Genomic DNA, 72,089 nt, shown 5'->3' with positions numbered 1-72,089 from the left:
AAGGTACACCATCAATCTGCAAATACATACATCCACTGAGCCTGTCTGCAGTATGAACTCTAGGCATGAAAAATGGGAATTTAATCTTCTCATTGTTTTATGTTTATGATCTTTGTCAGAAATGGTTATGCAAAACAGGATGATATGTAGCTTACTCTGCAGAGGTCACCTAGCAATTAATACTGCATACTATTAACCACACAGGTTTCTGGAGACGTATGAAGAATTAGTTTGTAGGTAGTTAAACTAATTTAATTATTCTACAGAAGTAACAGCTTCTATCATGTATCATATATCAAACAGTCTGTCAAATCAACCATCATTTTTCAAATAAATGTAATACATACTTAAAATACACACAATACATTTGGAGCACTACTACTTGTGGCACTAGTATTCTGTTTGCCCTAATTTAAAATTTGTCAATCTGTTTATAAACCAATACTTGTTTTGAAACAAAGGTTTAGTTAACACTTGCTAAATGGCTACTTTTAAGATGTATCTCCACAAAGCTTCAAAGTTTTATTTGTCACATACAGGTCATGCATGGTATAACTAGCAGTGAAATGCTTCATATGTATGCATACATACACCCATATGTGCATGCATGTCAGTGGCGGCTGCTGGTCTTTCAAAGAGGGGAAGCTCACTGTCGGCTTACATCATAAAATTTGTCAATTTATTTATACATAAATTCTGCCCTCCGTTCCTTTTCAAGAAGTGATCCTATCAAAGAAATGGGTTGCAGTTTGTCTTTCGACTTCACTCGCAAAATCCGCGATGGGACTGAAGCTCCCAGTGATTAAGTGACGGTGTACATCTCAAAATAGCTGTCAATCAAAACGGGATTCAGCCTTTCGACTGATCCTCCAATCATCTTGCAGAAGCTCAGCGTCCAGACCCGCCCACAGCTCCATTTACCCCCAGAGACGCTCAGCGTCCGGGGGCGGGACAAAATCGTGGCATTTAACCAATGACCGGCAAGTTTCGAAGCAATGAAAAAAACCATTCCATGCAGTCCCATTGAAGTGAATAGATGCTCAGCTTCTACGGGCAAATGCATTGACGCTACGGGAGTTAACAAAATCGAGTCAGTCGATTTGTGATAAGTAGCTGATTCTGAACGAACTCGTCTTCAAGATGAACGTGTTCTAACGCCTTTGTAGTCAATGAAATGTTAACACAACTGTACATATTTGACCATTTAATTTTTGACATTTTAGGGGAAGCTGAGCTTCCCTTGCAGTCTTAGAGAAATCGCCACTGATGCATGTGCTGATCTACACGTGCACTTACATACGCTTATACACACATATATACTGTATATACACATCAATACATACACATATACATATGTGTATACACATGTCCACATGTCCACAAGTCTGTATTTGTACTGTAAGTGGGTGCTCCTACTCACTATTCTGGTCATTTTTAAGTTACAGCTCTACCACCTTGTTATAAAAAAATTTATGTACTGCCCAACAGTGATCTAGGGGCAGTTTTTGGAGTTGTCAGCAAATGTTTTTGTAAAATATACATATACATATAATATACAAATATACATATACATAAAACATATACATAACATTAAAACCACCTCCTTGTTTCTACACTCACTGTCCAATTTATCAGCTCCACTTACCATATAGAAGCACTTTGTAGCTCTACAATTACTGACTGTAGTCCATCTATTTCTATACATACCTTTTTAGCCTGCTTTCACCCTGTTCTTCAATGGCTTTTTGGATACAAGCTTCTGCTAAATGCCGAAAATTTAAATGTTAATTTTGACATTTAAAGCATGTGGTAGACGCTTTTATCCAAAGCAACGCACAATTAGGGTTAAATACAGTTTGAGCAATTGAGGCTTAAGGGCCTTGCTCAGGAGCCCAACAGTGACAATTTGGCAGTGATGGGGCTTAAGCCTATAACCTTTTATTTACCAGTCCAGTACACTAACATATACAGTACAGGCCAAAAGTTTGGACACACCTTCTTATTCAATGCGTTTTCTGTATTTTCATGACTATTTACATTGTAGATTCTCACTGAAGGCATCAAAACTATGAATGAACACATGTGGAGTTATGTACTTAACAAAAAAAGGTGAAATAACTGAAAACATGTTTTATATTCTAGTTTCTTCAAAATAGCCACCCTTTGCTCTGATTACTGCTTTGCACACTCTTGGCATTCTCTCAATGAGCTTCAAGAGGTAGTCACCTGAAATAGTTTTCCAACAGTCTTGAAGGAGTTCCCAGAGGTGTTTAGCACTTGTTGGCCCCTTTGCCTTCACTCTGCGGTCCAGCTCACCCCAAACCATCTCGATTGGGTTCAGGTCCGGTGACTGTGGAGGCCAAGTCATCTGCCGCAGCACTCCATCACTCTCCTTCTTGGTCAAATAGCCCTTACACAGCCTGGAGGTGTGTTTGGGGTCATTGTCCTGTTGAAAAATAAATGATGGTCCAACTAAACGCAAACCAGATGGGATGGCATGTCGCTGCAGGATGCTGTGGTAGCCATGCTGGTTCAGTGTGCCTTCAATTTTGGTGACTCGGATGAACTTGTCCTGAGAAGCAGAGGTGACTCTTGGTCTTCCTTTCCTGGGTCGGTCCTCGTGTGTGCCAGTTTCGCTGTAGCGCTTGATGGTTTTTGTGACTCCACTTGGGGACACATTTAAAGTTTTTGCAATTTTCTGGACTGACTGACCTTCATTTCTTAAAGTAATGATGGCCACTCGTTTTTCTTTAGTTAGCTGATTGGTTCTTGCCATAATATGAATTTTAACAGTTGTCCAATAGGGCTGTCGGCTGTGTAGTAACCTGTCTTCTGCACAACACAACTGATGGTCCCAACCCCATTGATAAAGCAAGAAATTCCACTAATTAACCCTGATAAGGCACACCTGAAAACCATTTCAGGTGACTACCTCTTGAAGCTCATTGAGAGAATGCCAAGAGTGTGCAAAGCAGTAATCAGAGCAAAGGGTGGCTATTTTGAAGAAACTAGAATATAAAACATGTTTTCAGTTATTTCACCTTTTTTTGTTAAGTACATAACTCCACATGTGTTCATTCATAGTTTTGATGCCTTCAGTGAGAATCTACAATGTAAATAGTCATGAAAATACAGAAAACGCATTGAATGAGAAGGTGTGTCCAAACTTTTGGCCTGTACTGTACATAAGTCTTGGTAAACAGAAACATGAGCTTAAAAGAGAGAGATTTGTCTAAATCATCTATCATTTTAAAAGCAGTGTTTACAATTATAATAAACAGGCGACCCAAGTAGGGATTAGAGATCTGTTACAAAGTCCAGATTCATTTTCTTCTAGAACATTTTTGTTGTAATTGTCTTTAATCCTTTCAAACTTTTTTGTATGTCAGAATTTATGTAGTAGATATAGATTAACTTTTAAAAGTTTGCTTATTCTTTAGAGACTTCTTTAAATAACAAGTGTATACAATACCCTTTGGATAATGGGGTTCTTTATGGTGTATACACTTTTATTTAAGCAGCCATAAAATGTAAACGGAAATATTCCAGTTCCTCCTCACGGCACTTGTTTTATCTTCAGCACTTAGCTTTTGGCCTATCTGAAAAAAAAAACTCTTACTACTCTTTTGTAGTAAGCATTCTTCTGTCCCATTATCAATGAATTTTAATTGTGAGACAAATTTTTCTATTCAGTGACTATCACATGTCCATTGTAAACATTAATAGCATTTACTATGCACGCTACATGTCATTGTCAACTAAGCACAGCTATGAATGATAAGCACATACAGTTTGTCATCAGTGCAGATTTGTGCACAGCAGTTATTGTGCCAAGGGGACAGGGACATCCAGTGAGAATGACTAAATATACTAACGTGTGAGACTATGTAGAAGCATTTGAATATCAGCAACAGAACCCAATTAAGCAAGCCATCTGTGCCAGAATATCATGCATAGTTTAGCATTTCCAAGAAAAAAAACAACATTATAAGCACCCCATTTAATGATGAGTAAAGCAGCTAAGAAGTTAATTAGTTACAAGAAAATAAAGACATTTATAACGAAATGTTTGTTTTTAGCTAAACAACAGTGTCACAATTACTAGCATCTCTGGAGAATACTGGAGAATATAGAGCATTTGTAGATAATTTAAAATTACGCATCAATACAGAATCAGTCCAGATCCTTTCTGTTTTAATGTCCTTTATTGTGAACACTTTGCATGGGTGGCTTGATAAAAGAAATTGACATTTAATTCCAGTATTTAGTTGAATCCATTCTTCCATCTGCCCATGTAATGTTTTGGTGCCATTGGCAGCCACACAACCCCAAAGAAAATGAGTTCCACTCTTTATGCTTAAGCGTTATGCTATTTGCCGCTCAGGTGGTGCAGCGGTAAAAACACAAGCTAGCACACCAGAGCTGGTATCTTGAATACATCGTATCGAATCTCAGCTCTGCCATCCGGCTGGGCTGAGCAGCCACATGAACAGCGATTGGCCTGTTGTTCACATAGAGGTTGGTATTAAGCCGGATAGGGACTCCTCATGACTGATGCAAGAGCTATGCTACTTATTAAATGCTGTTTCTTTTTTTCCAAATATACATTTGGTTATTGCAGCTGAAATGCTGTGGTGGACTAAGGTATCAGACTCCCATATTTTGAAGACATCATTATAATTGTACATAATTTTAACCCCACCTTTTCCGAAAGTGCCTTTAATTCTAAAACTGACTGTAGACGTAGTTACTAGTAATAATAGACAGGTATTATAAGGCTAAAAACAATTCCTCTATTTGTATAGTGTGACTGATAATTTATGTAAATGTAAGTGTTGTATAAAAGTGTTCTGTTTTACTGTCTGTGAGCACACTCACTTAAACACTTGTTCAGTCAACAGTTTCTGTGCTTCGTCAGGAGAATTTTAAACACTTTGTTGACGGTATCCTGTCCTTGTATAGAGTCTGTGTGAAAATGGAAAATGTAGCTCTCTATAAAAGCTTCACAAACCAAACATTTTTATGATAGCTGGTTGAAATGCTCAATAATTCTTTTATTCTCCTTTTTTTCCTCCTTTTTTATGGATCACTGTGTTCAATCTCCTGCTGTGTACTCATCCTCTCCTTGTCATTTATTTATTCTTCACATGTCTGTCTTATTACTGATTTAATCCAGTAGATATTCTTGTCAGTTTGATGGAGCACAACCTCAGTCTAGTGAGATAATCAGACATGAAGAGAAGTCAGCAATATCAGCATAATGTGAATTGTTGTGTGACGATTAGAAACAACAAGCCATTAATACACTGTCTACATTTACTTTTACATCTTTGTTTACTTACAAGCACAGCATAGTGGTAAAGCAATGAGTGCTTTTGATGAACAGTTCTAGTGAGCTAAATTCACATTTCCACTGTTGAGTGTTGTTTGAGGTTTTCCTGTTTATATGTGCATGCTTTCCTAAAACAAACTGAAAAACATAAAACGTCATTTGTAGAGTGACCAACAAACTGTCTTTTGGGGCGTGAGTGTGTTACCAGAGAGTATTACCACCATCACATTTCTGTTTCTCTGATATTCTTTTCTAATTTATTCACAGTTGATGTTTTCATGTTTCTCTGAACACTTAGCTAATTACAAAGGTGTAAGAAATAGCAAAGTGCAAAAACATGCTGCATTATTACTATTACATCTCCAAGTAACATAAAAGAACACATAACATAAGCGGACCTGTTTTTAGTGGTTCTTGGCTTTCATAAAACCATGCAGACAATTTAGATTTTCTTTCTGATCTTGGTTTCTGACAATGGATATGGATATATGGTATTTTTTTAATGAGCACAGCCAAACTAACCCTTATTATACAGATTAAGGCTGGCACCGGTATCGGTCCGATATTGGCCCAAATCACTAGATCAGATATCAAAAGGAAAAAAAACGTGTAATCCGATCCGATACTGTTGCTTAATGTAATTAACACTTAATGTAAATAACACTTAATCTAAATAAGGCCATTGTTTGTGTGTAAAGCAAATAACACATGAAGATACGTTCCAACAGAGTGCTGTTTATTGCCAGCTTACTCGGCAACTGCCATAACTTGATGACATCATTAACATGTGCCACTGATCTACAACTCATCCGCAACAGCCATTCAAAAATTAAAACACACTCTACTTAAACTTTTAGCATTTTAAAAAATCATCTACTACTGCCACATCTAAAAACACTGTTTAAACACAATACAAATTTTATAAATGATAAATCGCTCACCTGAGATAAAGAAAACCTTGTCCCCTATCTTGAACCTTCTTGAATCTTATCTCTTGGAGATATCTCACATCCTCAACGATTAATCCATTAGTGTTATGAAATAAAAGAAACTACACCGTTTCCCGTTTAGCCACAGATGTCCTCTTCAAAATCCAGCAGGGTTTAATAATCTAAAAACATGACAGAACTTTAACGGAAAATCTCAACTCTGCATCAATTCTAATTGGTCCATCGCGTTTGATTGACATCCACATCTTCCAATTGTAGACACTTTTGGTAAACAAGCCAGAAATGCTGCTAAATGTTCTGTGTGTAAAAGTAAAAATAAAAACAGCAGTTTTGCATAAGTGTGATGTTTGTAGGTTCTGTATTTATTCCTTTAGAATAAATAGCATCGTTATTTAGATAGCTACTTTAACCATGGTGCATTGAGACGTATTATTACGGCTTAGTTGTTTGAGAGGAGAAATGATGTATCAGATTGGTATCGGTATCGGCAGATACTCAATTTGCAGTATCGTTATCGGTATCGGACATGAAAAAAAGTGGTATAGAGCCAGCCCTAATACAGATGTGGCCAAAAACATTGGCAGCCTTGCATTATATATATATATATACAGTGTATCACAAAAGTGAGTACACACCTCACATTTCTGCAAATATTTCATTATATCTTTTCATGGGACAACACTATAGACATGAAACTTGGATATAACTTAGAGTAGTCAGTGTACAGCTTGTATAGCAGTGTAGATTTACTGTCTTCTGAAAATAACTCAACACACAGCCATTAATGTCTAAATAGCTGGCAACATAAGTGAGTACACCCCACAGTGAACATGTCCAAATTGTGCCCAAATGTGTCGTTGTCCCTCCCTGGTGTCATGTGTCAAGGTCCCAGGTGTAAATGGGGAGCAGGGCTGTTAAATTTGGTGTTTTGGGTACAATTCTCTCATACTGGCCACTGGATATTCAACATGGCACCTCATGGCAAAGAACTCTCTGAGGATGTGAGAAATAGAATTGTTGCTCTCCACAAAGATGGCCTGGGCTATAAGAAGATTGCTAACACCCTGAAACTGAGCTACAGCATGGTGGCCAAGGTCATACAGCGGTTTTCCAGGACAGGTTCCACTCGGAACAGGCTTCGCCAGGGTCGACCAAAGAAGTTGAGTCCACGTTTTCGGCGTCATATCCAGAGGTTGGCTTTAAAAAAAAATAGACACATGAGTGCTGCCAGCATTGCTGCAGAGGTTGAAGACGTGGGAGGTCAGCCTGTCAGTGCTCAGACCATACGCCGCACACTGCATCAACTCGGTCTGCATGGTCGTCACCCCAGAAGGAAGCTGACGCACAAGAAAGCCAGCAAACAGTTTGCTGAAGACAAGCAGTCCAAGAACATGGATTACTGGAATGCCCTGTGGTCTGACGAGACCAAGATAAACTTGTTTGGCTCAGATGGTGTCCAGCATGTGTGGCGGCGCCCTGGTGAGAAGTACCAAGACAACTGTATCTTGCCTACAGTCAAGCATGGTGGTGGTAGCATCATGGTCTTGGGCTGCATGAGTGTTGCTGGCACTGGGGAGCTGCAGTTCATTGAGGGAAACATGAATTCCAACATGTACTGTGACATTCTGAAACAGAGCATGATCCCCTCCCTTTGAAAACTGGGCCTAATGGCAGTTTTCAAACAGGATAACGACCCCAAACACAACCTCCAAGATGACAACTGCCTTGCTGAGGAAGCTGAAGGTAAAGGTGATGGACTAAACCCAATTGAGCACCTGTGGCGCATCCTCAAGTGGGAGGTGGAGGAGTTCAAGGTGTCTAACATCCACCAGCTCCGTGATGTCATCATGGAGGAGTGGAAGACGATTCCAGTAGAAACCTGTGCAGCTCTGGTGAATTTCATGCCCAGGAGGGTTAAGGCAGTGCTGGATAATAATGGTGGTCACACAAAATATTGACACTTTGGGCACAATTTGGACATGTTCACTGTGGGGTGTACTCACTTATGTTGCCAGCTATTTAGACATTAATGGCTGTGTGTTGAGTTATTTTCAGAAGACAGTAAATCTACACTGCTATACACGTTGTACACTGACTACTCTAAGTTATATCCAAGTTTTATTTCTATACTGTTGTCCCATGAAAAGATATAATAAAATATTTGCAGAAATGTGAGGGGTGTACTCACTTTTGTGATACACTGTATATGTATATATATACAGGTCCTTCTCAAAAAATTAGCATATTGTGATAAAGTTCATTATTTTCCATAATGTAATGATAAAAATTAAACTTTCATATATTTTAGATTCATTGCACACCAACTGAAATATTTCAGGTCTTTTATTGTTTTAATACTGATGATTTTGGCATACAGCTCATGAAAACCCAAAATTCCTATCTCAAAAAATTAGCATATTTCATCCGACCAATAAAAGAAAAGTGTTTTTAATACAAAAAAAGTCAACCTTCAAATAATTATGTTCAGTTATGCACTCAATACTTGGTCGGGAATCCTTTTGCAGAAATGACTGCTTCAATGCGGCGTGGCATGGAGGCAATCAGCCTGTGGCACTGCTGAGGTGTTATGGAGGCCCAGGATGCTTCGATAGCGGCCTTAAGCTCATCCAGAGTGTTGGGTCTTGTGTCTCTCAACTTTCTCTTCACAATATCCCACAGATTCTCTATGGGGTTCAGGTCAGGAGAGTTGGCAGGCCAATTGAGCACAGTAATACCATGGTCAGTAAACCATTCACCAGTGGTTTTGGCACTGTAAGCAGGTGCCAGGTCGTGCTGAAAAATGAAATCTTCATCTCCATAAAGCTTTTCAGCAGATGGAAGCATGAAGTGCTCCAAAATCTCCTGATAGCTAGCTGCATTGACCCTGCCCTTGATAAAACACAGTGGACCAACACCAGCAGCTGACATGGCACCCCAGACCATCACTGACTGTGGGTACTTGACACTGGACTTCAGGCATTTTGGCATTTCCTTCTCCCCAGTCTTCCTCCAGACTCTGGCACCTTGATTTCCGAAAACAGTACTTTGGACCACTGAGCAACAGTCCAGTGCTGCTTCTCTGTAGCCCAGGTCAGGCGCTTCTGCCGCTGTTTCTGGTTCAAAAGTGGCTTGACCTGGGGAATGCGGCACCTGTAGCCCATTTCCTGCACACGCCTGTGCACGGTGGCTCTGGATGTTTCTACTCCAGACTCAGTCCACTGCTTCCGCAGGTCCCCCAAGGTCTGGAATCGGCCCTTCTCCACAATCTTCCTCAGGGTCCGGTCACCTCTTCTCGTTGTGCAGCGTTTTCTGCCACACTTTTTCCTTCCCACAGACTTCCCACTGAGGTGCCTTGATACAGCACTCTGGGAACAGCCTATTCGTTCAGAAATTTCTTTCTGTGTCTTACCCTCTTGCTTGAGGGTGTCAATGATGGCCTTCTGGACAGCAGTCAGGTCGGCAGTCTTACCCATGATTGCAGTTTTGAGTAATGAACCAGGCTGGGAGTTTTTAAAAGCCTCAGGAATCTTTTGCAGGTGTTTAGAGTTAATTCGTTGATTCAGATGATTAGGTTAATAGCTCGTTTAGAGAACCTTTTCATGATATGCTAATTTTTTGAGATAGGAATTTTGGGTTTTCATGAGCTGTATGCCAAAATCATCAGTATTAAAACAATAAAAGACCTGAAATATTTCAGTTGGTGTGCAATGAATCTAAAATATATGAAAGTTTAATTTTTATCATTACATTATGGAAAATAATGAACTTTATCACAATATGCTAATTTTTTGAGAAGGACCTGTATACAGTGTATCACAAAAGTGAGTACACCCCTCACATTTCTGCAAATATTTTATTATATCTTTTCATGGGACAACACTATAGAAATAAAACTTGGATATAACTTAGAGTAGTCAGTGTACAGCTTGTATAGCAGTGTAGATTTACTGTCTTCTGAAAATAACTCAACACACAGCCATTAATGTCTAAATGGCTGGCAACATAAGTGAGTACACCCCACAGTGAACATGTCCAAATTGTGCCCAAAGTGTCAATATTTTGTGTGACCACCATTATTATCCAGCACTGCCTTAACCCTCCTGGGCATGGAATTCACCAGAGCTGCACAGGTTGCTACTGGAATCCTCTTCCACTCCTCCATGATGACATCACGGAGCTGATTGATGTTAGACACCTTGAACTCCTCCACCTTCCACTTGAGGATGCGCCACAGGTGCTCAATTGGGTTTAGTCCATCACCTTTAGCTTCAGCTTCCTCAGCAAGGCAGTTGTCATCTTGTAGGTTGTGTTTGGGGTCGTGATCCTGTTGGAAAACTGCCATGAGGCCCAGTTTTCGAAGGGAGGGGATCATGCTCTGTTTCAGAATGTCACAGTACATGTTGGAATTCATGTTTCCCTCAATGAACTGCAGCTCCCCAGTGCCAGCAACACTCATGCAGCCCAAGACCATGATGCTACCACCACCATGCTTGACTGTAGGCAAGATACAGTTGTCTTGGTACTTCTCACCAGGGCGCCGCCACACATGCTGGACACCATCTGAGCCAAACAAGTTTATCTTGGTCTCGTCAGACCACAGGGCATTCCAGTGATCCATGTTCTTGGACTGCTTGTCTTCAGCAAACTGTTTGCTGGCTTTCTTGTGCGTCAGCTTCCTTCTGGGATGACGACCATGCAGACCGAGTTGATGCAGTGTGCGGCGTATGGTCTGAGCACTGACAGGCTGACCTCCCACGTCTTCAACCTCTGCAGCAATGCTGGCAGCACTCGTGTGTCTATTTTTTAAAGCCAACCTCTGGATAAGATGCCGAACACGTGGACTCAACTTCTTTGGTCGACCCTGGCGAAGCCTGTTCCGAGTGGAATCTGTCCTGGAAAACCACTGTATGACCTTGGCCACCATGCTGTAGCTCAGTTTCAGGGTGTTAGCAATCTTCTTATAGCCCAGGCCATCTTTGTGGAGAGCAACAATTCTATTTCTCACATCCTCAGAGAGTTCTTTGCCATGAGGTGCCATGTTGAATATCCAGTGGCCAGTATGAGAGAATTGTACCCAAAACACCAAATTTAACAGCCCTGCTCCTTATTTACACCTGGGACCTTGACACATGACACCAGGGAGGGACAACGACACATTTGGGCACAATTTGGACATGTTCACTGTGGGGTGTACTCACTTATGTTGCCAGCTATTTAGACATTAATGCCTGTGTGTTGAGTTATTTTCAGAAGACAGTAAATCTACACTGCTATACAAGCTGTACACTGACTACTTATATATAAGTTATATCCAAGTTTCATGTCTATAGTGTTGTCCCATGAAAAGATATAATGAAATATTTGCAGAAATGTGAGGGGTGTACTCACTTTTGTGATACACTGTATATATAATCCTGTATGCAGCCAGTTTACAAAGATGAAATTACTCATCCTGCTGTTTATGCCACTGTGAGTATCACATTGAATGTGACAAACAGAAGGAAATGTGAATGGTGGTCTGACAAGATAAAAAAAAAGGTAATAGCCAAACATGCTCAGTGGTTAAAATACCATTTCTAAATAGTTTGATGTTATTGTAACCATGATTCCAAATATTATTAAGCATTGTAGCATGGGGTAGCAAGTGAAAATTTGGACTAATATTTAGCCCAACAGATGTTTGAATGGTGAAGAAACCAAAAGCAAGACAAAAAAGGTGAGCTTGAACAGAAAGAACTTGCTAAAGAAAAGTGGATAATGAAGCACTTGATTACACCAATCTGGAGTAACATTATGACCACCTTCCTAATACTGTGTTGGTCCCTCTTTTGCTGCCAAAACAGCCCTGACCCATCGACACATGGACTCCACTAGACTCATTGAATGTGTGCTGTGGTGTCTGGCACCAAGATGTTAGCAGCAGATCCTTTAACTCCTGTAAGTTGTGAGGAGTTGTGAGGGCCTCCATGGATTGGACTTGTTTGTCCAGCACATCCCACAGATGGTTGATTGGATTGAGATCTGGGGAATTTGGAGGCCAAGTCAACACCTCAAACTTGTTGTTGTGCTCCTCAAACCATTCCTGAACCATTTTTGCTTTGTGGCAGGGCGCATTATCCTGCTGAACGAGGCTACAGCCATCAGGGAATACCGTTTCCATGAAAGGGTGTACATGGTGTGCAACAATGCTTAGGTAGGTGGTACGTGTCAAAGTACCTTTCTATCAGAACCAGCATTAACTTCTTCAGCAATTTGAGCTACAGTAGCTTGTCTGTTGGATCGGACCACACGGGCCAGCCTTCGCTTCCCACGTGCATCAATGAGCCTTGGCCGCTCATGACCCTGTCGCCAGTTTACTGATTATTGATTGGAGCCAACATCAGTGCTTGACGTCACAAATACTCTCTTTTTTAAATGAGCACAAATCCCCACAGACACACTCCGAACCCTGTGATGTCTAACAGGCTCAAAGTCCTCACAGGTGTCCACATACAGTACTTTTAGACATATAGTGTACTGTACTGTATATCAGGGGAGCATTAGGGATGTTGGACAGTTCCATATTATTTCAAGCATCAGTATACACCGATCAGCCATAACATTAAAACAACCTCCTTGTTTCTACACATATTGTCCAATTTATCGGCTTCACTTACCATATAGTAGTACTGTAGTCCATCTGTTTCTCTACATGCTTTGACCCCCACAGGACCACCACAGAGCAGGTATTATTTGGGTGGTGGGTCATTCTCAGCACTGCAGTGACAATGACATGGTGGTGGTGTGTTAGTGTGTGTTGTGCTGGTATGAGTGGATAAGACACAGCAGCACTGATGAAGTTTTTAAACACCTCACTGACTGTCACTGCTGGACTGAGAATAGTCCACCAACCAAAAATATCCAGCCAACAGCGCCCCGTGGGCAGCGTCCTGTGACCACTGATGAAGGTCTGGAAGATGACCAACTCAAACAGCAGCAATAGATGAGTGATCGTCTCTGACTTTACATCTACAAGGTGGACCAACTAGGTAGGAGTGTCTAATACAGTGGACAGTGAGTGGACAGTGCTGCTGTGTCTGATCCACTCATACCAGCACAACACACACTAACACACCACCACCAAGTCATTGTTACTGCAGTGCTGAGAATCATCCACCACCTAAATAATACCTGCTCTGTGGTGGTCCTGTGGGGAGTCCTGACCATTGAAGAACAGGTGAAATTAGGCTAATACAGTATGCAGAGAAACAGATGGACTACAGTCAGTAATTGTAGAACTACGAAGTGCTCCTATATGGTAAGTGGTGCTGATATAATGGACAGTGAGTGTAGAAACAAGGAGGTGGTTTTAATGTTATGGCTGATCAGTGTATATTAGGACATATATAGTACTAAGCAATTATAAATCTTATAGAAGCTATTTTGAAATGTAAAAATAACAAAACAATAATAATGACATTGTGAAAATGCAATAATGCAGCCTCTCCCCCATTATTATTAGGAAAGCAGAATGAAGATGTCCTTGTTCAATGGTGTAGGTCATGGTCTTATTTTCCTAGACTGAGAATTACATTATTGTAGCAAAGCTGGTGAAAACATGGCCCTGAGGAGGCCAAAATAATTAGTTTAAATATGGTCTCCCTCCCCTGAACTGTCAGCAGTTTACCATTTATAACATGTTGTTCGCCAGAGAATGCCATGGCCTGTCACATTCTTTTGTTCAGATAATAAATAACATGGAAGAAGCTCTGGATAAATATTCTATTAAGCTAAAAAAAAAATTGCATTTCAGCAAGTGTCACTACACCCATAATAGTACTTTAATACTGACATTAACAACTCCTTTCATTTATTGTTCAGCTCCTGTCACACAATTGAGGTAAAAAATGTAGATACACTTGTAAAGGACATCTCAACACACTTTATTAGGTACACTACAGCACTGCAATGACACTGTTGGTGGTGACATGGTAGTGTGTGTTGTTTTGGCATGAGTGTATCAAGTGCAGCAGTGTTGTGTCTTTGCAGTGGTCCACACCCGAACATCATCTGGTTAGTAGAGGTCCCATTCACTTGATAAATAGAGTACAGGTGGGAACGTGTACAGGGCTTGTACTGTATGGTAAGTGTAGCTAATGAAATAATTAATGAATGTTTGTCCCAAACACAGTTTGATACATACAGTTTGAACCAGTGACTTTCTGATCATTAGGTCAGTACCTTACCTTAACCACTACAGTGCCACTGCCCCTGCCTATTGACCACTCTGACTGGATCCATTACCACTCTGCGTGTCAGAATTTTTTGCAATTTTTTAGTACAATTTTTTAGTATTTAACTAGGGTCAAGGTCAGGATTTTGGAAGGTTATTGCAAAAGCTAAAATTGTAGTGTCACGAATCCAGCCTTTGTGTGCTTGCAGACCTCATGTGCACATGCCACGCCCACCTCTCCGGGACCACATGTTTGAAATGTTTGTTTTCATTGTCAAGCCAACACCCGCTCATCAGGATTGGTCTCCTGCTGATTATTCACAGCTGCACCTCAGTAGTAGAAGTAGATTGCCCATGGCATATAAGAGTGCAGCTGTGGATCAGTTAGGGGAGACTATTTGGATCTGATTTGCTTTCGATTTTGGCATTGGCAGTTGCGTTTGCTGTGGGTTTGCTCCTGTCCCTGTCAGCTTTAGCATTAGTTAGCTTTAGCATTGTCTATGTGTGTTTAGATTAGCGTTAGCTTAGGTCTTGTGTTACTTTGTCTTGTTTAAACCTGCCTTGTGTTTTGTTATTATTAAACTTGATTAACCATCTCTGCATGTGTGTATCCGCCCCTCTTGTCCTGTCCTAGGTCAAATACGTTACATTTTAGTCAAAATGTTAAAAGTTGTGATTAAAAAATTGTTCATCTTCCTTCTTCGTTATACCATCCTCTGTTGCACTGCATCAGATCCACTGGCAAACAAATAGGCCCAGACCATAATATTTTTACCACTATGCTAAACAAAAGGTACATTGTTTTGGAATTTGAATGCCTCACCTTTTTTCATGCATACGTGTCTGGCTTTTATGGCAAAAGTCATTCTTTGTTCCGAAATTGATTATTGTTGAATGAAGAAGTCTGTTTTGATTATTAAGCCATAATGAAAAGAACAGTGAAATCATTTAAATCCATGTTCCTTTTAAGTGGGTGTAAATGTTTGACCTTAACTGAATCTAATGACACCAAGATCCAAAATGTTTTCTAAAAACAGGTTTCACAGTACAACGTTTGATTTTTATGTTTTTTTCCTCAACTCTGAACATTACACAACCAGGTTTACCTAGAGATAAAGTAATATTGGACAAAGCAAGGGGTAAAATAGAAAAAATACAAAGACAGGGGAGAGAAAGAGAAAAGAGAGAGATCAACCTTTAAGTTCTTTATCTTCTCACTGCAGTGGCCCAGCTGATGGTTTTCTTCTGTGTTGGTCTCATTATCCACTCTAACCTTTAACCTTATTTTCTATGTCTCAAACATACATTGTGTCACTTTCACTTGCTTTCTGACAGCCTTTCTGACCTTGGTGTAGCTTTAAAATGTCAGGATGGCTGGGTTGTGATTTTACTGGCTTGATTATAGAGCATACAATAAGACCATGAGACAAGAGAAATGGCACAATTCTTTGGGTTGCCATTGTTAGTGCATTTTGGGAAACTGACAATCTCACTTGGAAAGCTGATATCACACTTGAACAAACTGTATTGTTATAGGCCTCTCATAGATTTACAAGATGCTGTTTTCTTTTTGGGCTACTATGTATTTAAGGCAAAACACAATAATATATTCAATAAAGTGGTAGTCACATAAGATAAATTGAAACCAGTGTTAAAACTATTGCAAAATTGTTACAAATCAGTAGAAGGAGAAATTCTGCAGATTCTTGGGCTTCTCTGTCACTCCATGGGACATGCCTCAGTTTGGTTTGGTTTGGTTTGTAAAAGCCTTAAAAAAAACTCATTAAATATTTATCTGCAGCTTCATGTGTGGTATGGGGGGGGTCTCTCTTTTTCTCAAATCTTTTCACCCAACTTTCTCCCCTAGTCTAGTCGTATCCAATTACCCTGATTGCGTTACGCTTCACCTCTACCGATACAACTCTCCACTGCTGATCAAGGAGCTTCGCAACTGACGCCCCCCTCAGACACGTGTGCAGTACCGATGGGTGCATCTTTTCACCTGCACGAGGCGAGTTCATATGCGGATCAGCCTTGTGTATGGAGAGCCACACACTGATCAGCATTAGACATTACTCTGCGCAGGCGCCATCAATCAGCCAGCAGAGGTCATAATTGCACCAGTTATGAGGAACCATGGTCCGGCTTGTCCCACCCTGTGAACAACAGCCAATCGTTGTTCATGTAGTCGCCCAGCCCAGCCGGATGGCAGAGTTGAGATTCAATACGATGTATTCGAAATCCCAGCCCTGGTGTACTAGCGTATTTTACCGCTGCACCACCTGAGCGAGGGTCCTGAACCTTGGGTTATTTTTTTTGTTATATGTCTGTAAACATTTATTGACAAGTTAATATAGTGCTGCTAGCCCAGTACCAATAGGATCCAATTTTGAATGTCAGTTCAGTTGTGCTATCAACCAGCTAACCTACATTCCTTCTGTAATTGCGGCATGATTCTCCAAAAGCGATATTGCTGTCTGTGTAAACCTTTCTCTGGCAGGTGAAAAGAAGCGGTTGGCAACTTTGTGTCAGGTACAACCTTAGCAGCTGTATTAGGTACAACCCTCCTAGGTCAAGGTAGGGGTCTCCAGCAGTGTTATAAATGTATTTATATAATATCAGCCCTATTTAAATGTGGTGGATGAGTAATGGGTGTATGTGTTAATAGGAAGCCAATGAGCTGTAGTGAATATGTAAATAATTTTTGTTTTTAACTGCAGAGCTATTACTCTTTTCTAAATGTCTATATTAAACAGGCAAATCATTCACCGTATGTAATTTCTTCTATACTGTGTGTGACATTCTATGAAATATAAATGAATCACTAGAGAACAACAGAGATAAGAGCAATCAATCTACTAAGATAATGCTACATTTTCACCCACACTGATTATGCAAAGGACATAATTAAAAAATTGTGCTGTATTTCACTTTCAACCACACATAGTTCATCACTGTTAAGCAGTACACATAGATTCTGGCCACTCTCTTATTCTCTATCACCACAGCCTAATTGTTCCTAACGAAGAAGTCGTGGTGCAGATGCAGGCTCTGATTAGGTGGATGCACCTGCTGACATTTCTCTGTGTGTGTGTGTCTCTGTCTCTCTGCTGTCCTTAATTGTTCATTTCATTATTCATTTGTTCTCCAAATTGCTCCTCTAAGAAGTGCTAATCCATAATGAAAGCTAGCTGAGTATCTGAAATTACAATCGAATGAAATTATTTAAGTGCTCTGAGAAGTACCTAATGTAGAATTACTGCTGATAACATGAAAACACTTCCTTGGTCCACTGAAAAACTATTGACATGATGTTAAAGGCCAATCAATATGACCTCAATTGTGTATGACGCAGGGGCTAGTTGTTCTATTGTTGCAGGTTCAGCCTATATGTGTCCCTGACGCACTTATATTGTGTGACTTGACTTATATTGTGTTGCATGCTTTTAGTGACCAAGAAAAAACAATAAAGTGGAGCATTTAATGGGAGAACCACATGATTAAACATTTTAAGCCTAAATGACTATAGTATTTTGAAGTCACTATGCAGACTAAATGGACAAAATAGACTGGACTGAGAAAGAATTATTGGGTATGCTAAAATGACATCCATCTGTTCAAGACAATAATATAAGCAAGGAGATAATAATTACAATTTAACCATACATGTATTTTTTATTAATCTATCAGTCAAACAAATATCAGAAGTCTCATTTCAGGGTGTTGAGACATGTTATAAAAGGTACTGTTTAAATGTTTTCTAAGGTGGAGTACACTGAAACCAAACTGACAACACTCTTTCTACCAGGAGATGAAAGAGCTCAAGTTTAATTGCAAAGACAATGCCTTGAGCTAATTGTGGAATAGTCAGATTCTAATGGTTAAGCACTGAGTGAAGCTACGACAAAAACAATAAAACAATCAGGCTTCCAAAATATGACCTTGAGAACATTACAGTATTTAAGGAAAAACATCAGGAACTGATTTCAGATGTTAGACATAATTGCCAATGAAACTGAATGACCAAAAATATGAGCAAAAAAAGAGATGAGAGGCCAAAATCAAGAAAAATAAGGATCTTTCACAGAGAACTTCATGGAAGGACAAGAACCAGTACTACAACATCAGAAGATATGTGAAATCTGGAATACATTTTAGCTTTAAATAAGTATGATGAAGAATGTCCAAGGATAGATCAAGACTGAACAAAAAGCAAACAAAAATTGAAGGAATACAATCAAGACATCAGTTGCCAAACTTTTTAAGCCTAAATGATAGTATTTTGAATTCAGTGTGCAGACTAAATGGAGAAAATAGACTGAACTGAGAAAGAATTATTATGCATGCTTGTTCAAGACAATGATATAAGCAAGGAGATAATAATTACAATTGAACCATACATGTATCTTGTATTAATCTATCAGTCAACAAATATCAGAAGTCTTATTTTAGGAGTGTAGTTTTTAAATGTTTTGTAATATGGTTTGGTGCTCTGTTGAGGCGAGAATGCTTCTGTGTATCAGGGAGACAGAGACCTATTCTGCCTGGAGTTTCATCTACTGTTGCAATCCCCAGGGCACAAAAGTCTTAGCAGAGGTGTCAGATTAAACCTACTACCTATACTGGGCAGCAGCAATATAGGACAATGTCCGAGACGAATGTCAGCAAAGGTGACAACAGCAACAACATTAATTTAACTTCATGGAAGAAGGCAAGGGGAAACCACTTCTGCACTATATCAAAATCACAATCAGAACCTGAAATGTGGAATGTTGGAGCATGGCAAGCTGAACGCTTTGAAGATGGAACTTGATTATCTACACAAAAACATCCTTGAAATCAACGAACTACAATAGACAGGATTAGGATACTTTTAATCAAGAGAACACACTGTCTAAATAAGAAGGTTGACTAGTACAATGAAGACTGTTTGATCTTATATCATGTGGATGGCAGGGCACGTGTGCATGTATAATCATATTTAGAATATAATTTCTGCAACACCCTTAAAAATGTTGGAGTAGAGACATGTTTATTACTGTGTTAAGTCTTATTTTCTATTTATTTAGAATCATTTGGGAGCTGAGGATACTAACTGTTGCAGTTTTACAAGTGGATTGTTTGCCCACTTTTGCTTGATACAAGATTAGCTGCTCAACAGTATGTTTCTTCTCTACAGTGTGACATGCATATTTAATAGGAGAAAGATCTGGCCTGCAGGCAGGCCAGTCAAGCAAGAGCACTTTGAGTCTACGAAGCCCCTCTGTTGTAGTGCATGTAGAATAATGCCTGATATTGTGATGCTAACACCATGATGGCAAAATATGTCTCTCTAAAATCCCAATATATGCCGCTGCATCAAGGGTACCTTCACACGTATGAAAGTCATGCTGTGAGTATGGATGCAGCTCTATACCATGACAGCACCTTTCGCTGACAAGAGTGTGGATGCTTCTTTTTGTCTTTGGCATTTAGAACACAAACTTCATGAGAGGATTGTCAGTCATTTAAAAAAAATATATATTTCTTAAAGGAAGTTTGCTAATAAATAAAGTTTTTCACCGTCTACCATACACAATACTGTGAAAACATTCAGGAAATCCAGAAAAATTCGTGCAGGGCAAGTTTGGAAAGCCTTGTTGAAAGTTTGTGATCTTCAAACCCTCAGACGACGTGGCATGAGAAACCATCATGCTACTCTGTTAAAATTGAGCTCATGGAAAAACATGGGCTCAAGAGAACGTTGTAAAATCATTGTTACTTAATACAGTCTACTGTGGCATCAAAAAGTGCAACCTGAAACTCTGTTACACAAAGAGAATGCCGTACCTCAATTCTATACAGTTCTCTTGGCCAAAGCTCTTCTAAGATGGACTGAAAGACAGTTGAAAATTGCTTGTTTTGGGGAAAAATAAACAAAGTGTTCTCAATGCTAAAGATAAAAAGGACCATCCTGTCAGTGAAAGGTGCAAAAGCCAATATTTACCATGGGATGGCAGTGCATCAGTGTGACAGCATGGGTGACTTGCATATCTGGTACCATTGATTTTGGGATTTTAAGAACCTTGTCTTGATCATTTCAACAAGACAATGTCAGGCCTCATTCTGCACACGCTACAACAGTGTAGCTTTTTAGATGCAGAGTGTGTGTACTTGACTGACCTGCCTGCAGTCCAGATCTGTCTCCTATTAAAAATTAATTGCACATCATGGACAGGAGAATCAGACAACAGCAAACACTGACTGTTAAACAGCTGAAGTCTTGTATCAAGCAAGAATGGAGAAAAACTCCACTTGTAAAACTGCAACAATTAGTGTAATCAGTTCCCAAACCATTAAAAAGTCTAATTAACAGGAAATATTAACTTTTGTAACAGACAGGGCGCTGTGTCCTGGTGTCCCGAATAGATGTCTCTGAAAGACAGATTAGATTTTGGTTGTGGTACATACAGGATGTCAGGATGTCATGATATTGCTCAGTTCTCTTATGTTATACTGTTTGTACTGAATTCTCTTTCAACAAAAGTAAAGACAATCTGTACTTGAGTCGTCATGTGGGTCTTGTGTCTTTGTCAAACTAGAGCTTTTTTTTTTTTGCATAGTGCCTTTCTGTCCACATCTTGACAGACATTGCAGTGTCTTTACTCCTGTTAAGCCCTGAATCTTGCAAGAACCTTCAGTTCATTCCACTGATGCTACATTCAGACCATAATGGGCTTGATAACAGGCTGATAAGCTGAATCAGGTGTGTTAGACCACTGAAAACACTAAATTGCAAAGGGATGTAGCAAGCCCCAGGATTGAAATTAGAAACAGATAATCATTGTTGTGGTATGACAGCGCTCTACATTTTAAAATGTCACTGAATATTTATACATTATTAAAAGCTTCTTTTAAATCAGATATGATTACTGGTGATTTAATAACCCCGAAAAACTGTTTTATGATGTTTCTGCTCATTAAGGTTTTTAATTGGTTAAAGCATTTGTGAACCAACTGGTGGGTTTCACACAATGGGTTTATCGGACCTGATTCACTACAAAACAGGCAGATGGGGGCAGATTGGCTGCTCTAATTTGCAGACATCCCAAATTGCAAAAACTCATTTCCGGGAGGTACCCGGACCACGCCCCCTTTTTAAAAAATTTTTTTAAAAAGGTAAAAAAAGCTCTTGCACACATCAAAGGATATGGGTGATAACAGAACTTTTAGAAGCTGCTTACTGAGCTACTTAGCTAACTGTTCGCGTCACAACCACATTAATTTAACGGATTTATGTTCCCTACGTAGTGCGCTAAGTTGTATATCAGATAACGGATTCATGTTACCTACATAGTGCATACTAGATAGTATTTTAGATACGAATTCATGTTCCCTACTTAGTGCACTAGACAGTATATTGTAGCGTCAGTGGGAGGAGCCGGCAAGGGCTACACCCAGAAAGCCTTGCGGCCGTGGTATCCAAGCTTACCGTCAGCGTGTATCCCAGTGTGGGAGACTGGGTGGCTGCGGTGAAAGCTGGATAGCTAGCTTATGTGTTTGTCTGTTGTATGAATGTATTTGTGTATGAATGAGTGTATGTCCTAAACCACTGAATGAACTGCCAAGGGCAGCTCACTCGCGGCCCCTACGCTCGCCTTCCTGCTCGCCGGCGCCACAATATTAAACATGTTCCCTACACAGTGCGCTAGATTGTATATCAGATACGGGATTTAATACGCGATCGGGAAAAAAGTGTGTGTGTATGTTTGGACGCTTGTTCTAGATTCCGGGAGATTTTATCGGACTTGCGGGCATCAGGGAGCCGCTATGTATATGCGGGAGACTCCCGGAACTTCCGGGAGACTTGGGATGTCTGAATTTGCCATCAGGTGTAAGTCAGTAAGACAGTAAGACAGTGTTTGCTGCTCTGCAATGGATTGGCAGTGGCCAGTGGTTCTGTGGGTGGTGCCAGATTTTTTTAAGGCTATGACTATGACCAAAGTGGCTAGTGAAATATAATAAATATAATATAATAAATATAATATAATATAATATAATATAATAAATATAATATAATATAATATAATATAATATAATATAATATAATTAATATAATATAATTAATATAATATAATTAATATAATATAATATAATATAATATAATATAATTAATATAATATAATTAATATAATATAATATAATTAATATAATATAATTAATATAATATAATATAATATAATATAATATGGAGGCATAATGGTGTGGGTACTGCACAACATGTATCCTGGTTGCCTGGTTAAATCCTTGGTCTCCGCCAATGACGAGTTTGGTATGTTCTACTTGTCTATGTCTACCTGTGTTTTTTCCTCTGGACACGCAAAAGGTAAAATTAGCTGCTCTGAATTGCTTCTAGGTGTGAGTGAATAATGTCCTGTGATGGACTTGCACCTTGTCCAAAGGTTAATAAAGTCGTGCCAGACCCACCACAACCCTGACCTCTGTTTTATAATTAGAGAGGAGGAAGATTATCAGTGTTGCAGTACAGTTTATTTAACATATCCAAAACTACTTAAGCAAGAATAAGAAAGTATTTTGTAAAAAATCCCTCACATGATACTCATGAGATAAAAAACATATACTCTAAAAAAAAAAAAAATACAATTTGTGTATTAACATGAATTCTATTTTACAGGATGTGCAATAGCATATCCTGCTTGATAGCTAGGTGTCATGCATAATGTTAACAGTTGTTAATAAGTGTTATCATAGAGAGGGACCGTCACTTAAAATGTGTAGTATTTGAATACATTAGACAAGTGCAAACATTAACAGTAGCACTACACTGTAGTCATCACCTAAACCACAGAGGGAAAATTCTAATTTAGGTTGTAAAGTTTCTATTGAATTAACATTTGCTCTGCCTCCTTTAGTATTTTCCCCATTCACTTTATTTAAAAGCTGATTTTAAGATTTTAAATCAGTTTGTACATCTCGTGGGGGAAAAACTGTTGGATCCAGCAAAACATACTCTCCACACACACACTAGTTTATTTCCATATTTTACCATTGGTTGTCCCTCGAAATCAATAGGTGCAATGCAGCAACACACCACAGACAAGATGGCAATCCCTAGTCAGTCATGTCTGTATGTAGAAAATATTAGAAAAGTATTTGCCCCTTCCAGATTTATTCTATTTTTTCATATTTGTCACACGTTTCAGAATAATAAATTACTTTTAACATTAGACAAAGATAACCTCAGTAAATACAAAAAAATTTAACCAAATCTTAGTGACAGTTGGGTTAAATTTTACTTGTTACATGCAGACATGATTACAAGCCAAAGTTTTGAATTGAATCCCATTGAGATGCTGTGGCAAGACCTTTAACAGGCAGTTCATGCATGAAAACCCTCCAGTGTAGCTGAATTTATTCATTTATTTATTAGGATTTTAATGTCATGTTTTACTTCGGTTACATTCACGACAGAAATGATAGTTACTGGTTACACAAGATTCATCAGTTTAATGTTAAACACAGTCATTGACAATTTTGTATCTCCAATTTACCTCACTTGCAGGTCTTTGGACTGTGGGAGGAAACTGGAGCTCCTGAAGGAAACCCACGCAGACACAGGGAGAACATGCAAACTCCACACAGAAAGAACTCTCCACCTGTGAATTGAACCCAGGACCTTCTTGCTGTGAGATGACAGTGCTACCCACTGAGCCACCATGCCACTCCGTGTAGCTGAATTCTGCAGAGTGGGTCAAAATCTATCCACAGCAATGTAAAAGTAAGTTATCAACTTAGATTGGCTAAGTGGCACAACCAGTTAAAAGGAAAAGGAGGCACGTATTACTTTTTCACATGGGTGATATAGATTTTTAATAAATTATAATATTCAATTATAAATTCAATAAATGTAATGATAATTTAAAAGCGACATCTTGTGTTTACTATGTCTTTATCTTACATTAAAATTATTTGGAAGATCTGAAAAATTAAAATGTTAAAATGAGCAAAAATAGAAGAAATGTTTCAAGCTAGGGCCCACATATTTCTGTAAGAACTGACCTAGTTACTACACATACAACATTACTGTTATGTCAAAAGTGGACCAATACTCCCAACTGAGAGCTGAAAATCCAGTTTAGAAACTGTCTATTTTAAAGATTTTAGTGCCCTCTGGAGGGGTAGTTTAGGAGGAAAAGAGCAACAATGTGGAATGAAAGATCTCTAAATAAATATCACATTTTGCCCCAGCACACTAAACTAGTAAAACCTAAGCCTTCATGGGGCAGTCATGCTTACAATAATTTAAATATAAAAATGTTTTATTTACTTAATGGTTGGTCTTTGTTCATAATTGTAAGGGAGCTATAACACCAAGAAGAACTGTGTAAATACAAATGCATAGGATAATACATATGAACAGGGTTATTTACCTATTGGCGATTTGTGCTATTTGAATAAAAGCAACCAGCTGTTGTCGGCTGATTATTATTATTATCATTCCATGTCATATTGTCAGCTGCAAAACTCTTTATATCACCCATGTATGTACTTGAACTTTACTTCAAATTGTACAACCCCAAATCAAAAAAAGTTAGGACAGTATGGACAACGCAATTTTAAAAAAGAAAAAACGTTGTGTTTCTTACATTTACTTTGACTTTTATTTCATTGCAGATAAAACAAAGATATTTTGTGTGGTCAATTTCATTTTATTTGTTAATATACACCCATTCTTGCATTTCATGCCTGCAACATAATGCCCACATTCCAGGGGCAATTTAGGGCTGGTAATTAGGGAAAAAATCTAAATAATGATGTAATTTCAAACAGGTAATATCAACAGGTAATTGTATTCATGATTTCAAAGTAAAAAGTCAAAGTTTGCTTTATTGTCAGTACTGCAATATGTACAGGACATACAGAGGATTGAAATTACGTTACTCTCAGACCCATGGTGCAACAATAAACACTGAATAAACACTAAACCTAAAATATATGAAAAATATAAGAATTAAATAAACCCACTAAAACGCAAAAATATATTTACACTGAAACTTAAAATATGAAAAATATAGGTCGCGATATTAACAACCGAGACAGTAAAGTGACATAATGCAGATTAAAGTCTTTGGGTTTGACCAGTGCAACTATAAACAGCAGTGCAAATTGGATGAGCTTATAGACAGGTTAACAAAAGCAGTATCCACAAAGAGCTAAGTCAAGAACCATCATTCATTAACAGCTGATATAACCACATGGACAAGGGATTACTTTGGCAAACCTTTGTCAAGCACTAAAACACGAAGTGCCACTTAAAACTTAACTGTGCAAAAAATAAGTCTTATAATAACCATGTCCAGAAGCGCTGTCAAATTCTCTGTATTTGAAAGCATCTGTAATGGACCATTGCACAGTGGAAACGTGTATTGTGGTCAGATGAATCAGTATTCCAGATCTTTTTTTGAAAGAAATGGATGCTGTGTGCATCTGAGCAAAGACAAAAAGGACCATCCAGACTATTATCAGCAACAAGGGGGCTGTGTCAGTGCTCTTGGCAAAGGTAGTTCTTCTGTGATGGCAGAATTGATGCAGATCATTGAAATTACATTGAGATCTTAGAGCAACATATGCTGCCATCAAGATGACAAATTTTTTCCAGGGACATCCATGCATTGTCCAACAAGACAATGCAAAATCTACAGCGTACAGTCCTGACCTGTTCCCAATAGAGAATGTGCAGAGAATTTTGAAATATAAATGCATGAACGACAGTACCCAGTACCAATTGCACATCTTAAGACTTGTTTGCAGGAAGATTGGGACAAAATAATACCTAAAACACTTCATCGCTTGGTATCCTCCGGGCCAAAACGTCTTTTAAGTGTGGTAAAAAGGAATGGCAACTATTTCTATCTAATAATCATTTATTTACTTTTATCGTTATTGGTGTAGCCTTGTCTTTTTTTCGAGGAAAGTCTAGAGCAGAGTATGGATTTAATTAAAGCCTTCAAAAGCTACTTGACCCAATGCTCTCAGCTCTCTAGAGCATTACCACCTTAATTAGATTCTGTACTGTTCCTATGTAAGGAAGTTTCTGTGGTAACGGCCACCATGGAAATAACAGTGACAGCCCCTGTGCTCCCTCCGAACTGTAGATCAAAAGACACTGACCTCACATGCAATGAGCAGTTATTAAAACACATCTAGGCTCTAGGGTGACCATCTTGAGTTTAATTATCCAAATACAAATTAGTGTGTATATACACACATCACCTCCTTGTACCCCAGTTATCATTTAAAGGAGACACCCACAGACTGTTATTTGGGTGGTGGACTGGTCTCACACTGCAATGACAATAAATTTTATAGTAGTGTTTGTTGTACCTGCAAAAGCGTACCAGGTGCACCAGTTAAACACCTCAATGTTAATGCAAGGAGAGGAATTGTGCTTTAACAGAGAACAGAAAAAAGCCCTAGTCTCTATACAGACAAGTGTGTTCATCTACTTCTTTTTTTGGCTGTTTCCATTAGGGGTCGCCACAGGGGATCATTTGTCTCAATTTTGCTCTGTCCTGGGCATTCTCCTTTGTCACTCCAACCACCTGCATGTCCTCCCTCACCGTATATCCATAAACCTCCTCTGACACCTTTGTTTCTCCTGCCTGGTAGCTCAACTTTTATCACTCTTCTGCACATGCCCAATATCTCCTCCTTAACTTTGTCTATAAAACATCCTACCGGCGAGGTCTCTCTAATTAACTCATTTCTAATCCTGTTCCTATCAGGAATCGCAGCATCTTCATCTCTGCCACCTTCAGCTCCCTCTCCCGTCTTTATGTCAATGTCACTGCCTCCAAGCCAACCAACACAGCAGACCTCATTACTAACTTTCCCTTTCATTCTGGCAGATTCACTTTTATCAGACATCGCACTTTTATCAGCTATGCCATCCACTCCACCCTCTATATCACATTCTCCATTACTGTGTACACTCGACCCCAAGTATTTAAACTTGTACACTTTTATCACCTCAACTCACTGCAACATTTCTGCTGACACCCCCACCCCCATTCACACACATACTTTTATTTAATCCTTCTAACTTTCATTCCTTTTCTCTCCAATGCATACTTCCATCCCTTCAGGCTCTCATCAACCTGCTCCCTGTTCTTGCTAGAAAGTACAATGTCATCTGCGAACGTCATAGTTCATGGAGACTCCTGCCTAAACTCGTCCATCAGCCTGTCCATGACCATTGCAAACAACCCTTGGTACAGTCCCATTTCCACTTTAAAGCTGTCTGTCATTCCTACTGCACATCTCACCGCTGTCACACTGTCCTCATACAAATCTAGCACCACCCTCACATACTTTTCTACCACTCCCAATTACCACAGCTCCCTTCTCTGCACCCTATCATAAGCTTTCTCTAGGTCTACATACACACAATGCAACTCCTTCGGGCCTTTCCTATACGTTAATATTCTCAAAGTAAACATTGCATCTGTGGTGCACTGTAGTGCATAAAACCATATGGCTGCACACAAATCCTCACCTCTTTTTACGCTGTTGCTGTTCAACCTCATGCCTTTGTAGTTGCTTCAGCTCTTATTCACCCTTACTTCTAAAAATTGGAACCATTATGCTTGTTCTCCACTTCACAGACATCATATTCCAAGATTTTGTTAACCAATGTAGTTAAAAACTCTGCTGCCATCTCTTCTAAACATGTACATGCCTCCACAGCTACGTCATCTTGGCCATCTGCTTTTCCACTCTTCATTGTCTTTATAGCTGCCCTCACCTACTCCCTGCTTATTTGAAGCACTCCCAGGTTCATCCAACATTTTTCAAATTTTTTTTTATTTATTAGCTTCTAAAAGTACTTTTTCCACCTTCTCAGTACACTCTCATTATTTGTGATCACATTCTTAACTGCATGCTTTACCATACTAACCTGCTGTATATCCTTCTCAACTCATCTGTCTGGATAACAGGTATTTTCCCCTTTCCTTAGTGTGCAATTTCTAAAATTTCCTTAGCCTTTGCAATTTCTCTATTTGCCTTATGGCACATCTTCTTATACTCCTGTCTACTTTCTTTGCCTCTCTGGAGAGCCCAGTTTCTTTCACCAGCCTCTTTCTTCTTAAACTTTCCTGCACTTCCTCATTCCATTACCAAGTCTCTTTTTCTTCATTTTTCTGTCCAGATGTCACACAAAGTACCTTCCTAGCTAATTTTCTCACCATATTTGCAGTTGTGGGCCAGTTGTCTGTTATCCCTTCACCACCATCAAGTGCATGTCTTACATCTTCTCTGAACTTCACACCAGTCTTCTTTCTTTAACCTCCACCATCTGATCCTTGTTCCGCCCTTACCTTCTCCCTTCTCTTCACCTCCAAAGACATCCTACAAACCACCATTTGAACTACACTCTCTCCCACCACCAACTTACAGTCTCCAATCTCTTTCAGATTTCATCTCCTGCATATAATATAGTCTGCTTTCATATGCCACCGTTTCACCTTCTTCTTAAAATGTGTGCTCACTACAGCCATTTCCATCCTTTTAGCATAATCTACCACCACCTACCCTCCCTTATTCCTGTCCTGAACACCATATCTACCCAATATCTCCTTATCACCTCAATTTCCTTCACCGGCATGCTCATTTAAGTCAGCTCCAATCCCTCTCCACCACTTAATCTAACTCAATTCAGAAATCCTCTTCTCACAACCCACTTGTGGGACATATGTACTGATGACATTCATCAGCACTCCATCAATTTCCAGGTCCACACTCATCACTCTATTACTTTATTATTGCAACTACATTCTACTCTTCCTCTAAGATTACCTACCCAATTTCTCTGTCTATTACACCATGGTAGATTAGTTTGAACCCACCTCTGATGCTTCTGGCTTTACTCTCTTTCCATTTGTGCTCTTGTACACAGTTTGTCAATCCTTCAGAAGAACCCAGATGAGCATCTTAAAAACTGTACGCCTTACTTGCCTCAGTTAAGGCTGATGTACACAATTTTACAATGGCATCCATAGAAGAGTTGCAAGGCACAAATCACTGCTGACCAAAAATGACACAAAAGCTTGTCTTACATTTGCCAAAAACATCTGATAAGACTTGAAATAATATTATGTGGACTGATAAGTCAGTGGTGGAACTTTTTGGAAAACATAGGTCCCGTTACATCTAGCGATGCAACATCTAGTGAAACCAACCATATCAAGTGTACCAACCTTGGTAGTAACAACTGCAAACATTTGATTGGCACAACCATTTTTTAGGTGGGGGGGGGGGGGGGGGGGGGTCATTTTTCACATGGGTGATCTAGGTTTTCAATTAATCTTTATCTTCAATGAATGGAATGATCATTTAAAAGCTGCTTTTTTTGTTTTTGCATGTGGTTATAATATTAACATAGGCAGAAATATCTGAAACATTCAAATGTGATAAATTCTTAAAAATAACTCAGGAGGGCATATACTTCATGACTGTAAATATATAAGAAACAAAAGCATATGAATAGTTATTAAGTTTAAACTTTTATTCATAATATGATACAAGAATATTATGTGCAAGTACTTGATGGGAACATGGATCTGTACATTATAAACAAGCATTTTTATCTAATGCAATGACAGCCCTGCAAAACACAAAACCTGTACAGTTTGGCCATGATTGTGTCAAAGAATATTTCAGTAAGATACACATATATAATTTTATACACAATATTTCAGTTTGTATACATTTGCTGCATGTATAAGGTTATGTATGTATTTAAAGTGCAAAAACAAAACACTTACAGTGAAGGCATGGCCCTGAAGTGCTGTATGTGAGAGAATGTGTGTTTGTGTATGTGTGTGTGTTTTCATATATGTATGTGTTTATATATAATCAAGTAAATGTTGGTGTATGTATATAGAAGCCTGTTATACACTGTAATATGGCCAGTTGAGTAAAAACATATATATGCTCATTCATCCAAACAAAAGCTCGTCCATGCTCACTCATACTCAGTCACGCTTAAGCAAACACAGTTTGTGGTCTGAGCTGGTGTCTACAAAACGACCTTTCCCAGATCACTGATGAATCGAAAATTCAACAGTATTCGTCTATTTGCAATACATTGAATCTGTGCAATATTTTGAGTTATGCAAATATAACTCTTGAACAGCTGCAAACAGGCTAACATCTAAAATTCCCCTTTTTCATTTAAAAATAGGTTTTTATTTCATATATACTGCTTCTTTACTCTCACTACAATAGCACCACAGGGTCTTACCTTTCAAGCCTAGGAATACAAAAATTACCTGAAAGTACAATTGAGCATTTTTACTTTGGAAGAAGGCATTTTCATTTTTTTTTTTTAAAGAATAAGAAATATATAAGCACTGTTAGTTTACTAAATAATATGATTTTATAATGTTTATATGCATTTCTACTGTCATATCACTGTAATGACTTTTTTATAAGCATTTAGCATCACAGTTAGATCTTGTCAGTTTTACAGGCAAATGGACCGGATCAGGTTGCATCAGTTTCTCTCAGTCCTTTTTTATAGCCCTGCAGGACACCTCAGGCTGGTTCTGCTGAGAGCCCTAAAAGTAAAAAAAAAAAAAAGCTTAAAATTAACACTGATAACTGCTTGCATGACATACACTTTCCAGTCTGATTCCCAGCCTGTGGTGGGTTTACCTGCTGAGTAGACCTGCCACAACCCTGACCAGGATAAATCGGTTGATGAAAATGAAATAAAACATGGAAAAACATAAACATAAATGTAACATAAATGAATTCATAGTATATGATAATAGTAAAAAAAAAACAATGACACCAATTTGCACAGTGAGCAACATTCCAACCCTCTTAGCTGTAATACCCTCTTTCTCTTTAGTTAATGACTTTCAGTAGGTTGCATTAAGTAGGGCATCTAGCATAAAAAAGTGTGCCAAATCAAACATGCAATCGAATGATCTGCTGTGGCAACAACGGGAGCAGCCGAAAGTGACCATTGATTCATTTTCAGTAACTGCAATATGGACACAAGGCAGGACTACACTCTGCACAGGATGCCAATCTATAGCAGGGCCTTTACACTCTTCATTCACAGCAAATGTGAGAATGTAAGAGTGTGATTCAGTTTATTTACAGTAATTTAAAGTTCACACCCTGCCTGTTTTATAGTTGTGAGGAAACCCATAAACACCCAGATTTTAAGTGCTGCTTGCACTCACTCAACCTGTTACCTCCTGATGTTTTACAGCAGTCTATATTCCAATTTTGCAGTAAATAAAAAAGCATCACAAAAAAGTTTGTGCAGGTGGAGTTTTTTTAAAGTGCTTTTTAATTTAGGATATTTTTTTCCTATGCGTACTTTTATGCAGCGTGTAGACTAATGTGTGAACTTTGAGATGCACTGCAGAGCAACCTACAGGAACAACCTATTTAATACAGGAAGTCTCATGCAACTGCATTTCCAAATAAAAAACCACTGATACCACAGTGCTTTTCAACTTGACGTTACTACTGTGTCTATGTGATACACGTGACACCCACAAAAATCAACTGCATGTGCTACAGAAACTCTACAATATTTGATTTCATTAAATCAGTAAAAATTATGCATTAGACACTTTACCGAGTTGGTTCTCTTGCGTTTCCAACAGTCAGGGTTGAGACGCTTCTGTTCCTCAGCCAGCGCTTTAGCCTCCATGGTGTACATCCTCCTCTCCTCGTTCTTCATTTTCTTCCACTTATCACCTAGAATCACACTGATAGCTCTGGGAACAAAGAGGAGAGGTTTTTGTCAGGAAACAGGAAATAAAACATTGACCATTTAATCATTTATTCTACATTATCATATTTAGGAACAGAACAAGCAGTGTTGTTTTTACTTATTTACCCACTGACAATCAATATTTCAGCTTTTCAACCCACACACAGGAATATACTTTTAACAAGTTATCTAATCAATACACATGTGCTCTGTTGTAGTTTTGTGGTTAAGGTACTGGACTAGTAATTGGAAGGTTGCTGGTCTGCCATGCTGCCACTGTTAGGCCCTTGAGCAAGGTAATTAACCCCCAATTGTCTGTATTGTTTATGGTCACATAATATGGTTGTAAGTCGCTTTGGATAAAAAGTGTTTTGCTAAAAATGCCATAAACACTTAAAACAGATCAGACTGTAGTTGATCCAGATGAACAACGGCCCTAAATCCAGTTCATAATTAAACAAAACTGCTATAGTATGTTTTTACCCAGTTCTGGTCACTTTTTTATGCATTTTCTCCCAATTTAGTGTAGTCAATTTGTCTTTCGCTGCTGGGGGATCCCTGATTGCAGGTGAGGTGGGTATATTGCTGCTCACACCTTCTCCGACCTGCGCACAGCCCTTTGCGGAACCCTTTTTCACCCATGCACTCTGCACAGGCGCCTCTCTATCTGCCAATCAGGGTCCTTACACAGCGTTTGAAGACCCCACCCACACAGTCCGTTCATCCCGCCCTAGCAGAACCCTGTCTGCTGCAGGCACTGCCAATTATGCCCGCTAGATGGCGCCCAGCCGACCGGTGGCAATGTCGAGTTTCGAACCGAGGAGTTCAGAATCTCGGCACTGGTGTGCTAGCAGAATATCCCGCTGTGCCACCTGGGCACCACAAAATTACTTTTATATGTGGGAGACAATTAAAAATATTCTTACAAATCATATATATTTTTTAGATTATTTGTTAATTTGTGTTAAGCTGTGTTTAGTAATTGGTTGCTGGTTTAAGCTCCACATCTGCCAAGCTGCCGATGTTAGGCCCTTGAGTAAGACCATTAAACCGCACAGTCACAGTTCTAAGTCGCTTTGTCTTGCTAAAAATGCCATAAACACATAATATGGATCAGACTGTGGTTGATCCAGATGAACAAAGGCATTTAATCAAGTTGATCAATAAACAATAAATTATAGCATGTTTTTGCCAAGTTCTGATCATTTTAAATAATAACTCGTGATAAATAATAAAAATAAAGATGCAGTAAAGACATTTTTATTGGTATATTTGAATAGTTTCTCACTTTCTGTCTAATTCTGTCTACTTACTTTGGGGAGGCATTGGCTGTGTACTTTCATGAAATAAAATGGAATGAAACCCCTGCTTCAAGGTATTTTTCTCTACAATCATTCAATATTTTTAAATAAATATTACTGCTGTTAACAACTGTTGTGCACCATTTACACACCTGTTATCCTTTCCAGGATACATCTGTGTAAACTCCACACGATACTTCTTCGCAAAGAGCATAAAGGCATTCATTGGACGTTTGCACTTTGTGGGCGTGGATCCACTGCTCCCTGAGGAGTGGCTACGATGTGATTTGCTACTGGGGGAATAGTGGAACGAGCCAGAGGCATCAAGTTTGTCAAAGTCAGGACTCACAGTACCCCCGCTGGACTGAGAGGCTCTTCTTTGGCGTGCCATGCTGCTCAGAACATACACAGCAGACGAGTCCAGAGGGGTGAAGTCATAACTGTGGGGGGAAAAAACACATCATACATTCGACAACAAAATTCTTGTTAAGGCCGACAAAAATTTTAGCATTATTAAACAGTTTCTACCTCCTGAAAGTGTCAAAAACAGTTGAGTCATCACATTTGATGGCATCACGGTGTCCTGGAGGTAGACACAAATCCCCAACCTGCATATCATAACAGGGGATGCCGTGCTGCACCACTGTAAGGCTTGGACAAAAGGAAGACCACCCTATGACAGACACACACTGCTTTAATATATATACTAATGCAACATTTCAAAGAAGAAAATGCCATCACACAAATACTTCAATACATCCACAAGCAACATTTTAACTTGCATTTTAAAACAAATGAACATTATAACCACAGCTAGTGTTTGTTTACCTTTATTTTTCACAAAGAATGGATGGTCTAATTGACACTCTGCAGTTAGATGACCAGCCTCTGGTGAACCAGGGTCGAATGTCAATTTCAGAACAGACTGACCGAAAGACACAGTTTCCTCCAGAGCCACCAGCTTCAACCCCTCAGATCCATAATTCTGCAAAGTTATATTACCACTGCAGCGTCAACACAACACCTAGCAATCTCACACTTACAATATCAATATCTCAATCTACTTTAGTAATAATAGTATAATCCCTGTTCTTGTTGGGGGCCAAATGAAGTAAAAATATGCCAATACAAGCCACAGTCTCTTTTGTAATAAAACAAATAAAAATATAATAGACCTGCTTGATTACTAACAATTACACTTCAAATTTAAGTAACTAATTATCTGTCTTTTACAGTGTTGTGTAAACTAAGATTTTGCTAATTTTACAGTTTATAATCCTATCAACAGTTTATAATTCTAATAAGAAGATTATTATACCTATTTAAATTAAACAGACACACTTTCCACTGAACTCAGTGAAAAAATTGAAAAAATATTTGTTTCTTTGGAGCCGCCAAGTTTATCCAAAACTCGGGAACGATAATGTAGGTGTAACTTTAATGTTTTGAGGTAGTGGAAAGAACATGGAAAATGTTTTAGATTTATTTTATGTGATAGCGACGACCAGAGTACAAACAGTTCAAGCTGTTTTTTTTAAAACCTGCTTAATACTGAGCCAACTTAAATTTTATTTCTAAAATATTTCGCGAGGCATCCCTGATCTACAGAGTCCAAACTTACGGATTCACCGACTTCCAAATTACATTCTGTGATACATTTTATATAATACTTTGTTATCATGTCAGCTGTTAACATATAAATAAACACTAATAACTTTTCCTCTTCTCCACATTTACACAGATATTTAACCATATCAATCTCATAGAGCATTAGTCTGGATGTGAGCAATAAACATCACTAAACATCAGTGTAAAAAAAAGCCCACATTCATTGCATTTTGTATTGATGGGCCAATTTCTGTTTTCCGTTTTTTATTTGCATATTTTATTTATTTATTTAATGACTTTTTAAATAAATTTTAATTTTTAATGCTGCTGCTTTTAGATGAAGGGCAGAATTAGACAGCACTACACCCTTGTGGACATACCTTGTAATGCATGTCAGTGGTTATGCAAATAAGGGAAAGTCCAGAGCTATAAAGCATGATGTAACATTTGATAGCCTTTTACAATATATATATAAACTAATACATTACCTTAAAGGGATTTAAGTGCATGCCACCTTCCTCATCAGACTCATCCTCAGACTCAGCCAGGTCCTCTGCCTCCTGCCACTCCACGTTTGGCCCTTTGTGAAAGCGCAGTCGTGTGCCTACGCAAACAAGACAAGACAAAGCCTACGTTCACAACGCATGACAAGTGGCACAATTTTACACACATTAATTAACAGCAGTGAATGACAATTACTATGTACAATTTAGATTTGTGCCACTTTCATATGCTCATAAAAAATGTGGCAGCTTGGTTACTCGTACATTTTAGATACATATTCATTGTTTATGTGATATTCATTTTTACTTGGCACTAATTATAATGTAAAGTTTGTTTTATTCAGCTTTATTTACAAAGCACATTAACATCAGACACAGTCACAAATCAGCTTTATAGGGCACCGGAAAACATCTTGAGAGGAACCAGGGTTAAAAGGGTAATACAGCCTCATCTGAGAGTATGAATGCGCTATAGTGAAACTATATAAAGGTGACTAGAAAAACAGCTAGGCAAAACAAATATGAAGTATAATCTTAAAAAGATAATTGGACACGAGATTAATATAGGAGTTTAAATTGGCAATGCAAGCGCTGTCACCTTTCTTTTTTAGAAACCAGTCTTGAGTTATTTTGGCTGTATGCTCGGGATCATTGTGTTGTTGGCACACCTGTTACTTGTGGTTTCAGTCTTTCCACTTGAGAAATTTTGAGCTAACTGTACAGAAAGAGATGTGTATTATGCTTGCTATGACTTTAACCGTTTATTTATTTAGTCGCAGAAACAAGAATGCTACTTCAGCTACTTTTAAGACAACTATTTTAACACATCTAATTTAAAGTAGCGGCAGTAAAATAAAAAACCTTAGAGTAAGGCTTAAATAATATACCTACAGATATTTACATATGACAAAATGAAGACCTCAACTACATACAAAACCCTATCTAAAACCCTATTTTAAGAAGACCATTGTAAATCGCAATGAAAAGCAGAATCTGTGATTTGGTAATTCTCTTAAATCTTTATTTTACTGACAAAACTAGAAATAAAAGATTTCAAATGTTTTCACTGATCAATTTCATTGTATTTTGTAAACAGAAACAATTTAGAATGTATACCTGCAACACTCCAAAAAAATTTGTTTTGAAACATTCCACAATAAGCAGGTGAATTGGTAACAAGAAAACATGTCTGGAAATAAAAGGAGAATTCACCAAAGCATCAGTCTTTACAAGCAATGATGGATCTTGGCTCAAACATCTGTGCCAAACTTCAGGACATATATGTTAATCAATTCAAAAAGAACATTTCCTAATGCAAAAATGCAAATAATGTAGTTTTTCACTATCTTCTGTTCATATTATTCAGAATTTTTTTTAAGGAATCTGGGGTGATCTCAGTCTGTGTAGTTGAATGTGTGTGAACTTTGAGCTTTCAGGTGGCATTGCATGGGAAACTGTCAAGTTACTGTGATAATATAGCCATGTGGGTTTGGGTGTACTTCAAAAAATCATTGTGAACACAGTCTTCCAATATATCTGGGACCAAGCTCATCTTTGATGATCTGATGAGTCCAAGGTTCAGCTTGTTTTTGGAAAACCGGTCATCAATTTCTTTTTGCAACAGTAAAAGGTGCAAAAGTCAACATCTGTCATGGTACGGGGGTGAATCAGTGCCCATGGCAACGTCTTTTTCCAAGAAGTCCCAGGATTAAAAAAAAACTTTTCTTCACATGTGTGTGTGTGTGTAATGTGTGTCTTTGACACCTCTTTTGACACTTCTGACACCTCTCTTGTGGACTGGGATTCACTGATAATTGGACTGAAAAATCCAATTATGATCAAGGTTCAATTTCACCACAAATGGCAAAACCTCAAAACACTGTGATATTACACCATCACAGATTGCCAGGTCCAGTAGAAAAACAACCCCACATCATGACTGATCCACCTTCCTGCTCTACCATAGGGATAGTTTTCTTCTGGTCTTAAGTCTGGCCTTTTTTGCACCAGACAAACTGCTGATCCATATGTCCAAGCAGTTCCAGTTTTGATTAGTCACTTCATAGAACTGTTTCCCAGAGCTCTGCAGGTCTATCCTAATACCTTCTAATGTATTCCAATGTATTGTGGAAGCACTTACTCTGGATAAGAGTATCTGCTAAATGCTGAAAATGTAAATGTATTCTAGTCCACCCATTATGTACACCTTGAACACTTAAATCTCAGCATGTTGTTTATATAACACATCACATCTGCGGCACGGTGGCTAAGTGGGTAGCACTGTCGCCTTACAGCAAGACGGTCCTGGGTTCGATCCCCAGGTGGGGCGGTCCGGGTCCTTTCTGTGTGGAGTTTGCATGTTCTCCACGTGTCTGCGTGGGTTTACTCCGGGTGCTCCGGTTTCCTCCCACAGTCCAAAGACAGATACTAAATTGTCCATGACTGTGTTCGATATAACCTTGTGAACTGATGAATCTTGTGTAATGAGTAACTACCGTTCCTGTCATAAATGTAACCAAAGTGTAAAGCATGACGTTAAAATCCTAATAAACAAACATCACATCTGAAGCAAATTAAGGATTGTTATTGAGTCCTGATGGATTAATTATGGTGTAACCCATCTTACATACAGACCAGCCGTAGGTTTTCAGTACACCATTTATTTTTTGTGCATTTGCTGTATCATTCAACTGATAATGATTTTTTAATTTTAAAGCAAAATGAAAATAAATTAAAAAGATAATAAATACTTATTTTCTTGGAGGAGGTGATTATTTTCAATTGTAACTGTATGTGTAGGGTTCATTTAGGGTAAACTTAAATACGTTTTAACTAAACATTTCATGTTAGTAAAAAGGCTTAAAAGTTGTGGGTGGGGAAAAAACATTCATCTCGGATGACTCCTGGGCCTGTGCCCCTCCCCTGACCCTCAGCTTGTTTTGCTCTTAGCTTGTTTTGTTCTTTTTTCTTTAATGCAGTGGTGCACATGTACCAGAAGGGGGGACTACTTCCCCATCAACAGCTCATTCATAAAATGGCTGTTGTGCAACTGACACATAGGTCAGCTGGGTGCTGTCAAACAAACGGAAAAACTTTTATCACTTAGTGGGAACACTTTATCCGTGTAATGCTTTATATAGATGTAATCTTACACCTCAAAAAAGTAGGTACAATTCTTCTTAATATTTAAGGACTTCATTGTTGTGTATGTGACAGCTTATGTTTCATGTTTCTTTTTTTTCCAAGGAGTTGCACAGAAAATTTCATTGTATTTTGAAATAAAATAACAATAAATCCAATCATTCATTCATTCAAATAAAAGAAGTGTTTGTTTATACTGTGTAGTTACCTTTCAAAAAACAGTGCCAGACTGTGGAGGGCCAAGAATGGGACCATCCCATGTCATAGTCGTCCAACAGTGAGGACATAGAGAACACCCCTGAATCAGACTCACTGCTGGCCTAAAATAAGTTTAAAACATGTAAAAGAAGTCATATTAATTAACAAATGTAACTAATATATGATAGACACACACAACAGGTGCTAATTATTACATTTGCAGAAGATTTCTTTTTATAAATACTGTACCCTGATGCGGCGGCGCTCTCTCATGTGGCTTCGAGCTGGACTGGGAGCACTGCTGGACGCCAAAGGAGGACGGGCATAGGAATGTAAACTACTGCTACTGCTGGCATAAATGTGCACAGGAGAGGACCTGCAAACAAAATACATTTTTTTATTCAGTATAGATACTGTACGGTCATTTCTGGGGGTTTTTTAAAGTAAAAATGTGATTCTGAATCATACTGAACAACTAATCAATATTCAATATGTTCAATCAATATTCAAAATATCAATATTTATCTTATTAAGGGAGTTTAACCTTTTGTAACTCTGTCTTGTAAAAGGACAAAATAATAAAACAACACAAAAACATTCTCTGTGGAAACTATGTATTATATCTAAAAATAGAAATTGTATATATAAAACTAAAAAAATGAAAATCTGCTGACCTGGGGTGAGGGGTATTCTGCAGTAGGGGACTTTGGGGACTTGTGGCAATGTTGGCTAGCTCTGTAAGCCAGTTTGTATTGGAGGAGCTACTGCTCTCTGACTGCAGGCTCCAGTCCTGCTCAGGCCCTTCTTCGTGTGATATACCTGGGGTCACCTGAAACACTTCTTGGGACAACTGGTCATCCTGCACCTCCTGCAGCTCTGGCAAGTCATCTGTAAAAATCAAAGAAAACAACGTAACAACACACATCATTTTCTAACTTTCACATTAACTATATACAGCTACAATAGAAAAACAGATGAAAACAGTTGTTGTGTGTATTTACCATATTCTATTTGGCCTTCACTGGAAGGGCACCCTGGTGAGGTTGGCAGGTCCTCATTACACTTAAGTAGGTCAAATGCCTTGTCCATGCCTGAACAGTCTGTCTGGGGCTCCTTAACTCTTTTAGAGACTGGTTGAGTCTTCACTTCCCACACCATATTACACCATGTCACCAGGCTAGGCTGCAAATCAAGATAAATGTGGAAAGTGTTAAATAGTGTGCTGTGCTGTTTATATAGTAAAACATATATAAAGCACTGTTTAAACCTGTTTTTTAGTAAAATAATTAATAACTTTGAGAATCAACAACTGAATCGATGAATCGTTTGTGTTCGATTCTTTTAAGAACAGTTTTTACAAGAAGTGCCAGCTGGCTACTAAGCAATCTCCCTGCCAATCTCTGCCGTGCGGTAAAACTATAGCAGAGGCAGTACGCCAGCAAAAACGAGTAAAGATGGGTCAATTTAAGTCCTAAAACAAAAAATAAAGAACTGCGATAAAATGACAGCTTTATAAAGAAAACATGAAGGATCCGCATTTCTTTGTTCACTGACTTGAGCATAGAAGGACTGTAGGTCACGTGACCGCCTTGCACGCAAGCTTGTTTATAAACTTAGAGGACTTCGCGCATGCGCTACTGCATTCATTCATTCATAACTGCGTAACAACACTCGGATAAAATCGAGATTTAATTCCCGATTAATGACATCCAATCGGAGGAACACCATTTCATGAGAGTGTGCGAATTTTAATTAAGGAAGTTAGTTGTTTGAATTTGGAAATCGAAGCCGTTAAAATGTTCTTTTTTTTTTATCAGCTGTTAACATTAATCACATTGTTGGATACCAGCGAGAGTGAGATCCATCGATCAATGACAAATCTTCATTCACAAAATGATTAAATCGATTAAGAAAACTAGTTAGTATTTCATAGGTTACATAATATTAACAAAGAAACAGAATGTATGTCCTAGTAAAGTAATCTGACAACTTTAATTACACGTAAATTGTTTGAAAATCGACATCGTACACACAGCACATTTAAATAGCATTATATAAATATAACTCAATTCTAGTGTATATGTTTCTTTTGCGTTGTCAAACAGTTCACACCTTCACGACTGCAAACAAAAGAATGTCAACAAGTTGAGACATGGCGCTCCAAGTCCTTCCGAGTATCGCAATGAATGAAGAAACAGTATTTACCGTGGTATTACATTCATCACGTCATGTTAGACACTGTATAAATCCACCCGTGTACGAGGATGTAATTAAGTGGTAAATGAACTGACTGCGATGGTAACTGTCAGCCGCAAGAAAAACAACCAACGTCGTTATGAAAAACACTGAACTGAAGTTGCCATTTGCAAACGAAATAATGAATGACAGCTGTTTTAAAGACCAGAGCAAAACAAACGATTATTGTCACACGTATAACAGAATTAACAGATTAACATCAATGTTTCGCTTCTTTGTAATCGTTCTTTAAATGTTTTTTACTTACCAAACCTGTCGCCATTACCGAGTATCTCTAGCATTCTCTGAGGAGGCAGGCCCGAGTACTTTTAGATCTCCTCGTTCATTGGTTAACACTTACGTCAATTTAAAAAAACTCGACGCGTGATTGGACAGTCTCATAAACACTGCAGGAGGAGTGGCTTTCTTTGTTATTGTTACATTCATTGGTAAGTTTTCCATGCCCGTTACATTAGCAATATCATTCATTGGCTCTATAGAAGCACTTCCACCAGTTATGGCCTTTGTTTTTGTTTTCACTGAAGCTTTGTTTTCACTAATGTCAATATTAAACTTGTGCTAGTCCAGTCTGCTTAGAGACATGAAATAAGTAAACAAGTCTAATTATTAAACTTTAAAACTTGTTTCAGGTTGATTAATTACAAAACATTTGCAAGTGTTTAATATTTGTTAAAGTCTACCCACAGATTTGAACGCTGTTCAGAATATGGAGCTGTTATAGCCATTCCAACAGATTCAGCTTTTTCTTTCTTATAGGCTAAACTCAACTGTTCCTTTCTGATTTCTGTTTGTACATTCTAAAATAATCTTGAATCATTGCCCTGTTTTAGAATCTATATTTCTTTCATGTTATTTAGCAAAATCAAACATTTTATCTACAACCCCAAATCAGAAAAAGTTGGGACAGTATGGAAAATGCTAAATAAAATAAAAATGCAGTGTTCCATACATTAACTTTTTTTGATTGCAAACAGAATGAACCTGAGATATTTCATGTTTTATCTGCTCAACTTCATTTCATTTATTAATAAACCTTCATTCCTGCATTTCAGGCCTGCAACACATTCCAAAAAAAAGTTGGTACGGGGGCAATTTAGGGCTAGTAATAAGGTGAAAAAACTAAATAAAGATGCGAAGCGGTAAAGTACGCTAACGCACCAGAGTTGCGTTTTCGAATACATCGTATCGAATCTCAGCTCTGCCTTCCGAGTGTGTTTGGCGGCTGCATGAACAACGATTGGCTGTTGTTCATAGGGTTAGGGGTAAAAAAGTTGGCTCATAGGTCCTCATAAGTAGTGCAACTGCGGCCCCTGCTGGCTGACTGATGGCGCCTGCACAGGGCTGAGGAATAATGCTGATGGTGGTGTGGCCCTCCGTACACAGTGCCCGTCAGTGTATGAACTCGACTCGTGCAGGTGAAAAATGCAGTCTGTACTGACTGTACGTGCCGGAGAGGGCGTATGTCAGTTGAGAGGCGTCCTCAGTCAGCGGTGAAGGGTCGAATCAGTATAGAGGACGCAATCAGGGTAATTGGACACGACTAGATTAGGGGAGAAAATTGGGGGAAAAAGTGGGAAAAATAGAAAATTAAAAAAATTAAAAAATAAATAAAAAATAAAGATGCGAAGCATCCAGGAAAGGCTGAGTCATTGATGAGCAAAGATAGACAAACGATTTCCAGTTTGTCAACAAATGTGTGAGAAAATGATTGAAATGTTTACAAACAATGAACCTTAAAGAAATATTGGAAGGTATTTGCATATTTCTCCCTCTACAGTGCATAATATCATTAAACCATTCAAGGAATCAGGAGGAATTTCAGTGCGAAAAGGCCAAAGGCGCTAGCTTAACCTGAACGCCCGTGATCTTCCATCCCTCAGACGGCACTGCATCAAGAACCGCCACTCAACAATAGATGATATAATCACATGGCTACTTTGGCAAACCTTTGTCAAGCACTACAATATGAAGTTACATGCACAAATACCACTTAAAACTTTACTGTGCAAAAAGAAGCCTTATGTTAACCATGTCCAGAAGCGGCGTCGACTTCTCTGGGCTTGGAGGCATCTAGGATGGACCATCACACAGTAGAAACGTGTATTGTGGTCAGATGAATCAGCATTCCAGGTCTTCTTTGGAAAAAATGGCCGCTGTGTGCTCCGGACCAAAGACGGAATGGACCATCCAGACTGTTATCAGCAACAAGTCCAAAAGCCAGGGTCTGTCATGGTATGGGGCTGTGTCAGTGCCCTTGGCAAAGGTCATTAACACTTCTGTGATGGCAGCATTAATGCAGAAAAGTACATTGAGATCTTAGAGCAACATATGCTGCCTTCAAGACGTCATCTTTTCCAGAATGGCAACATTACAAAGTGGTAAATGCTTTACTGTCCCAACTTTTTTTTGGAATGTGTTGCAGGCCTGAAATGCAGGAATGGAGGTTTATTAATAAATGAAATGAAGTTGAGCAGATAAAACATGAAATATCTCAGGTTCATCCTGTCTGCAATGAAATAAAAGTCAAAGTAAATGTAAGAAACTCTTATTATTTATTAGTTATTATTTGCTTTTTCCATGCCGTCCCAGCTTTTTCTGATTTGGGGTTGTAAATGTGCCACTGGCTGCCAGACAACCACAAAGCAAGCAAACAAACAAAAACAATATGTGCTCACATGCAGAGCAGAAGAGTGCACCTTATCTTAGCATTTGCTTTGCATTTCTGCCAGCATATGAACATTTCTAAGAGGTTTGTTTGCCTTGACTGTCACAGCTTATGTTAACTGCATTTCATTTCAGATCGTGGAAATTGTAAGCTGGGAGTTGCCTTTTCCCAGGCTTGTGCATACACCACTAAAATAAATAAGAAATAGAAAAAAAACCCAGATGACTAAGTTTTGATACAAAAGTTTATTTTGAGGAAATACAGTGTGATGGGAAATGAAACATCACATACAGCAATACTGGATCCTCTGGCATATGTAGTCCTTTTTACATAAGAGTCATGTAAGCAATAGTAACACAAAGCTACTTTAAAGTTGGTGTTTGAGACAAATAACTTGTCTATATAAACACAGGCAATTAAAGTCTTTAACAGGCGTAATGCTTACAGAATGATTGGACGGCACAAAAAGTTTACATTAAAAGCACACAATTAAGGGTGGCTACTAGAACACACATTCTACACATCCCCACAAGGTGTCATCGTGGGACATTTATGTAAAGGGGGACAGAAATAATGTCAATATTATTTTTATTGATTTTATTAAGAAGAAATATTTAATACATTGTTTTCCAGTGGACTGTGACACTGCAATTAATGCAAAGAGATAAGAACTAAGCTGGCGATACAGTATATATTGCAGTTCAGAAGCAAACCTTTTCAGGGCAAAAGAGCATATTTCAGTATTATCACATGATATGCATTAACATGTACTGTATATTCATAATGATTTTTTTTTTATCAAAAAACATAAGCATTGTTTGTAGAAAAGAATGAATAACGAGTGGCTATTCACAAAAGTATGTCTAGTTCCACTATGAAACACCTGGGTTAATAAACAAATGTCAAACAAATATTTATAGGCTATGTAAAATAGGCTACTCTGAAATTACTACATTAAAATACTGCTTAATTATAAGTGACCTCAAAACTGAATACTAAAATACTGAGTACAGCAAAAATGTGCAATTATTATTTTTTATGAGGCTGGCATCAAAGTGCAAATATAACACATACTTATTGTTTCCCTTTTACATCTTATTTAATCAAGCAATTAAATGTTTATATCTTCTTGTCACATGTCCTGATTTAATTAATGCAAATCCAAAATGGAAAGTTTTGGATACCTTTAAGTTTTGGAAACCTTTTTTATTCAGTTAGATCCATTTCTCAATTTATCAATCTCCAACTAAAACAACAAACAGAGATATTGTGAATTTGTTAAATGCTTTACAACTGAAAAAAGTTCTAAAAGCTTGATTTTCAATTACATGACATTTTTATCACAGGAGATTTGAATTTCTTGCTGACAAAAACCAGCAAGAGTGAAATAACTGTAAAAGTTAACAAAAGTAACAAAAAACAGAAGTAAAACCAAAGAAACTTCCAAAACTCTATAACTGGCTAAACAAAGTAATCCATAATATAACAAAACACTTTACCCATGAAAATGTTTCTGTTTACACATTATATAACTTGTTATGGTTATTCTTTGTCACAATCACTGACACACCAGAGCTTTATTTCAGTGAATGCAAAATAATATCTCTGTAAATCAAAGTTATGATCATATGGCATTGAACAATAGTGAGAGACCTGAACTCACCATTATTTTCATTTTTACATTATGTTGCATTTGAGTGCTTTTTATTTCATGCACTTTGCTCCTCAATTTTCATTTGACTCCCAAACAGGGTGACCAGCTGCTCTTCATAGTTAGCAATGTTACGTTTCATAATATCCATGCATGGCCCCAATAACCTCTCAAACGCCTGGACGCCCATTACTGTGAAAGAGCACACACACAGTGAGAACAAAGACATTAAAACCACATATCAAATATAAGAACTGAGTGGTACATTTATTCTAAGAATCATTAAATACAAACTGCACTTTACATACAAAACTGAGCATGCACTATTAATTATAGTACTGTATCATTTATTCATTGCATGTTTTAATAAAGTCTGTTTCTGGTTAAGGACTGTGAGAAGTTTGTTCGCTCAATGTCTGTATGGGTTTTGTCCTAGTACATTCGTTTTCTGTTTGCTCTACATTGTTAGGGGATTGGTAAGTACAAACCCCATTTTTAGAAAATTTGGGACACTTTGTTAATTTACTTAAACCTTTAAGGAACAAACAAAAGATTTTCAGTGTTTTCAATGACAAACAATTCCCTTTGTTAAATATAAACAAATTTAAAAAGTAATGTCTGCAACACATTAAACATGCTGGGACAGATGCATGTTTACCACTGGGTTACAGATGCATAACAGTTTTTGGTTGGAGTTCTTGATGCAGTGGTAGACTGTGTTAAGTGACGATGATTTTCCAAAGTATGTGGTTTCTCAAACAATAATGCCTAAGGGCTTGATGGTTCCACTCTTGGCCTTTATGCACAGGTACTTCCCCATGTCTGCCTGAATCTTTTCATGATGATATGATATTTCATGATATTATGTGCCTTATATGGTGAAAGACCTAAATTCTGAGAAACGCTGTTTTTGAACTGACTGACAATTCTCTCACAAAGTTTGCCACAAAGTGGTAAACAAGGACCCATCTTTGCTTGCAAAGGTTAAGCCTTTGTTAGATGCTCTACTTATACTCAATCCTGATTACCTCACCTGATATCAGTTAAACTGCAATTTGTGCAACCTTCCAGAAGTGTTACTTGTATAACTGTACTCTTATATTGCCTCTTGTCAACCTTTTTAAGTGTGTTGCAGGTGTCACATTTTATTGTTTTTTATATATATTTCCAAAATACAATTAGCTTTGTCAGTGAAAACTTTTTTCATACTTTTATCAGGTAAATAAAAGTTTAAGAGACAACCCTGATTAGGGTAAAGCGGTTACTGAAGATTAATAAATAAAACTGTTTAAAGCCAGTACTGGTACCTAAGCATTTGACATTGTTCACAGCATATGCAGAAGCTGCCCTTGGTTTGTTGGTTACAAGGGCTAGTTCTCCAAAGTACTGCCCTCTAGTGCACTTTGCGATGTCCACCTCTTCTTCCTCAGAATCCGTTTTCAGCTGTCAACAAAGAGCCCAATTACAATTCATACTAAACTATTTTCCCACATTATTTTGTATATAAATATTAATCCACACAAAATGACTACTTTGTCAAATGACTATTTTGACTAAATGACTATTATTGCACCTTTAATGTGACCTCTAATCTGTGCAATTTAATTGAAAAACAAACAAAATGTTTAGGGGGGAAAACAAAAAAAATTACAATTATGTGGATGCATTAATATGCACACCCTTAAACTAATACTTTGATGAAGCACCTTTTGATTTTATGACAGCATTCAGTCTTTTTGTCTTTCAGCATGGTGCAGCTTGACTTGGCAATCTTTACCCACTCTGTTTTCGCAAAAGCACTCCAAATTTGTTAGATTGCGAGGGCATCTTCTGTGCACAGCCCTCTTCAGGTCACCCCAAAGATTTTAAAATAGATTTTTCAAAGATAAAATAGATAAGTTCTGGGTTGTGGTTGGGTCATTTCAAAACTTTGATCTTGTTCCGGTGAAGCCATTATTTTGTTGATGTGGGTCGTTGTCGTGCTTCTCTTCATCTTCAGCTTTTTTAGCAGTGACCTCAAGGTTTTGTACCAGAACTGACTGATATTTGGAATTGTTCATAATTTCCTCCACCTTGACTAAAGCCCCAGTTTCAGCTAAACAAAAACAGACCCAAAGCATAATGCTGCCACCACCATGCTTCACTGTTGGTATGGTGCTCCTTTGCTAATGCACAGTGTTGTTTGTGGTGCTAAACATACCTTTTGGAATTGTTTTCACAGACTTGATGTAGGTTTTTGCTAAATGTAGCCTGGCTTGGATGTTTTCCTTGCCACCCTACCCCACAGCCCAGACATATGCAGAATACATGAGATTGTTCTCTGATGTATTACACAACCAGTACTTGCCAGAAATTCCTTCAGATTCTTTAATGTTGCTGTAGGCCTCTTGGCAGCCTCCTGGGGCAGTTTTCTTCTTGTCTTTTCATCAATTTTGGAGCAACATCCAGTTCTTGGTAATGTCACTGTTGTGCCATATTTTATTTACTTGATGACCGTTGTCACTGTGTTCCATGGTACATGTAATGCCTTGGAATTTTTTGGAACACTATGATCTCTTTGATACTCTATAGACTCATTGTAGGCCATGGCTTTTGCTGTAATATGCAACTAAGTAAATGTCAGGAGAAGACAACTAGAAGAGCTGAACTTTATATGAGTTAGAGTCATTTTAGTTGATGGCAGGTGTCACTGACTGCTATTTAACATGAGTTTGAATGTGATTGATTCATTCTGAACACAGCCACATCCCCAATTATAAGAGGGAGTGCACACTTAAGCAACCACATTATGTTTTTTTATTTTTCCCCTCTAACCAAATTCCGTGGAAATAAATCTGAAATCCCAGTATAATCCCAATCCCAATATAATGCTCCCTATGAATGTATTGCAACGTAATGTAAAGCTCTCTTCATGGATGTAAAGTAATCTAATATAAAGCTCTCTACAGATATAAAGCAATCTAATATAAAGCTCTCTGTATGTAAACGCAATTTAATGTAAAGATCCCTATGGATGTAAAGCTATCTATGAACAGTATAATCTGTGTTTCAACAACCTGTAAGTAAAAGCAGGTCTGTCTTTTTGGTGGTTCGAAAATTCAACATAATATGACAGATTGCACTTTGTCACCAACATGTTCCATGTACCTTTTAACTAAAAAAGTCAAACTAGCCCTGTTTATGCCAACACAGAGAAATCACCAATTGTATTCAATAGTAATCACTAAAGGAATCACTAAGAAATTGGGAGACCATGCCACAAAGTTTCATGGCATTACAAATCTTTCTACACCACCAATTTAATTATCTACAATTTTGTATTTATGTGTTTGACCGGACATATTTTTTTAAACACGTTTTTTTTGTTTAAAGACATATTCTAATCATTTGGTCCAAAATATTTTTTTTCGTTTATTTCTAAGACTGCTATGGAAGTCTTGTATGGGTTTGTAAATCTTTAAATTCATCTGTAAATGACACAAGTTTGGCATCTTCTCTCATTACCCATAAAGGCAACCTGGTCTTTACTTGGGTGTTGTATGTGAAAGAGATGTATGATGATAACATCATCCCTCGTCCCTTACACTGCAGAATTAAATTATTTACAAACCCCTAATTTAAGAGGTGAACTCTGAATCAGTTATTAAAGTCTTTAGGAAGATCCAGTAGGAGTCATGTGTACAATATAACAGTGAAAATTTTAAAATCTACAACTTTAAAATGCAGGAACAGAAATACATTCACTACTCTATAAATTATACTACATTGTTACAGATGGTTAATCAATCCTTTGGTTCTGTTGTCAGTATGTATTGTCTTTTTATAGTCTAGTGCTTTTACATTTTGCATTTACATTTAGCAGACGCTTTTATCCAAAGCGACTTACAGTATTTATTGTCTAAGCAACTGAAGGTTAAGGGCCCAACAGTGGCAACCTGGTAGTGGTGGGGCTTGAACCAGCAACCTTTGATTACTAGTCCAGTACCTTAACCTCTAGGCTATAACTGTTCAGCATTGAACTCCACAGAACTATAGCATTTATCTGTATTCTTTTTGTTTTGTTAATACTTAAAAAAATCCTGAGAAAGACTTAAAGAAATACTCATTAAGAAGATCATGTCATTATCGTAATGTAGTAAGATGTACAAATAATGCATTTCATAATTCGTACAGATTATTACATACTAATTATCTGTCTTTAATTCCGCCCCAACTTGTTGGATGATAAACAGTTTCTGGCAGAGATAATAAGCATACACAAGTTTCTTCCATTATTTAATCCTACCTGATTTCTCTTTATGGTGATTCTAACTTCGCCTGATTCTACGATGTAGAAACAATCAGCCAGGTCTCCCTATTGAAAAAAAATACACATAGGGTTACATTATAAATTGTAGTAGTATTTAATACTGTTGTTGTTTCTGTATGTTATATCAGTTAATGTAGAGCCAAGAATTAGTTTAGGTGAAAGTCATGAGGATTGATCTAACTTGCGCAATGATCTGCTCTCCATTACTGTACTCTCTGGATGACAGGACATCCACCACCTTCATTCGTTCTGAGACCTTAAAGAAAAGATATGGTTAACCATTACACTTAAGACAGTATCAGTAAGACTGTAGTATGTAAAAAAAAAGATAATAATTCAGACCTCCAGTGATGTAAGAAGTGGAAGGGTCTCGATAAAAGCTTCGTACATTTTCCTTTTCTTGGCGTTGTTTTTTACAATAATCCTTCTAAATGTCAATCGATCCTGAAATCACAAACATTTTAAGATTATCTAACTATGAACCAAATGTGTATTTTACTGACACAATATTCAGCTTAGGAAACCCTAAACTAATTAATGGTTATCAATACATTATTTTTCTATTATTATTATTGTTATTATTTTTTGTTTATGCATTTTCTACCCTTTTTCATTCCGACTTTTCTTTTTAGCACGTCCAATTACCCAATTGCATTATGCCTCCTCTCTACCGATGCCAATCCACGCTCTGATTGAGGAGAACGAGACTGACACTGGCCCCCTCTGACAAATGTGCAGTAGGCGACTGCATCGTTTCACCTGCACGAGGCGCGTTCACATGCGGATCAGCTTTGTGTACGGAGAATCACACCCTGATCAACGCATTATTCCTCGACTCTTGTGCAGGGCCATCAATCAGCCAGCAGAGGTCATAATTGCATCAGTTATCCCACCCTGTATGAACAACAGCCAATCGTTGTTCATGTAGGCACCCAGCCCACATAGGCTCCCAGCCTAGCCGAATGGCAGAGCTGAGTTTCGAACAGACGAGATGAGCTATTTCACACCATTTGTAAAATATTTCCAAACCAGGGTCACTTACTAAACACCAGAGGGCTCCAGGTGAGGTAGCAACAATAGTGGCTGCCCGTGGGGTGTTATACATTAGTGCAAGCTCTCCAAAACTCCCACGGTTATCATATGAGCCCACAGTTCTTGTAGTGCCTTCTATTTTCACAAGGATGTCAAACATCCCTCTGCAAAAAATAAAGTATTGGCAAAGCATTTTTAGATTTCAGTAAATAATAGAAAATGTAGTAAATCTTTACTTTTGTATTTTGCGCACCTATATTGGGTCATTACAACACATTGATAAATAATACTTAAAAATATACATAAAGCAGTGGACTGTAAAAGTAAAAATGCATACTTTGTCTATTATTATGTTTAAGAAATTTGGCAACATTTGCATTCCAAAATTATATGGGCCAATGGATCATGAGAATGGAAGCATGTTCTCTTTGCTTTTATGTAACAGACTGAACAAAACCTCTAATGTTACCCATCGTGTATAGACATTTATTGTTTATTCATGTGTTATAAAGTGCTTATGTACTGTAGGTCCCCTTTATATAGAGTTACTAAACATGAATTTGAATACCATGTTTTTTTGTTTTTAAAGCAGAAATAATAGCACTCCCACCTCTCAATAACATAAAAATTGTCACCATCATCATCTTGGTCAATGATATGTTCTCCTGTAAGAACTATCTTCTCAAACATGGCATCCAGGACTTGGGACATTTGCTCCTGTAAAGTAAAAATATCAAGTATCTGAATACGCCAAGGTGACTACAGCTTTATTGAAAAAAAGACAAAAAATCACAAAAATTGGTCACCATTATTAATACAAAAGGTGCTGTGAGTGAAAACCAGTAAATATAAAGTATGCCTCCTGCCACTAATGCAAATGAATTATAACATATAATCTTGGATAATAACATTGTCATCAAAGCTCTGCTTAATGCTTAATGTTGCAATATCCAAAGCAGGGGTTTTAACCAATGAGGGGGTTTGAGCTTTTGTCTATGGGGGACTCAAGTCTTTTAAAAATGAATAAACTGCACAACTGCACAAGATTTTTGGAATGGTCTCTGGTCTTCCTCAAACCACAAAACTACAAACTCGGAAGCATATTTTGTATTTTATATAATTGTTTTTTGTACACCAATTAGCAATTGGCATGGCTAAAACATCTTTACTTAATAATCAGGAGTGTTGTCCACTTACTTCTAAAGTATACACTATGTCCCAAACTACATAAGCTTAATCAATACCTATTACGTTTTATGGTCTTTTCTTTTTAGGGGCATGAAATTAAGAACTGTGTTTAAACAGATAATCTACATAATATAGTCCACTTTTCAGAGTGTATTTAGTGGTGCCCTGTTCAGAGTGTTTCCCTGCTGTGTACCTGTGCCTGACATGTATCCTGATATAAGAAATAAGCTAATGGCTTTTATGGCAGCCAATTTTGTGTTGCCATAGAACACAGGTGTCAAACTCAAGGCCCGCGGGCCAGATCCGGCCCGCCGCGTCATTTGATCCGGCCCGCGAGAGCTTAAACGACTGTATGATTGTTGTGATGGTTCGAGTCGTTACAGAGACGCAGTTATAATTTAATGCGCTCCTGCGCCTTTAAGAGACAACATGACATCGTAGTCATGGCAACTAACTTTAACCTTCGCTAAGAAGCCATGTGACTTTTACGGCAAAAGAACGCGGGGTAGCGTAGTCAGTAATGTAAACAATAATAAATAAATACAAATAATTATATTGCAATATAATACCCAAGCATTGTCTGTAAGTAGTGGCGTTTATATTCTCAGTTGTTAGTAAAGAGTATATATAGTAAGAGTATATCACAGCGTTTTAGTAAAAAATTTACCGTAATTAAATACTGTTGTTACCGTTACTATAGCAATTAGTAACTTTACACAAAATTTTAACTCGTAATTTTACGTTTGGTTAAATCTCATATTGTACCAGATGTAACACTTGACTACAGCTGTGTGCTTTTACTGTATTAAGTTCTTTATTGTTTTTATTGTTTGTATTTTTACTTCATTTTGATGCACACAGTGTATCACACAGCTGGGAAGCAAATAAACCGACTGTATTCTGAAGAGAGCTGTCTGTCTGTCTGTCTGTCTGTCTGTCTGTCTAGCTGAGAAAGGGGGATAAACTATTAGTGAGGGCAGAATGATTGTCTTAAAAATACACTGTAAAATCCTAAACAAACTGCATCTTTCAAAATGCATGCTGATTTTGTGACCTGCAAAGTGACAGCCCGTCAGTAGATGATGTTACACATATTTACACATGATCCTAAAATGTACAAGAAGATAAGTAAGAAAATTAAGCATAAGGAGGAAATTTCATGAAAGTGAAAACAAGTTTGTGCTTCAGGAAGAAAAACCGGTGCGTCTCTTGTGTTATGAGGCCGTGTCTGTGGTAAAGTAGGACAATATAAATGCAGAATTCGGCCTCCAAGAAAAACAACAGACTGCAATCACAGCAGGATACGTTACAATCGGCCCTTTGAGGGCCACCATAATGCTGATGTGGCCCTCGGTGAAAATGAGTTTGACACCCCTAGGTTTTAGTTTACTGATTTCGGGTGCTCGGGTGGTGCAGCTGTCTATTAGCCTTCCTCACCATTGCTGGAACCTGGAGTAGAATCTTAACAGTGCTATCGGCTAGCCAGACATCTACACAGACATGATTGGCTATGTCTGAAGGGGGGATGGCCAAAGCCCTCAGATAGATTAGCACCCTGTCCAGGATGTTCCTGTCTTGCATTAAGTGTTTCCCAGAGAAACTGGACCCACCGTGGCCCTGAATATTTTGAAGTTGGTAAAGGAAAATGAATAAATCGATGCACTCATTTCCTTTAAACACAAAGTAAGATGCAGTTGTATACAATATCAAACATACACCAATCAGCCATAACATTAAAACCAGCTCCATGTTTCTACACTCACTGTCCATTTTATCAACTCCACTTACCATATAGAAGCCCTTTGTAGTTCTACAATTACTGACTGTAGTCCATCTGTTTCTCTACATACTTTTTAAGCCTGCTTTCATGCTGTTCTTCAATGATCAGGACCCCCACGGAACCACCACAGAGCAGGTATTATTTAGGTGGCAGATGATTCTCAGCACTGCATTGACACTGACATGGTGGTGGTATGTTAGTGGGTGTTGTGCTGGTATGAGTGGATCAGACACAGCAGCGCTGCTGGAGTTTTTAAATACCGTGTCCACTCACTGTCCACTCTATTAGACACTCCTACCTAGTTGGTCCACCCTGTAGATGTGAAGTCAGAGACGATCGCTCATCTATTGCTGCTGTTTGAGTTGGTCATCTTCGATACCTTCATCGGTGGTCATAGGACGCTGTTGGCTGAATATTTTTGGTTGGTGGACTATTCTCAGTCCAGCAGGAACAGTGAGGTGTTTAAAAGCTCCATCGGCATTGCTGTCTCTTATCCACTCATACCAGCACAACACACACTAACACACCACCACCATGTCAGTGTCACTGCTGTGCTGACAATAATCCACCACCCAAATAATACCTACTCTGTGGTGGTCCTGGGAGAGTCCTGACCATTGAAGAACAGCATGAAAGGAGGCTAACAAAGCATGTAGAGAAACAGATGGACTACAGTCAGTAATTGTAGAACTCCAAAGTGCTTCTATATGGTAAGTGGAGCTGATAAAATGGACAATGAGTGTAGAAACAAGGAGGTGGTTTTAATGTTATGGCTGATTGGTGTATATCAGACTACTAACAGCAAGATAAGTTTGTTGCCTTTACCTGGTCTAGATTTTTAAAAAGAAGAATGTCTTTGCAGGCCTCCTGTAACCTGTGCCTCTGTTCATCTGTTTTTGGGTAAGTCACCTGCAAAGACAGCAATGTCAATTTCCATTAGCACTTTGACATAAATGTATAGCTTTAAGTTACAAAAGACAATTTAAAGAAACTAAAGTTTTAAATACACAGCTGGTTTTGTTTCGTAGGATTTCATTGAGTAGAAATTTACAGCACCACTGTAAATATAGTCAGGGCCAGGGCATTATTTTAAGAAGCCTGGTCAATCAGTGTGTCTCAAATTGTATACTGTATACTACTGTACTAAACAGTAAGCTAATGAGTGCACTTTGAATGGTTTAGTTACACAAACCAGGTAGGATTTAGGAGGTAGCCAGAAAATCACTTGTAATGAACAACTTAGAACTAAATGCTAAACTGTTAACCATAAAGAATGCAATTAAATACATCTGCCCATCCAAACACTAAATAAACTAGATAAAAAGGTAGGTTCAATTTATGAAACATTTACTTTCCTATACAGGAAGTAAGCGCCTTGTGATAAAGGCGCCAGATGTGAAACCACACCTGGGATACTATAGGATGAACCCAAGTGCAGAACATTACATTTACATTTTCAGCATTTAGTAGATACCTTTATCCAAAGCGACTTACATTACAGTGACAATATACAGTCTGAGCAATTGAGGGTTAAGTGCCTTGCTCAAGGGCCCAACAGCAGCAACCTGGCAGTGGTGGAGCTTGAACCAGCCACCTACTGATTACTAGGCCATTACCTTAACCACTAGGCTACGGCTTGCCAAAACTGGAACTCAAAGCCACACAAAATAAAAGAAAGGTATAGCTAAATGAACTGAAATTTAGCAGGGAGTCAGGCAGATATGCAGATAGGTAGATCAGACAGGCAGATAGCCAGGTCATTAGGCAGTCAAATGACTTATCCCCAAACTAAGTTCCAGGTACACTCCCAGGTGTAGCAAGTAATATTTGATGAAATGCTTTGGAGTGTTAATTAAATCAAACTACACTTTCTGTTAACCTGTGCCCCCCTACCTGTCGGGCATGTTGGGTATGGCAGACAGCGACATAACACTTTCACCACCCCAATCTATAAAGTCCAGATTAAAAACATCCTTATTTATTCTGGTATTTAAACCAGAGGTGCATGGCACTGGTTGTACGGGGTATGGGGTCTGATGCAGTCTGGTGCTCCTATGGTCTGTCCCACCTGCTGGTCAGGTATTAATGCGATGTGTTAGGTCACTGGAGTTTCATCCATTTAAAGTGTGGGTTTTTATCCCTGTTTTGTATAAAGAACTCTGGGTTCATGAGTTGCTGTCATTCTGCCTCTCACATATGACCAATCAGGTTTGTTTATGGTGGGAAATGTGGGTGCTGATGTCCCAGAAAAGCGCTTACAGCTGTGGTACCTTTAAGTTCTCCCTTTTCCTCTGCATGATTAGGGGTGCCAGAGTCTTGTATTATACCCTTATCAATAAACTTATAATTATGATATATTTTGTTCCAATCATTTTAAATACATATTTGTATTTTACCCCAATGTGGTTTTAACCACCTACCTGAGGCCAAACCCTGTGTTTTTGATGATGCTGTGTCACCAACTATGTTCCTGATGCATATCATGGGAAAATGCACTGACTGCACTCAAACTTACCATTAGACTTTAATCTACTTACAGGCTGAACTGAAGGATGATGAACTCTAATTACTTTAATTCGACTCTTCCTGTGTTGGTTAAGGTTTTATAAAAACAGTAGGCATGGCGCTCGAGTTTAGCAAATAGCCAGATGTTGCCTATACATTCTGCTCTTGCAAATCTTGTTAAGAGAATGGCAGCAGAACATAACCAATCCCTCACCCTCGGCTCTTTGTCCTCTTCATCCTCATCTGGGTTGAAGGCTTCTGCACACACTAGACAAACAGAGGAGAAAAAAACATTGGTGTGAACACAAATTTGGACTTCCATCTATGTGTGTGGTTAACATGGGCACATCTAAGACTAAATAATAAAAATGATCAACATTATATGTAGCTCTTAAAATACATAACAGATATGCATGTTCCCTTTTGTTCCTGTAATGCACTAAACTCGTTCTCTCTTTCCGGCCTTTTGTCTGGCTCTTTCCTCTATTAGGCTTGCTATGTTAAGATGAGAGGCCCATTTACACCCTTGCTACACGCCCCCAGTGTTTCCGCTATTATTATCAGTGCAATAGTGAGCATGAAAGAAGCAGCCACTGTCTGGATCGATACCCTTCCCACAACCTAAATATATGTACCTTTTAGCTTCAGGAAATCTGCAATCAACTTAACACAGTATTTATAAATCTCAAAAACTACACGATGTGTTTAACAGTAATCCAGTAAGTTCTAAGAATGGCCTTGAAACAGACTTTAATAGACAAGTGCATGCTTAATGAGCCAAAATCCAGCCTTTATGTGTTTAACTACTATAAAATGTAGTACACTTAGCTTCAAGGTACACTGCATGGACATAAGTATTGGGATACCCTTGGTAATTTTTGAATTAATGTGTTTCAGCCACAGCAACTGCTAAAAGGTGTGAAAAATCAATTACATAAAGGAAATTATATGTCTTTTCAGCAATGACTGTGCCCCTGTGACATAGAGAAAAGCTTGGTTAAAAGAAACTCCAGTGTCCTGCACAGAGCCCTAACCTCAGCCCCACTGAACAGCTTTGGAATGAACTGAAACATCAATTGAGGCTTTTTTGACCAATATTACTGCTCGTCCATACATCAGCTCTTTTGATTGAATGGGCATAAATGCCCACGAACATAGTTTAAATTAAAGTCTTGTGAGATGCATTTTCAGATGAGTGGCTGTTGATTACATAAAGTCACTTTATTGACATGGGATGTAAATGGAATGTCCAACAAGCTTATGGTCAGGTGTCCAAGTACTTTTGACCATATAGTATACTTTAGAAGAATGTAGCTTAGCAGCAGAGATGTGATCCTTGTAAGAAACGAGCTGCTACACTGCACTGAAGTTACATCCACTACTGCTGTCACATTTTTATTAGTTCTTTTACAGTAACTGCATCACTCTGATCAGGGACATAAAAACCGACCCCGGATGACGTTTTTTTTTATATAGCTATAGGGTTAATGCAATGTTATCTCCTTTTATTTGTGTATTTTCTAATCCTCCCTACGTTGAAGAAGGACTAGAAAAGTTTAGCCTGTGTGTAATCTCATATTTATCCTCAAATAAAACAGAACGTCATCTGTGACCACTTCTGAGTTACTAAATACTAAAGAAATATAAAACATAAATGAAAACATGCTTTAGTTACTTTGTCTTGTTTTTTTTTTTCTATTTTATTTAATCATTTTCTTCCATTTTCTCCCAATTTAGCATAGTTAATTTGTCTTCCGCTGCTGGGGGATCCCTGATTGCAGTCGAGGTGGGTATATTGCTGCTCACGCCTCCTCCGACCCGCTTGCAGCCCTTAGCGGAATCCTTTTACACCTATGCAGTCTGCACAGGTGCCTCTCTATTTGCCAATTAGGGGCCTTACACAGTGTTTGAAGACCCCACCCACATAGTCTGGTCATCCTGCCCTAGCAGAACCGTGTCTGCTGCAGGCAGAGGAGTTCAGAATCTCGGCGCTGGCGTGCTAGCAGAATATCCCGCTGCGCCACCTGGGCGCATTTAGTTACATTTTTTTATAGAATATTTACTGGTGGCAGCAATCAGAACAAATGATTTTAGAAACTGTTCTTTTTTTTTACCAAAAGACCCAATAATTCTGGAGCTAGCTGCATGTGAATGATACTTCTTTAATCTTGCTAAATAACCCCTTATTTAAATGACAAAAGGTCGTCAAATGAGCTCTGAACAGTTCTTCCTACTTTCTTTATTTACAGTAATTGAGAAAGCTTTTTAGTGCACAAGGTCAGAACCAGGATTGCACTGTGTGTGTGCAGGAGATGAGTCTATGTATACAGCTATTAAACTCTCCTTTCCCCTGCTGGTTTATTTCATTCCATCACAGTGTGTAATAAAAGCCACTCTCCTCTGTCTCAGCTGCAGACATAGCGCTTACTAGGCAGCCTGGTAAGGTTCCGGTGACGTGTAATTACGTCAAGCCTTAAGTCTGCACTTGTACCTTTTTGATAGACTGAACAAATCAAGTCCGGATTCAACAACCCTTCTAAAACTGTCAGCTGGAGCCTATCCCAGCTTTTCAATGAGCGCAAGGCACACAGTAACACCCTGGATGGGGCGCGAGTCCATCGCAGTGCAGATACACTTACACACACATACACACACCTATTCACCTATATGGCAATTCAGTATCTTCAATTAACCTGACTGCATGTTTTTGGACTGTGGGAGGAAACCGGAGCTCCCGCAGGAAACTCACACAGACACGGGGAGAACATGCAAACTCGCACAGAAAGGACCCGGACCGCGACGCCTGGGGATCGAACCCAGGACCTTCTTGCTGTGAGGCGACAGTGCTACCCACCGAGCCACCATGTTTTTTTAAACAATTTATTAAAATGGTTATCAGGTGATTCTAACAGCCTTATGCTCAGGTGGCACAGCGGTAAAACACGCTAGCACACCAGAGCTGACATTTCGAACTCATCGGTTCGAAATTCAACTCTGCTACCGGTAGGCTGGGCGCCTACATGAACAGCAATTGGCTGTTGTTTTTTAAGGGCAGGGTGCAAAAGGGGATTCCTCCTAACTGATGCAAATACGACCACATATGAACTCGCCTCACGCTGGTGAAAAGATGCAGCCGGCTTCTGCACACGTGTCGGAGGGGGCGTGTGTTAGTCACGGCTCTCCTCAACCAGAGTGGAGATCAACATCAGTAGAGAGGAAGCGTTATGCAATAGGGTGATTGAATACAACTAGATGCCACAGCCTTACTCATAAAATGAATGTCATAATAAAAAAGAGAGACTTGTTCTATGTTCAAAGCACAAATAAAACTGGGTAAAGATGCACAGTAAACATAATAAATGTAGGAATAAACAGTAGATTTACATTTACAGATTTAGCAGATGCTTTTATTTAGAGCTAATTACAAAATTGCTTTCTCAGTAAACAGTCTAAGAACATGAATCTGTTGAAACCCTGTTTGAACAAAAGTATAGGTAGAAAAACAGATCTATCAAGTGATAGATTAGTAAGTTAAGGGTTACTTTCTGTTTAAACGTTTAGTAAAGAGGTGGGTCTTTAATTGTCTTTTAAAGAAAGACAATTAAAACTGAGAAACTGAGAAACTCAGTTGTTTGGACAGACAGGGGAAGTTCATTCCACCACCTGTGTGCTAGTACAGAGAATAGCTGTGATGCCTGTCTTCCAAGATGAGTGAGACTTGTGGCTTGAAGGTTGTGTAGTAATTTAAATAAGTAAGTTCTCTAAGGTCTATTTTTGGCTTTATAAGCAAGCATTAATGTTTTAAACTAAATGCAGGCCGTGAAAGGAAGCCAATGCAGAGAGTGCAGCAGTAAGGTAATATGGCAGTGTTTGGGTTGATTGAAAACCATGTGGGCAGCTGCATTTTAAATCAGTTGCAGGGGTTGCAGAGGACATCGGAACACCTGCCAGGAGGGAGATGCAGCAGTCTAGTCTCGAGACTGGACAAGAATCTGAGTGGCTTCCATAGAGAGCAGTGCAGTAGAGTAAGAACGTCATGATCTAGTCATGTAGGCAACATGAGTCTAGTAGAACAGCCTGCTATCAAAGACAACACCATAGTTACATACATCTGCAAAGCTCTCATTCACAAAGACTCATCACACCTATCACAGCCATCACACGTACTCTTCACTCTCCTGCCGCTTGATATGAGGTGCATTTAGTGTTTCAGTCTTCTGCTAGACTGTGCAACAGCTTTTTTCCACAAGCGATCAGACTTCACAATTCACAGTCTGAACTGATGGAAACGAATACCCTCACACACACATACACACACACTCACACACACATACACAAATACACACACCCAACCAACAGTTTCAAAAATATATACAACTACTCATTGACTTTTATTCTCTGCATCTTTGCACACTATTGCATTTATGTACTTTATTCTTAAATAAACAATTGCTACACAAACCCTACACTGTTATTTACACTATATTGCCAAAAGTATTCGCTCTTCTACCTTCACACACATATGAACTTGAGTGACATCCCATTCTTAATCCATAGGGTTTAATATGATGTCGGCCCACCATTTGCAGCTATAACAGCTTCAACTGTTCTGGGAAGGCTTTCCACAAGGTTTAGGAGTGTGTTTATGGGAATTTTTGACCATTCTTCCAGATGTTCAAATCCTAGCAGTGTGTCTGATTCAAAGAGGTCACACTGTACAAATAACTTCAAATGTATTAGTTGCATTACTTTTCCACAGGTGATATACTATATATCTGTTAGATATGTGTACTTTGTTCCTGTTTCACAAAATGTTTTATTCAACAGTCTGAAATCATTCACTGTGACGGATTTGCATCTGCAACAGAAGCAATTAGAAAGGAGGCAATTACTTTTTTAGAGCACTGCACATACAGTCATGCCAATAAAGCTGACAAAATGAAATTGAAAACAGAAATAGCACTAATTAAAATAACTGTGTTGATACATATTAAATAATACATAGAAAGTGTATTTATCTAATATTTCATCAATTAGGACTTGATTTAAGTTAGAGCTAATTTATGAGTAGTATAGTTATTCTGTTTTAAATCCTCCCACCCTGTTAAACATTCCATTATATTTGATAACTGTTTAAGAACAAGCATGCAGGAGCAAGAAATGGTATCGTCAACTAGTATTACTTACCTGAAGGACGTCTGATGAATCTGTTTATGACTGGGGCTGTAAAGAGAGGACGAGAGTGTTCTGGTTAACAATGCAGCATCATAAAACATTTAGAAACAAAACACGAGCTTAAATCACTTGTTTTAAAATTATTTACAATGGAGTCAGTATTTAAAAGTGGCATTAATTTGGTTTTACTTTTACAATTTATTAAAATTCAATAAAATAATTTATCAAAATTCCTAATTCCTAGGACTTCTTATAAACACATAGAAAGGCAGAGGTCTACAAATTTCCTAGTGTTAGAAATAGATATGTCATGTGCAGAATAGTATCTTAAAAGAACAGTCTAAATCAGGGGTGTCAAACTCACGGCCCACCACGTCATTTTATGTGGCCCGCGAGAGCTTAAACGACTGTACGATTGTTGTGATGGTTCGAGTCGTTACAGAGACGCAGTTACAATTTAATGGGACTCCTGCGCCTTTAAACGGCAACCGGTGGCATCGTAGTCTGGCAACTAACTTTGACCTTCGCTGAGAAGTCATGTGACTTTTACGGCAAAAGAACGCGGGAAGTAATGTAAACAATAATAATAAATATAAATAATTATCTTGCAGTATAATACAGAAGCATCGTCTGTAAGTAGTGGCATTTATATTCTCAGTTGTTTGTAAATGTTTAGTGAGTATATCACAGCGTTTTAGTTACAAATTTACCGTAATATATCAGTTAGTATCTTTACACAAAATGCTAACTCGTTAGAGCTATTTTACGTTTGGTTAAATCTCATATTGTACCAGATGTAACACTTGACTACAGCTGTGTGCTTGTACTGTATTAAGTTCTTTATTGTTTTTATTGTTTGTATTTTACTTCATTCTGGTACACACAGTGTATCACACAGCTAGGAAGCAAATAAAACCGACTGTATTCTGAAGAGAGCTGTCTGTCTGTCTGTCTGTCTGTCTGTCTGTCTGTCTAGCTGAGCAAGGGGGATAAACTATTAGTGAGGGCAAAACAATTGTCTTAAAATACACTGCTGCTGCATGCTGATTTTGTGACCTGCAAAGTGACACATCCCGCCAGTAGATGATGTTAAGAAATATTTACACATGATCCCAAAATGTACAAGAAGATAAGTAAGACAATTAAGCAGAAGGAGGAAATTTAATGAAAATTAAAAACAAGTTTGTGCTTCAGGAAGAGAAAACGGTGCGTAATGACTCTTGTGTTATGAGGCTGTGTCTGTGGTACAGGAGGACAATATAAATGTAGAATTTAGCCTCCAAGAAAAACAACAGACTGCAATCACAGCAGAATACGTTACAATCGGCCCTTTGAGGGCCACAAAAATGCTGATGTGGCCCTCGGTGAAAATGAGTTTGACACCCCTGGTCTAAATGATAAAAAGCTGCTTGCTGAATAAGGTTTTATAAAAAATGTATCATTTTTGTTAGTAACCAAGAAAAATACTGCACAGTCAGCACAGTTTACATTTGGTTTAATTTTTTAAGAGTCCCCAATTAATAATAGTGTGTAATGAAATGATTATTTAAAAATAGAAAAATGATATTAACATTTGAATACATTTAACCATTTCATTCTGGTCAGTGTGAATCATGTGGTCTGTGAATCCTGTGGCACCTGGAAACACTGGCCACAATTTAAAACACAGCATGGGCAGGGTGCCAATCCACTGCAAAGCATAATATTAATCATGATTAGGGCTGGGTATCGCCACCAATTTCCTGGATCGATTCGATTCCGATTCACCAGGTCCCGATTCGATTCGATCTTCGATTTTCGATTCGATTTTCGATCCAATTTCGATTCAACACATTTAGGCATATTTGAGTTACATTAACAGGTTTTGTTTACATATGTACAGATGTTCAGAGAATGAATGTGATAATTGTACAAAGAACACTCATTATTAAAAATATTTGTGTATTTTGTTTACATAAATAATTAATCCAAAACAGAAAACAGTAACATTCAACAGCCAGGTGTATGTTTACATTACATTTACAATGTTGTAGCATGTCAGACAAATGAAATAATAATAAAAAATGAATGTTACTGTTTTCTTCCATTTGTCTGACATGCTACAACATTGTAAATGTAATGTAAACATACACCTGGCTGTTGTACAGCTTATGCCAAGTTTACACTACACGACACTCTGATTAACACCTGGTCGCTGTAATGTTCACACTACACGACTGATCGGCGATGGGGGGTTTTACACTACACCATCACCAGGGGGAATCACAGGCGAGCTTCTCTGGTCTCCAAAACTACGTTTTGTCACGAAAACACATGTGAGAAGTGATGAAAGGTTTAATGATACCACGTCCAAACATGCACATCAACAAGTAGCGAGCAATCAAAGTTTGTGCGCTGATGAAATAAATGAATCTGAGTGGATTTGGCAACACGAGCAGCATGGATCGTTCTGTAGTGAGTTGGAGGTTAATAAATATTTTGTTTTGTAGAGAACGATCTCGCGTGTGCTGATGTATTCTGATAGAAACTATATTGCGCTCCACCACCTGTTTACAACCTCTCCCCTGTGTTTCCCCTCGTTGTTTCTCACATTGATTGAGAGCCGAGTTTTGATCGCAGAGCGAACACCGAGTTCCTCCCGAATCCAGAGCCGAGCGAAAATCAGTGCAAAAAGTTGTGTAGTGGTCATAACTTGAGCTTCTGCCATGCTAAACTGATGTGCAGGTCAGATCTCGTTGCATGAAAAAACAGTGGCTGGTCACGCGAAATTAAAGGGGGTAACAATAGTAATAGATTTCCGCGTGCACCGTAAAAAGGGGCGTATTTAAAAAAATCGATCTCGCATTTATATGAATCGATATCGGATCGTTCAAATAAAGATCGATTAAAATCGAAAAATCGATTTTATAAACCCACCCCTAATCATGATTATCAGTAATAGTTTTGTCATCATTTCATCTTTACTGATTTATTTTCAATTCTACTCAGAGACACTGTTGGTCTGACACTGTTCGTTGGGAGTTACAAGTTGCAAAATAGAAAAATGCTGTGGACAAGGTGCCAATGCATTGCAAAGCAACAACAACAATCATAATAACAGAAAGAATAAACACCTTTATGAAACTTAAAAGATATCCTACAGATCATACTACCAATTACTGTTAAGTTAAATATAAAAAAACTAAGAATTTTATATAGAGAGACATATAATCATTCAGTAACTGAAAGCAGAGATCACTACTGTAAACTCCCGAAATTGACTTGACATATTTTAACTGTAAACATAGGAAGCATTTTTTTGTTTGTTATTAATATTTAGAAAAATAATAGGCCATTGTTCATGCCAATAACAAGCACACAGTTGTGAGATCCTTGTCCGTTAATGGAAATTGCAAGAGGACATTCAGGCACATCAAGCTACTTTTGTTCTGAACAGTTTACTCAAATGTGCTATACACACATTTACATCAGTGTAAAGATCTAAGTTATTATGGAACATAATTGTCATTAGCTGTGCAGTGAAACATGTGGGCTTTGCTTTGAGGGACACATACCCCGTCCTCTCTCTCTCTCTCTCTCTCTCTCTCTCGTATATTTTACTATATTTTCTTTTAGTTTTCATGTTCTTAATTTTTTATCTCTCTTGTTTTAATTTCATATTCCCTAAATTGTAGGTTATACTTTACAATATTTTCTTTTAATTTTTCATGTCCTTAATTTTTTTTATCTCTCTTGTTTGAATTTCATGTTCTTAATTGTAACTAAATGTTTGCAAGAAGTCTTTCTGAGGTTTTAGATCTCAGGAATGTTTTAATGCTTTTAATTTTGTTTTTTTTCCTTATGTAAAGCACTTTGAATTGCCACTGTGTATGAAAGGTGCTATACAAATAAACTTGCCTTGTCTTGCCTTGCCTAAACACTAGATTTGTGCAAAATGAAAAAAATTAAACACTACCCTACCAAACAGACCTGTAGTTCATTTATATATTTGGCTGCATAATGTATATCCAATAAAAAATATGTTTGCAAATAAAATTAACTGTAGTTAGTTAACAAATACCATCTAAATATGAATACGCTACCTTACTGATGCCATTCCATATATATATATATATATATGATCAGCCATCAGCCAACATTAAAACCACCTCCTTGTTTTTACACTCCCTGCCCATTTTATCAGCTCCACTCAACATATAGAAGCACTTTGCATTTCAACATATAGAAGCACTTTGCATTTCAGCTGACTGTAGTCCATCTGTTTCTCTACATACCTTTTTAGCCTGCTTTCACCCTGTTCTTCAATGGTCAGGACCCCCGCAGGACCACCACAGAGCAGGAATTATTTAGGTGGTGGATCATTCTCAGCAATGCAGTGACACTGACATGGTGGTGGTGTGTTAGTGTGTGTTGTGCTGGTATGAGTGGATAAGACACAGCAGCGCTGATGGAGTTTTTACACACAGGACGCTGCCCACGGGGCGCTGTTGGCTGGATATATTTTTGGTTGGTGGACTATTCTCAGTACAGCAGTGACAGTGAGGTGTTTAAAAACTCCATCAGTGCTGCTGTGTCTTATCCACTCATACCAGCACAACACACACTAACACACAACCACCATGTCAGTATCACTGCAGTGCTGAGAATGACCCACCACCCAAATTATACCTACTCTGTGGGGGTCATGACCATTAAAGAACAGCATGAAAGGGGGCTAACAAAGTATGTAGAGAAACAGATGGACTACAGTCAGTAATTGTAGAACTACAAAGTGCTCCTATATGGTAAGTGGAGCTGATAAAATGGACAGTGAGTGTAGAAACAAGGAGGTGGTTTTAATGTTATGGCTGATCGGTGTATATATGTTAATTCCAGAGAAGGTTTGGAACTTTACAGTTTGTTAGCACAGCATTGATTAATTTTATGCACTATGCCCCTTAGCACTCTGCGACTATGCTCTGTATGGTCTGCCACTTCGTGGCTGAGCTGCTGTGGTTCCTAAAAGCCTCCACCTTTCAATAATACCACTCAAGGTTCATTGTGAAACATCTAGGAGGGCAGAAATTTCATGAACTGACTTGTTGCAACAGTGGTATCCTATTACAGTACCACGCTCAAATGCTCTGTGCTCTTTAGAATGCCACATTTTTTATGTTTGTAAAGACAGGCTGCATTGTTATGTGCTAATTACGGCTTCTTGTTCACCAACAGTGTAAAACATTCAAACTGGTTCACATTTACACACTCCAGTCTGTACCTGTGGTCACTTAAAACTCAGAGCCTTATTTTCAGGCAGACCAGGGTTCATTAACTGACACCGCACCTTGCCTTAAAAACTCCTTTTACAGCATGCCCTAACTCAATGTCCAAAATGACCTGGGTGCAGAACCAAAAATAAAGTGTAAAAAGTGTAAGTGCAAGTTGGTTTTACAGATATATGCTTGACTGTTGTAGCAAAAGTCAAAATCAGACTGGGCATTTTAAGCTGTGTAGTTTAAGTGAGTCTGTGCCCAATCCAGCCTTATATTTTTTGTATTGATGGAAGGTACAGTAGAGGAACCAAATGTGAGCTTTTGTTGTTGTAGTCCAATATTATGTATGTAAGATGGTAAAAGTTGAGGAATGTTATATTTTAACTGATTGGCAATTATCTCTGTGTTTGCTCTTGCAAAGACTGTGCTTTCAGTGGACCCTCCTTTTACACCCAGTCATAATACATTTATACCTATACCTGTTACCAATTTACCTGCTTATGTGCAATGTTTCAAAATGGTCTATCTTGATTATTCTAACTTGGGACAGCATGGAAAATGCAAATAATAAAAAACACAGACAGGATGAACCTGAGATATTTCATGTTTTATCTTGTCATGTTCATTTATTAATAAACATCCATTCCTGCCTTTCAGGCCTGCAACACATTCCAAAAAAAGTTGGGACGGTAAAGCATTTACCACTTGGTAATGTTGCCATTCTTTTTCACCACACTTAAAAAAGGTTTTGGCACTGAGGATACCAAGTGATTTAGTGTTTCAGCTTTTATTTTGTCCCATTCTTTCTGCAAACACGTCTTAAGATGTGTAACAATACGAGGTCGTCGTTGTCGCATTTTTCGTTTAAAGATTCTCCACACATTCTCTATTGGGGACAGATCAGGACTGCAGGCAGGCCAGTCCAGTACCCGTACCCTCGTCTTCCACAGCCATGCCTTTGTAATGTGTGCAGCATGTGGTTTTGCATTGTCTTGTTGAAAAATGCATGGACGTCCCTGGAAAAGATGACGCCTTGAAGGCAGCACATGTTGCTCTAAGATCTCAATGTACTTTTCTGCATTAATGCTGCCATCACACAATTGTAAATGACCTTTGCCAGGGGCACTGACACGACCGCATACCATGACAGACCCTGGCTTTTGGCATCCATTTTTTCCAAAAAAGACCTGGAATGCTGATTCATCTGACCACAATACACGTTTCCACTGTGTGATGGTCCATCCTAAATGCCTCAGAGCCCAGAGAAGTCGACGCCGCTTCTGGACATGGTTAACATAAGGCTTCTTTTTTGCACAGTAAAGTTTTAAGTGGTATTTGTGCATGTAACTCTGTATTGTAGTGCTTGACAAAGGTTTGCCAAAGTAATCCCCCACCCATGTGGTTATATCAGCTATTGTTAAGTGGCGGTATCAGCTATTGTTGAAGTGCTGTCTGAGGGATCGAAGATCACGGGCGTTCAGGTTAAGTTAGCGCCCTTGGCCTTTACGCAATGAAATTCCTCCTGATTCCTTTAATTGTTTAATGATATTATGCACAGTATAGGGAGAAATATGCAAATCCCTTCCAATCTTTCTTTGAGGTACACTGTTTTTAAACATTTCAATTATTTTCTCACACATTTGTTGACAAACTGGAGATCCTCTGATCATCTTTGCTCATCAAAGACTCAGCCTTTCCTGGATGCTGCTTTTGTACCAAACCATGATTACAATCACCTGACTGGAATCACATTATTATTTAGTTTTTTCACCTCATTACTAGTCCTAAATTGCCCCGTCTCAACTTTTTTGGAATGTGTTGCACGCCTGAAATGCAGGAATGGAGGTTTATTAATAAATGAAATGAAGTTAAGCAGATAAAACATGAAATATCTTGGGTTCAAACTGTCTACAAGGAACACTGCATTTTTATTTTATTTGCATTTTACATACTGTCCCAACTTTTTCTGATTTGGGGTTGTGCATTGGAACGCTAAAAATTAGGTTGGTATGTATGCATAGTGATTTTTTCATTCTAAGGGCCAAGTGTAGCCACTCTGGGCTGTTCAATAATGGACGTCCATGCACGTCTATGCACAATCAGGGATTACTGGCATGAAGACTACCTTACAGAACAAATGAGCATTTCAATGTAACACTGGATCTAATTGGTTACCTACGAATTCCTCATCGTCCTCCTCGTCCTCTCCATTCTCGGAGTCGATCTGCATGGCCTCCTCGATGAAATTAACAGCTTTCCCAGCGCGCAGTGCTGAATGCTGCTGATCATTGCCGAACGCGGCCGCCCTCGCTTCGTTCTCCTTCAGCTGGGTGAAATACTGCAGCGCGAACTCGAGAAGATCCCGCGGCTGATTCCTCAACACCTCCACCGTAAAGCTCTGTAGAAGCTCCGTCAGACCCTCGGGGATTTCTATACTCATTCCTGATCGCAGGATCCAGAGGAAGACGGTGCAAAATGCAGACAGACGGGGCTTCTGCTGAATAAAGATCCGTGTGCTCTCAATCTATCGCGTCAGCTGAAATGAACAGAGCCAATGCTGGTAATAATCAGAGCATAAAAGCGAGTGAAGGACCTCCTCTTACTCTGCCATATAGCACCTATTTCCATTTGGTTCTGATCGAGTCCCTCTGGCTAATTGGTGGACATTAAAATGGCAGAGAATTGTAGAGCGAGCATCCTTTTCTGTTCCGCCGCTGGCCAAGGGGAAAGCCGTGCATGTGACCCAGGTAACCATGGCAACCGTGCGGGCTGGGATTGCGTGCGCGAGACTGCAGCAGCATGATAGACTCAAGTGGACCAAACCAATAAATATTGCTAGCTATTTAAATTCAGAGCAACCCTGAGAACAAACTCCCATCGTAGGGATCTGTCCCTAATCATGTTTTATGCTTCTGATAGCGCCAGCAGTGCGGCACGGTTCTATCAATGCAAAATGCGTAGGCAGACCAAAATAAAAACCACGTAATAAAAACATTATTGTGACTGGATAAATAGTTCACAGTAAATCCATAGATAGATAGATATATGATAAATAGGTTTATTTATTAGGATTTGAACGTCATGTTTTACACACTTTGGTTACATTCATGACAGGAACGGTAGTTACTCGTAACACAAGATTCATCAGTTCACAAGTTTAATGTCAAACGCAGTCATGGACAATTTTGTATCTCCAGTTCACCTCACTTGCATGTCTTTGGACTGTGGGAGGAAACCCACGGAGACACAGGGAGAACATGCAAACTCCACACAAAAAGGACCTGGACCGCCCCACCTGGGGATCGTAGATAGATGGATGGATGGATGGATGGATAGATAGATAGTACTGTCTTGTACTTGTATTGGCCATCTGAAAGAAGTTTGGTATATTTGTTTTATATCTACATCGAATCTATTTTGGCTATTCTGGTTTCCATTATGGTGGCATGATGGCTTGGTGGGTAGCACTGTCACCCAGCAAGAAGGTCCTGGGTTTGATCCCCAGGTGAAGCGGTCCCGGGCCTTTCTGTATGGGGTTTGCATGTTCTCCCCATGTCCGCCTGGTTTCCTCTTCCCACAGGCCAAAGACATGCAGTCAGTTTAATTGGAGCTACTGTGTGTGTGTGTGTGTGTGTGTGTGTGTTTGCCCTGTGATGGACTGGTGATCTGTCCAGGGTGTTTTCTGCCTTTCGTCTGGTGAATTGTACCCACTGGGACCCTGAATAAGAGTAGTAAAACAGATAGTTGGGAAGTTTTCATTAATATCCCAAAATCATATACCAGCAGCCAAACGGGTCACCCTAAATTGCTGCAGCTTTGAGTGAGGGAGTGCATGGGTGAGTGTAGCCACTGATGAACTGCCACTGCCTTACGCCCAGTGTTTCTGGCTAGTCTCTGGACCCACTGTGACACTAATCAGGATGAAACGCTTACTGAAGATGAAATAATAACACTTTAATTTATAATTCAAAGCCTTACACTTAAAACGATGAATATGAATTCATATGGCTTAATTGCCAGTCATTATACACTACTATATGAAGCTTTATAAACTGTGCTCCCAGGACTTGTTTTTCATGTGTATGTGTCACGCCCCTGTCCCCGAGGTTTAAGTGGATTTGTTTAGGGTTTGAAGCCCACGCCTCTTCATGATTGGAAAATTGAGCTAATGATCCACAGCTGAACCTCATAACAGGATGAATGCTCAATGTATATAAGGACTATAATCATTTTACAGGATTTGATGGTTTGTTTGGAATCTTGCTTAAAAAATCATGTATTGTATTCTAGCTCATGTATCTTGCTTAAGGAATCTTGCTTAGAGAATCATGTCTCGTTTTATGTTATAGCTTAGTCCATGTTTAGCATAAGCATTGTGTTAGCTTGCAGGGTGTAACTTAGCTTAGGGTTTAGTATAGTTAAATATCAAGTTTTACACCTGTTTAGATTGCTGTTAGCATTTGCGTAGTGGTTAGCATAGTTCGTGTTTGTGAGTCTTATGTCTTGTCCTGTGAAACCTACTCTTGTTGATTGTAATCATGAATAAACAATATAACATCACAAATGTGTCCGCACTTGCCTCTTGTCGTGAGCCTGCTGTTACAGTTGTAATCCCACATACTTTTGGCACCCTAAAACACCTAAACAAAATGGTTGCCAAAACCTTGATTATTGCTTATCCTTATACTTTTTTTTATATAAACAAAGGTGTCATTTTATTAGAAGTTCAATGATTACAAGAATACACATATCTTAGCATTTTTCAAAATCTATGCTTTATGTTTGTTGGCATCCCCTAATGTTTTACTAGTGAAATCTAACACATTTCTGTTTATATTCCATCAAGCAGCAGCAGATAAGAATCTGTATCCTGGAAACCTAAACTGGGCTGTACTTAGATATTTTAGCAGAAAAATGATCTAAAGCACCTTAAAATCAACTCAAAAATCACTGACTACAGAATTTGTCATGGTCATTTCAGTCCCCTAACATAGAAAATGAGCTGGGATGTGGGATGAGCTGAATAGGTGGAGAGGAGAGCCCATGATTATAGACCTTAGAATATAAAGTATCCTAAAGGCAGATTCTCTTCAAATCACTCCAATTTAGAACTCCAGGCTGGTGCCTGAGCAGTTAGTGCTATGATGATGTTCTGAGATGAACCAGACTTCCTGACACAGCCTAAATCTGAATGAAAATGATGATAAATCTCAGTATTTTGACAGGCTAGCTGT

General features: G+C 38.5%; 2 protein-coding genes across 4 annotated transcripts; both read right to left on the bottom strand.

The window, feature by feature from the left end:
- Positions 1-30,038: 30,038 nt before the first annotated feature.
- On the bottom strand, positions 30,039-41,613 carry hbp1 (HMG-box transcription factor 1). Of its 3 annotated transcripts, none has more exons than XM_062991463.1 (12): positions 41,546-41,613; positions 40,044-40,224; positions 39,717-39,930; positions 39,292-39,418; positions 39,053-39,164; positions 35,689-35,804; positions 34,421-34,577; positions 34,121-34,265; positions 33,745-34,032; positions 32,154-32,295; positions 31,211-31,234; positions 30,039-31,113 (listed from the first exon to the last, which is right to left on the bottom strand). In XM_062991463.1, exons 1-12 carry the CDS (start codon positions 41,558-41,560, stop codon positions 31,060-31,062), a joined length of 1,575 nt encoding a protein of 524 aa, XP_062847533.1. In that variant the 5' UTR covers positions 41,561-41,613; the 3' UTR covers positions 30,039-31,059. The 3 variants fall into 3 exon arrangements, with proteins under 3 accessions (XP_062847533.1, XP_062847550.1, XP_062847541.1); XM_062991480.1 differs by lacking the exon at positions 41,546-41,613 and adding an exon at positions 41,248-41,318; XM_062991471.1 differs by lacking the exon at positions 31,211-31,234.
- A 3,992-nt stretch (positions 41,614-45,605) lies between these two features.
- On the bottom strand, positions 45,606-69,295 carry LOC134320362 (cAMP-dependent protein kinase type II-beta regulatory subunit). The gene is made up of 11 exons (XM_063001723.1): positions 69,031-69,295; positions 61,616-61,651; positions 56,643-56,695; positions 54,749-54,832; positions 51,566-51,672; positions 50,966-51,119; positions 50,266-50,367; positions 50,105-50,179; positions 49,900-49,968; positions 46,922-47,057; positions 45,606-45,806 (listed from the first exon to the last, which is right to left on the bottom strand). Exons 1-11 carry the CDS (start codon positions 69,293-69,295, stop codon positions 45,673-45,675), a joined length of 1,215 nt encoding a protein of 404 aa, XP_062857793.1. The 3' UTR covers positions 45,606-45,672.
- Positions 69,296-72,089: the final 2,794 nt, after the last annotated feature.

The sequence above is a fragment of the Trichomycterus rosablanca genome, chromosome 1 (genome assembly GCF_030014385.1).
Source record: "Trichomycterus rosablanca isolate fTriRos1 chromosome 1, fTriRos1.hap1, whole genome shotgun sequence".
Lineage (NCBI taxonomy): Eukaryota > Metazoa > Chordata > Actinopteri > Siluriformes > Trichomycteridae > Trichomycterus > Trichomycterus rosablanca.
This window is presented reverse-complemented; position numbering and strand designations above follow the sequence as displayed.

Coding starts and splice junctions, on each gene's coding strand:
- hbp1 (XM_062991463.1), bottom strand. Junction 31,235..32,153: donor AACGCAAGAGAACCAACTCG/GTAAAGTGTCTA, acceptor TATCCTGGTCAG/GGTTGTGGCAGGTCTACTCA. Junction 31,114..31,210: donor GTGGCAGGTCTACTCAGCAG/GTAAACCCACCA, acceptor TTTTACTTTTAG/GGCTCTCAGCAGAACCAGCC.
- LOC134320362 (XM_063001723.1), bottom strand. CDS start 69,295: ATGAGTATAGAAATCCCCGAGGGTCTGACGGAGCTTCTACAGAGCTTT. Junction 54,833..56,642: donor AAGAGGACAAAGAGCCGAGG/GTGAGGGATTGG, acceptor CTGTCTTTGCAG/GTGACTTACCCAAAAACAGA. Junction 45,807..46,921: donor GAACAATGTCAAATGCTTAG/GTACCAGTACTG, acceptor GCTCTTTCACAG/TAATGGGCGTCCAGGCGTTT.